We start from the raw sequence: 72089 nt of genomic DNA on the forward strand, positions 1-72089 counted from the left end.
AATATTAATGATTAATTTTGTTCTTTGAAGGCTTAAATGGAATCATTCATCGTTTGTGTAAATGTTTCAGCTGATCGAATAAAGGTTGATACAAATGTCGAGTCTAAATTACTTGCAGAATGATATAATAGATCGTTTTTTTTTACTGTACAATGAGTGATTAATATATTTTTTATGGTGTAGTGGGTAAAAAAGCTTTTAAATGGCACCTCATTTATAGTAATTGGTGAAGTATTAAGGAAGTTATGGCCTACCGAAAAAGTACTTTAGAAGTTATTTAACTTTTTTTTTAAATAATCGATTTAAATAGTTTAAATAGTTACAATTCCTTTAATGATAAATTGAAGTTGGTTAAGTTATAGTATTAAGTACCTCTATTCTAATTTCTTAAAATGAGTGTGTTTAAATCATTAGTTGTGTTAATTTTTATGAATTAGACGGAATAGCTTTGCATATAATAATATTCTATCAAACTGGATATTAAATTATTTAAAAAAAAAAAAAAAAAAAAAAAAAAAAAAAAACAATAATCTAACAACAAATAATTTACCATTGCTTATATTTAGGGCTGTAGGACTAAAAAGGGGACCAATAAGTATTAGTATGTATATAAATCTTACAATACAATCCTACTTAATAATATAAAATCTTGCCATACAATCAGGAGATGTTCTTAAATGATATAATAAGTTTAATTTTAAAATTAAAGTCTATCAAAAATGTCATTATTTACTTACACTAAGAAAAATAGCACACAGGGAAAATTGTTATCCTCTTATTTGTGTCTATAAAAAATTAGCCATAAAAGCGATTTGAGTGATATTTTGTATACAACATATTTTTTTTATTTGCAGTAAGTGTACACTGGACCAAAGGTAATAGTCTGTTTTACTATTAAATAAAACGAGTTGTTTGTTTAAGGACTTAATGAGAGAACTGCTTGGAGCTGTGAGACTGAGTGTCAAGTAATTAGCAGTCTGTCTGCCCGTGTCAAGTATCATCTTGTTGATACAGGAGATATATATTGTCAGCAAACTAGACGTTAGATATAAACTCTCGGTAATTGGACTGTTTGCAAAACATCTCTTTGCACAGAACACTGATTTAATGAGTTGTCTCTTCTCTAGCGTCGGTTGACAAACTAACTGTATGTAAATGATAGTTATAATAATAATGGTTTAATTTACCTCAGTCAATATGGTCCTTGCGTAGTGTGTCACTACTGCAGTTTCGTGCTCGTGGAGCACTTCTTGAGGTGAAGGTCAAAAAGTTTAAACATTTTACTCACGTGAAGGTCGTCAATTTTTTTTGAAAACACACCGAAAAACACATAACACACGATTGGTACGAAAACATATTTATGAACTTGGCCAATACATTAAAAACATTACACACGCGATCCGGTGCCGGTAGAAGACAAGTCATGACTGACACTGTGAGTCATGCACATGTTTATCAAAATTATAAAACTCTACTAATAAACATTTCTGATGGAAAATCTGATGTTTTATCATAACTAGTGTTTGGGAATGAGGTTAGGAATTAAATAAAAATAAGGTTTTTACGATTCTTACTTACTGATTTGTACTTCTTTATAAAACAAAATTGTAAATACTTAAAAGTAACATTAAATAAAATAATTGTAGGGTAATGGTTTTTTTTATTGCTTTAGACATGTAAGTCCATTAAATTAATTTCAAGAGAATTGAAATTAATGGTCGTAATCTATAACTCATAATAGGCAACCGATCAATCCTCCATAATTTAAGATATATTTAAATGATTTAACAGATTCTATTCACCTCCTTTCTAAATGATTATTCCTTATTACATTATTTCTTATTATTTTATAATATAATATGTGTCTCAACTCCTATTCAATATATCAGTGTCAGTAAAAGACAAAATAGAACAAGTTATTCAAAAATAATAACTACACAATTCTAGAAAACATACTTATTTTATACCAGTCGATTAATATAATTAAGTGTACAAAACGAGAAAGCAGGGATTCGTTTTTTAAAACCTCCAAGGATACTCTATTACCCCCCAAAATGACTTTTAGTAAAAAAAAAAAAAAAACTGTTATCTTGTATGGGGGCTAAAAGACTTTTTATAAACTCTAAAAGAAAAAATATATTAGTTTTATGTCGCAATCCAACAACACATATTTTACACATGACTACGCAACCCGTATGCATTCGAATTGTTGTTCACGATTCTATTCATCCGTCAACACATGCAAATGTCAGCAGCTGGCAACAACAGACGCCAGATTTTGTTTTCATATCAAAAGGAATACAGACGCGGTATTGGGCCACGCAACGTTGTGTTGCCTCCAGCGGTTCACGGGCTTGGAGAACAACTTTTATTGTGATTTCGCATTGTATGACACTGGTTTTACTTTTCCGTCGCAGAAATTGAATACATTCGTTCGTGCGACTTTAAATGCCATGAAATAAATGGTGGATTTGTTTCTTTAGTAAATCTATCCAATCGGCTTGTTAACCTAGTTCACCTAGTGCAAGCAGTTTTACAAATACATTAAAACATTGTTAAGTAAAAATGCATCGACAAATCTTATTTCATTTTAGGTAGAAATGCTTTATAACTATACATAAAGATTTATAAAAGAAATCAAGGTTTTTCAATCAGCACTTTTAAAGCGGTTTATTTACGTTTAACTGTTTATTATTATAGTAAAATTGACATCTCATCAATATGAAACAACTGCCTCAATTGTAAAAAAAATAATACAGTTGAAATAGCTAATTCACATGAGTGTCTTTGATAATATTCCCTACTTTATTTGTATGTAACCAAATTAGTAAAATGGCGCATTAGCTTAAAAAGGTCACCCTATTAGTTTCACTAAGTGAAAAAAGTGATCATTTCGGACAGAAATCGGTGTCCCCAAGCTTGTCTTGGTCAAACAGTTTGCTCATTTGGCAAAAATGTTAGTGGGTGTCAGTGAAATCATCCATTCATCTTAATGCATTATCATTGAGGTCAGAAGTTTTACCATGAAAATGGGATGTCTACTTCTATACATAGTAGAAGAGTTTAACGCATACATATTTAAGGAACTTTCTGTAAAGTAGGTTTTAACTTTATTGACATGCAGAAAAAAACAGCAAATATTTAACTGTTAACCATTATTTTAAGTAATATGCTCGAGGGTTCAACTCCATTACGGTCTTTGGTGATCTGTAACCGGCTAGGTTTTACGTACTTTATTAAAAAATCATACTAATGCATTGTAAAACAAATACAAAGACGTACTTCCAAAGAGACCCCACAGGCAATTTTGTAAGGTATATAAAATAAAAGTCTAGATTTTCGTGGTTAATTGCCATTTTATTATAAAAAAAAAACTAGACATCTGTGCGAAGTTAGTATGTTTCCATGTAATTGAAGATAGGTCACTGCTGCGCAAATGCATTTTGTTTAAATATTGAAAGGGGACCACACATAACGTTAATATAATACGAAGTGTTATATGCATTGTTCCAAGCTACCAAGCTATCTAGTTATCCAAGCTATCCAGTTATCCAAGCTATCCAGTAATCTTAGCTATCCAGTTATCCAGGCTATCCAGTTATCCAGGCTATCCAGTTATCCAAGCTATATAGCTATCCAAGCTATCCAGTTATCCAAGCTATCCATTTATCCAAGCTATACAGTTATCCAAGCCATCCATTTATCCAAGCTATACAGTTATCTAAGCTATCCAGTTTTCGAGGCTATCCAGTTATCAAAGCTATCTAGTTATCCAAGGTATCCAGTTATCCAAGCTATACAGTTAACCAAGCTATCCAGTTATCACAAGCTATCCATTTATCCAAGCTATACAGTTATCTAAGCTATCCAGTTATCCAGGCTATCCAGTTATCCAAGCTATATAGCTATCCAAGCTATCCAGTTATCCAAGCTATCCATTTATCCAAGCTATACAGTTATCGAAGCTATCCAGTTATCCAAGCTATACAGTTATCCAAGCTATACAATCTTTCCAATTTACTCCTGGAAGTATCAACAACTTAACAACGCAATGATTATTTAATTTTCCTTACGTAATGACTTACATAACCTAACAGAAAATTATGCAAGAAAAAGTAACTCTTTAAATGGCTCTGGTCCGGATTTCGAGAATTAGGTTTTAATCTTAAAGTATTCTTTTCCTTTGAATATATTAGTAAAGTGGGTAGCATAACTTTGAGCTAATATAAACTAAAACAAGTTGTTTATTTTGTATTACTTATAAAATATCTCGACAAGTTTAGTAAAGAAAATCACAAACAATATGTCAGACAAGCTCACTCAAACACCAACCACAGTTTACAACTGACAAAGTAACAACACAAAGTTGTCAGCGTAACAAATACAGGATTTTCACTGCACAGGTGATGTTGAACAAAGGAAGACCACTAAACAACGAAGCCAAGTTCTTGTCGCTCAGAAAGTCTTTTGATATCCAAATAATAATATTTATAAATATCTAAATGCTTTATAATGAACACATTCGTCAATTGACTTGAACTACTAGGTAAACGATTTTACAATCGCTGCGTTAAATACGTTTCTTGGTTTTCGCAGAATCTGTCATGTGATGTTTTGAATGCAATAAGTTGCTTGAAATGTATTATATTTAGGCAATACATTCATCATAGGTTTCATCATTCACATTATAGTTTCTCTTAGTAGTTTGTTTATGAAATTTAAAACTCTAAAATGCAACATACAATTATTTAGGAATTTTAAGTCAGAAAACAGGTGTAGTTGTGGAAATATGTCATGAGTATTTACAGACTATTTAAACGAAAATTATGGCTATAGGTACAGCATTTGATTAAATTTGTTAATTAAAAATTGTAAAATCTATAGAGTTAACAGAATACATTTTATGATGATTTAAATTTAAGGCTAGCAAGAATATTATGTTATAAAATAAGTATTTTTCAACCTAAAATGTTGATATCGTAATATATTTTAATAAGTCTAAAAACTGAGTATCTAACATTAATGATTATACAATATTAACAAACTATTTACTTAACTAAAAGTAACGTGTCAAAGAATTGTAAATTAAAATTGTATATTGTTTATAAATATAAATTACAATCGAAAAAATATGTCTTGTATTATTTGAAATAAAAACAACAATAATAACCTATTTGAACAACAACAACAAAAAAACTTAGAATTCCTTTACATTGACTTGGTGGTTCTTTTTTGTTACCATACATTACTGTTTTAAAGATTATGTGGTTTGTTAAATGATGAAATTTCAACGAAGTCAAATTCAGTTTGTGCGGGGTTTCAAAAAAATTATGAAGATATTTAACCGTGTATCTTGAGAAAAAAAAATATTAATTCGTAGTCTACCTTTGCTAGTTTATTTTAAGCAACAGTAAATGCAAGTACGCTCAGTTAGTTTGAATAAACTGAAAAACGTTTACTCACACACCACTGAGCTGTTGGAAATTTCCAATTCATTAAATCAACTCAAATAATCAATCAGCTCTAACAAACTCAACTTTTTTAAATGTTAAAGTTTTTCAGAGAGACTCTTTATTACGGAAAATACAATAGAAAGTTAATATTTTCTTTGTCGCTTCGAAAGAGACAGAAATTTATATCATTCGGCTCTTCTTTTTTAGCAGAGAGGGGAATTTATCTTTGAAGGCGGGGGTAAATGTTGTCTTGGAGAGTTTAGGAGACATGACCAAGTTTTTACCCCCTCGATTTATAGCGTTACACTTTCCCGACCTGATCGTTGGTAGGGGGCGGAGGTGTTCGGCAAGATACGTCAATGTTCGGCAACTCTCGGCACTAGGGTCCAGCCACTGTAGCTCTCCAGTCGCGCCCGTGGTCGTGCGGTGGTCGCTTCTCACGCTATTCACGTGTTAATTAATGTTAGTTTGTGTTTATTGTATCATAGCCGGAGAACATGTGACAAACCCATTTGAAATGATTAGGTGATATTTTACTTGCTCGGGGAATTTTAAATTAAAGCATCATATTTATGTTTTATTTATTATATTTTTACGATTACAATGTTAAAGTATCAGAATGTAACATGTTTCGTGTATCTTTTGCGTGCTAAATCAATAAAATAACTACTGTTATACACAGTTATAATATCTTAAATGATTAATTTCCAACCAATCACTTGACCGAATATTCGAAAACTCCAGTGACACTTCATTTAACAACAATGTTTAACACCTATACAAACGAAGTCTATCACTAGTGTAGCAGCGTGGTTTCGTGCCTGTCTGTGGTGGTGGTGACAGCGATGTGGTGGGTTACTTGTGTATATCGTGGTGGATAGTGACGACGTATTGGCTACATGACCTACTCCAGTGGGTCCTTCATCCTTATCCTGGTCCTTGGTTTTGTCCTGGACCTGGACCTAGGTTCTGCGATCACAGACATCGAGATAGGTAAGAAACCAAATTAAATAGATTAATGTAGAAAATACATACAAAATATTTATGAAATATTAGTTTCAGATTATTGTACTGTTATACACTACCCCACACTAATGCGAGATATATTGTATACAGATGTAAGTTTTTAATGGTTAGTATAACTGGTTGAACAGGCTGTTGACATTAAAAACTGAAGCGATGTTATAAACGATTATTTTTTTACACATTTTCAATTAAAATAGGCTTATCAAAGTTAAATGCAAATAACAAAATAAACATTAAAAATTAGTAAATCGTATGTTAAATTCTTTCAAAATCTAAAGTTATCTAACAGCATTGGTATAAAACATTAAACGAAACCCTTGACTAAAATTTACGACTACAAACGTGGAGCTATTAAACTGACTTTTACAGTTCTAGACGTTGAAAGTAATCTCTAGAACGTGAAGTGTTGTGCAGCCTTTTACGTTGCAGAAAAGCAAAATTGTCATTATATCAAGTCAAAACATTTCTTTATCCACAGTTAACAGTAAATGCTGCATTACATGATTTTATGTCCTGGCTATGTGCGTTAAAGTAACATACTTTGGGTTGTCCTCAAATTTAAAGCTATTATTTGTTGTCATAAAATATTTGGTTGTTCAAAGTTGTTAAATGCAAAAGCATATTTATTTTTTTATACTTTACAACTTTTACGTGTTAGCATGCAATGTTTATGCAAGTTTCGTAAATATTGCCAAATAACGTCATTATTTTCTCTATACTAGTAAAATAAGAAATTATATAAGTATTATGCTAACCTAGTATAGTTGAACGTTGTCTTTGTTACACTTCTTAAAAAAATAATGATATCGAAATATTTTGCTTCCTTAAAAAATCAAAGCATATTATTTTTGATTTGTTGAGAGATTGTCTTTAGATATTTTTTTCATGTTTTCTACTAATTGAGGAATAGTATCACAGATTTATAAAATAATGCCGTTCAGCATGTTCATGTTTTATTTTATATCACAACAATTCACTAGCATTTATTGGTAAATAAACTAACAATAATTTTTTTTTATATGCGAAGTTTGTCATACCATCCATTTCAAGTGTTTCGATTATAATCTTATGTATGCTAACTAAAACATCTGTAAATTAAAACCTAGTTGATATAAAAAGCCAATAATTTAGAAGGAAACTCATCTGAGGGTTTTGCGCCCTCGCGGGATATTTAAGCCACCTGAATAAACGTTCCACGCTTCAGTTATCCCGTCAGTAATTGGCGTTCACACAGCGGCCCTCAATGAGAACTCCTTCAATTTGAGATTTATGAAGTTAACGCTATTTCTTTCCGGGTTATTGAAGATTAAAACTATACGAAGCATATTAAATGAAACGTAAATATGATATCTTAAACTCGAGTATTTTGTAGTGTTTAAACAGAATAAATGTGTTAAATAACTTCAGTGTCCAAACTATTTTCAAGATAGTGAGTTTAATTTTGGTTGCTTAATGTGTAAGATTTCTCCATTTTTAACCTCTTGCAGTTTGATTTTTTTTTTTTTTTTTTTTAAAGTAAGCGTTTGGCAAGTGTGTAATACAGAAATGACCGAATGATAAATTTACCAATATCATTTGAAAAAATACTATTTCTTTCACGATTTAATGGGCTAACATACCTCCAAACGTGTCTACATCCAACTGAATTACATGTCACATAGTGTGTATGGTACTGTCAATTTGTTTGAGTGAATTTTTGAAACATGATTATTTAAACATATTGTAAAACGTCGAAAATAATAAAAGAAAAATGAACGATCCAAAATCTAGAGAGTGCTAGAAACATATAAAACCAATTTCAGTTAGTATCCGAAATAAGAACCCTTTATACCTTAAGAATACTGTTGCACAAAACTCCTAATGACACTGGCGTTGAGCTATCATAGGTTAGGGTTCTATTGGCTTAGGAAAAAAAATTACAATAGTCAAAGTGTTATACAATTCTTTAGCATGATATTTTTTACTGAAGCGTAGCAGTGCTATGGTTTTATGTATAAAAGGATAAACTAAATAATACGTGTTTTTTTTTTCTTTTGAATCACCACGGATTTGATTGATAACTATCCCTTATATAGTCTGTAAATTAAGTCTTGAAACAATATTGTATTTTTTAAACCAAAATAGATAGAACTGTTTGTGTCATTGATTGCACAAAAGTTCCGTAATTTCTAAATCAAAAATATTTTTTTATCCTCCTAACAGGGTAGGGGTAGGGGTGACTTATTTTTTTCAAATAGCAACTTCTATTGATATATCCCTCGTTTTGAAGGATTCGTCAAAAGAAACACAATGACGCAAACCCGAGGTGTATATCTCACCCCACGGCTAAATGGCAGATAGTCCAAAATTCGATTTACTGTACCTATGTGAAAAGCACCAATTTTACAAATATGAAAGAAATCTGTATTTTTAAAACATAAATAGATAGATATATTCTGTTTGAGGAATTGATTGTTAACATAGGTTCCGCAATTTTGAGAAAAATATGAGTCACCCCCTATTCCCTACCCTGTTAAGGGGTTTAAATATTTAAAATTTGCGAAACCTTTGTTAACAATTATTGCCACAAACAGAATATTTATATATATTTCGGTTTTAAAAATACAGATTTGTTTCAAGACTTAATTTAAACACTGTATCATTACATAATGTTAGAGCAGTGTTCTGCACCATAAAATTGTCATTGGGAAGAACGTAGTATGAAAGCTACGACAGTTTTTGTACTTCGTACGAGTAAACGTAAATGTTACTGGTGATTTATATTAATATAAAACACCTCAGACAAGAAACAAACACTGAACGCTTTTTCTGCAACCTTTAATGTTTACAAACAAGCAATATTCCCAAATCATGTTTCAATCTTCAGAACGGTAGGATTTTCCTCACATACTACCACATACCACGATATTGGTTTCTCAGAAAATGTGATAACGTTGCCCAGAATTCTCTAAAAATAAACAGTAGCTGCCGTTTGCTACACCTTTTTCAATCTTCCAGTTGTGTTTCGTTTGTAAGGTTAAGTACAATTAGTCTATGAAAACTAAATAAGCTTCCACATTTCTAAAATAAGTTATAGATTCGTGTTTATTGCAACAATAGAATCTTTTGAACCAAATTAGTGTCACCGGAAGAAATAAATTAAAACCATAAAACTAGAGCTCACCCCATAACCTAAAACTTGACCAAAAGTATGTATTGTGCAAACTTCTCTATTTTCACCCCAAGCTTTAAATAAAACACGTGATTGAAATTTCTTCCATTTGTTTTGATTTTCCGTTTAAATTGAGTTGTTATTTCGTCAACAACATTGAAACCTTTAAGGTCCATGTTAGTTTGTTTTAAATTTTAAATTCATTTTAATATGTGCTTATTTTTGAGCCGATTTTAATTTATGAAGGGATTCTGCACCTTAACAGGCATCTTTCTAAGTATACATCGATTTTCCCTGCGATGCACAGAAGCTGAGAAAAACAGGGTGCAAAAAGAGCACTAGGGTATGTGTTCTTTTATCAAAGAAAATGTCTTCCAGATCAAATTTAAATAAATTGTTAAACTATAATATAGAAATTATTAAAAACAATAGACAATTTTTCATTAAATAAAAACAAAAAGCTTTGGGTGACTATTTGCATAATGATGAAAAGTATTGTTCACTACTCGCCTCAAAAGTTTCATTTTGAGTCTCGATAGTTGTATTCCGTGATCGGCTTCACTTCACTCGCAAACCACTATATTGCACTGAAAAGTGTCAATTTTGAGACTAGAAGTGAAATATGCTATTACATTCATGATTGCTATTGGGAGATCAATGAATATTACTAAAAATAAAAATGGGTACCATTTTTTTAAGGACTTTGGACAATTCACACCCTTAACTTTATCAGTATATAAATATGAAGAGTATGTAATAAAAGTGTATAAACAAATAAGTATCAGTATATACTTATATTGTTCACCATGTTTCCTTTATTAAGATGAATCGTGTTAGTTCAGTATTTATCAGTATAACTATGCCAAAATGCAGAGGTACGTAAACCTTTATACTAAGTAAGCAGGTCACGTTGGTTGTTTGAATGGAAAGTAGGGCTATTATTCCTTTGTATTTACTGCTTGTACAAGGGTAGTTTTTAGTTGCATATTCATGGTGAGCAGCTACCTCCGAACCCTTTAAATTATCAAATCTCTTTCATATTTAGTAAATGTGGATTTTTGAGTTATTCAACGAATATATGGTTGATATGTTCTTAAGGAATTGTTTACATGCATAATCCCTTATCTATCTTTCCTTATAGTCACTCGTGGTACCGAACATCTTGGGAGAGAGCCATAACATACCCTGGCTATAAAGTTATCCTGAACAACGACCATCTTTACTGCTGCGTCTGAGCTGGTACTGTTGGTGGTATTTTGGTGTATTTTTTTAGCCAACTTAAAAAAAATAATGAGGATATTTTACAGTAATATATATCTTCGTACTTGAACCATTGCAAAATCCAAAATTGTAAAACAACATTTTTACATACATCTGATAGCTTTTATGATGCATGATATTATAGTTGCATACAAACCGTTATATTACAAGACACTATAAGCCTATGACTTCAATGAAATTAGCTATACTAATTGTTATCAATATATAAACCGTACTATGGGTTGAAAAAAAAAACTATTTCAAAATTCTGTTACTCTTTTAATGGTACAAAAACGACCTATTGCCATTCCCGAGTTCTGTTAAGTGGTTTCCAAACTATTTAGATATACAGTAATTTGAATGGAAAAATTGCAAAACCAATTTTTAAACTAAACTAACTATCTTTGCTAGAAGAATGATATTTATCTTATGAATATCAAATTGCAAATAGCACAATTACTAAAGATGGTTTAGTTGTAAATACATAAGCCTGAAAATAAAAGCTTGTTATGTATGTAATGTTTAGTAATTTAATGTATGCAAAACAAACAACATTGCGAATTATTTTCAAAACTAAGTACAGATAGCGTCTTTGGAAAACAAACACGTTATAAATGAAAGGAAAATATAAAAGGGATTTTTTTTAAGTCATATTTTTCACAATATTTAAGATATGTAGTAGTGATTGGAAGAAAATGTTGGGGAGAAAATGTTAATCTCCTACTGCGTTACCTTCGACCTGGTATCCAATATCCCTCTCAACAATTTATAGCTCCACTTGGCAGCTTCTCACCTCTCATACTGTTGTGATCAAGTGCCATTACCAAGTGTTGAATATCACTAACCGTGACGAGCTGTAAAATTGTGTCGGCCTACCAAACTACACGTATTACCTACCGTAGCTACTGGGTATTTCAGCCTTTACAGTGTCAGTGTAAGGAAATGTCGTGTACAGATTATAACAAAAATGTGAAAGTTAATTGGTTTTATTACTAGATATCCTTCCGTGGTCGAAAACTTGACAAAAAATATGTATTGTGCAAACTTCTCACCCCTAGCTGTAAATACAACATGTGATTGGAATTTCTGCCATTTGTTTAAATTTTCTGTTTATATTTTGTTATTATTTCGTCAGCAACATGACAACCCATAAGGCCCATATTAGTTTGTTTAAAATTTTAAATTCATTTTTTGTGCTGATTGTTGAGCCTATTTTAATCTATAAAGCGATTCTGCACATCTACAGGCAAATACCTTTCTAACAGTATTCGTATATTTCCCCTGCGATGCACAGAAGCTGAGAAAAAAGGTTTTCAATAAACATGCTTGTCTATTAATATATAGAATTAGACCCATGTTTATAATGTCAATAAGAAAAGTTTAGTTTCTATTTTTGACCCAATTAACATAAATATTTTCAAAATACAAATAAAACCTGCACATATAGGACCGATAACCTTTTTTTTTGTACAACCCGCGTGTAAATTGCTCCAGTAGTATGGTCAGGGTAGCTGTTGTAAGCTTAAAATTTGGCCCCATGTTAAATCCCCATAAGAAAAATTTAATTTCCACAGCAGTTTTAGTATTGCAGATGCATTAAAATAATAAGTAAATTAGTTCAGTTGAATCAATCTCATACTTTGATGTAAACATAAAAACTAATACAAACAAAACAAATGCATATAACAGGTGATCAATAATTTACATACACATATGGTCTTAGCTTAATTGCATCAGTTAAACACATCAATTAATTATCCCCTCTGAAATGTTTTGATAAAGTTACTTCGCATTTGAGTAGTTGGTCAACACGACGCCTCCAGACAGTTCCATCGTCCATTGGTAGTTTTTGCAGAAGGATGATTTCCCTTTCCAATATTCTTCCAAAACTCCACTTTACTTTAGAGTTTGAATAGTTTCTTGCTTGTACTCTAATTTGGTCCTGAATACTTTTGTAACGTTCTCACTGGTCAGCACTATTGCTTTGAGCTTAACACTCACCTCAGTCACTTTAAGACTGGAATCTTTCTGCCTTCTTCAACTGTCCTTTTACTACAGCTCCTGCTTTCTTAAGTTTATTTAACTCTTGTTCATTCATTCTTCATTTTCCTTGTCACCAATGTTATATTTTCAATAATAAATAAAATTAGATCAGTTTAATCAAACTCATATATTAATGTAAACACACAAAAAAACTAATACAGACAATACAAATGCATATGACAGGTGATCAATAATTTACATACACACATGGCCTTAAGTTATAATAAACACATCACTAGTTCAAATCTAACAGTTGCCAAATACAAACATTTGACTTATTATACTTCATAATTGTAAGTACTCACTAAACTTAATGTTATTTAAATAAAAAATCTGACAAGTTAAAAGACATTTATTGAATATCCAGACTGACAAATTCAAATCCACTTAACCTGCAGTTCTTCTGCATGGGGGTATTTTACTTTTAAGATTTTTAGAAATATTATGTTTAGATTTTGACTAAATTTTTTTAACAAATCCAAAACATAGAGAGATGTATTGCAATTTATTATTTTATTACTTCTAATTGCTAAATGCGTGAAAAATACAGAAGATTATCGTCTATGTTGATCATTAACTAAAGACCATTATCTACAGCTGCCAAAAACAGCCAAAGAATTGTGTTTTCCTTTTACAATTTTCAGAATGATCTTAGTAAAAAATTAAAATCTTCAAAATTTAACTTAGTGAGAGTTATAAAACCGTATTGTATTATGACTTATAAAGCTAAGTACGAGTAAAATGCCGACCAATATCGTGTATGTTAGCATACAGCTGCCAAACGCAGCCACAGATGTGTTTGGTATTGTAACAGCCAGGAGGCTTATAGGATTTCCGAACAATCAATTTAAACTTGCACGTTCAACCCTGTAATTTTGCCAACGTGATGGATCTTGTGCATTGCAGATGTGATGTTTTTACCATAACGGTCATATTAGAAAGCTAATAAGAGCGTAATCGTGAGATAAAGCCGAAATACCATTATTCGTATTATAAGGTGAATATGCGTGTAGAAAGAGTGCTAATTAGATTACAGTTTTTTTAATTATTTTTTTACTGAAAATAATCAACTTCTCTTTTAGCTATGATTTTTTTTATATAATGACCAATCAGACAACTGGGTCCAGTTTCAAACTATCAAACTTGTTCACATTTCCCATTTCTTCACTTTCATCTCATGGTGATATGGTGACTTCCTGATTGCTAATAGGTGAGCAGTATATCCACTTAGCAATACCGATATTTTCGTACTTTTATCAGAAACAACAGAATAATTTGTTCTTAAATAACAGATCAAAGTGTATACTTTTTATGTATGACATGCCACATAGTGTTAATAGCCTTACAGTGCTGATGACCTTATGTCTTAGTACAATAATCTCCTAAGTACTTACAAGATTAGGACTGAGCGCTTTTTAACATACTCTTCAACACGCTTCAAGCATGCTTGACTGTCTGGAGATTTTACGAAACGATTAAAATATTATCTAGTCCACGAGAGACCTAATACATCCTAATATAAATTGTCACAGTATTTAATCAGATAGTATTTTTTATATCTGAAGTTGTTATGTGATATGTGAAATTTTCCGTCTTATTGTTATACTGTATTTCTATATTAGGAATTGTATTATTTATACCTGTTTAAAGTACAAAAAAACTAAGAATCATCGATCTTGACTCTTTGTTTTTATTAAAACTGTTAAAATTATTCTTATTTGGCATCACAATAGAACGGACTTAGAATTACTGGAGCTTAAATACAAAGTTTTTGGAAGTTATCCTCTAAAATGACATAAGAAAGATTATGAATGGGAGAACATTTTCTTTCAAAGCAAATTTGAAAGATAAAAAAAAAATACTATAATATTATATCCCTTAATTCCTGATCAGACTAAAAGAGCATACAATAAAAGGTCTTAAAATATTTTCAGCATATGACCTTTCTCTTAGAGTAAAAATATTATTACAAATTTATTACAAACAGCATTGTTATCCCAGCAACGTTATTTAGACGTTTGGTGGTCAAATTGTAAAAATACAGTGAATATTCTAACTGCATCATGAAGTTTGAAATCACCATGAATAAATGCACTGTAAATAACTGCAATATATATTCTTATATTCGTAAGATGACTATTTCCGATAAGGTATCTTTGAGACTGCGGCTGCCAGAAACATAATCCGAGATGGCAGGATTGTGCATTATTCTCTTGGCAAACGCTATTTTCAATTTAGTAAAGTCCCTGAGAAGGGCTTTCAACCCAACCTAAGATTAATGTTACTTTTAACATTATTAAATTATAAAAGATAGTTTTCTGTGTACTGGTTGCTTATAGTGTTAACAAAAAAACCACTAGAAAGGATGACTCATTTTGATGTACTTAGTTTATTAGATATAAAGATAACCACACATAAACATATTCAAGCAGTTATTTGTTCACTTGTTTATTCACTTTCAAATAATTAAGTAATTAACAAAGTCAATTGTGTAAAATAATATTAAACATGTTATATTTTAAAATGTTCCTGTTAATATATTTGTCGATTAATTGTGCTTCTCCGATACTGTCAACCACTTTGTCAGCTCCTCTTCAATGTTTACATTTGTAGTACACACTTCACTTTTAAGGATTCCCCAAACAAAGAAGGTATAAGACTGGGAAATTTTAGCTTGCCATGCAATGCGTCTGCCCTGCCCAATAACGTTTTTACTCTGAGAACATAATAACAAAAAAAGTATATCGGTTTCGGGTCGAAAACTTACCGTGAGACCTACTCTAATAGCTTATTTTCTATGTGTAGTTCGCAAAATATGGATTTTGTAGTTTTACATTATTAGCTTATAACTGAAAAAATGAAATGTTAATTCAACCATCCAACTTCTTTTCAAGCAAAAACGTCGTTCACAAACATTTCATAGAAGCTTATTTGTGAAAAGAGTTGTGTACAAGGGTGAAAGGTAGTGTGATTTCCCACCAGGGACTTTATCTCCTCATTACGGAGCCACGGAGCCGGGGCTGAGTTTGTTTTGAAAATAATTTATAGTTTACTGACGCTGTTCTACCTCAGGCTCATCTCGTGTTGCTTTACACGTACGTTGAAAATACAAATGTTCATTTTATAAAAAAAAACTAAGACAAACACTTTGTTGAACTTGTATTGAATTAACTGATAGGAATAAAGGCTAGCATTAAAAATATAGTCAGTTCGTTAAATAGCTTGTTCATAACAATAATAAATAGTATGACGTTGTAGTAGTTTACGCAATGATTGCGAAACGATAGTGTTAACGACACGAGAAGAAAATGTAAGGTACGAGCCTTGGTGAGTGCCTTAAAAACTTATATTTTCTAGTGTCGTTAACACTATTATTACGCGAGTTGCGTAGACTACTTTACCTACGACAATGTTTTAATTACTAAAAATCACTTCTCAAATATTCTAATAGAGGTAATGTTTTCGTTTATAACCTCTCATTGCCACTGACAGTGATGCAAGGAAACATTGTAACAAACACTTATCTCACCACTCAACTATTAAATTGGCCTGCACAGCTGATTAGTTGAAGTTCAAATCATTACAAATCATTAATTCTTCTGTCTCAATCCTTGAACCTCATTGGTCCGTTACCTGTGTTTTTATGAGTTAAACTATACTGTTAGAAAGTAAACAATGCTGTTATGTAAGACTTTTTAATTATAAGAACTAAACTAAAACGGCCATTAAAAAAAAACGGTTGAAGGTAAAATAATTGTTCACGGTTTATATTATTCTGACCTTCCTAAATAAACCTTATTCAGGAGAGAAAGAAGTACAATGTTAACGTTTGTTATGTTGTTTTATGGTTATAAAATAATGATAGTATTGTTGGGGATGCGATCTGAAAATGAAAAGTTTAAATATTAATTGCGTATGCAGTGATCATTTTGTCAGAAAACGAAATTGTCTAGATTGTTGGGCGTTGATTGTGTTTTTGGTTGTCGTTGTTGTGTTGTGTGCTTAGATTGTTGCATTTTATCCTGCTATATACAGTAAAGTGTTTAGTTCTTTTACGTTAATTCATTACCACTACTTTTTTATTGCGATTGCGATATTTTTATCAGTTAGGCTAGTCTTTGAATATATCAATTATAAAATGAAACCATTCTAATCCAACCTAACCAACCAAACTTGCTGATTATGAAAAACTCTGCTAGTGAATAAACGGAATTGCAATAATAAATAGTTGTAGTTTAATGGAAAATGGCCAAATATTTATGTATGTGGGTCAAACCTATGGATTTACTTATTTAAGGCCTAATTATGTTTACTCCTAAAATTTAACTAATATGTACTAATAGATTCTTCAGGAGGAGAATATTAATCATATTCAAATGATTTACCAATTTTAAAAACCTAGCAATTAATTGTGGCCTACACGATTTAAACAACGTAAATTGTGCCACGTTGTATATATATAAAAAATTTGTTTTATGCTGCAATATGTTTCACTAAAATTATAAAACAAAAAATATAATATAAAAATGTCAATGGAAACTGTGTAAAATAAGAACATAATCTTGTTGAAGTGTTTCTGGATCTGGCAGATAAAATTACAAACATAACCAAGTTTGCTGAATCCATTTAAACTTTGGTAGATCGTTTGCCTTAAAGTTATATCATATATTTTTTCTATTCAAGAAACTACCTCTTAAAATGTACCAAATAGTACGAAATTGTCTATTTGGAATGGTATTTATTAACAAAATCAATCAATCTTATGATTAGTAGTTTGCTAGGCACCTTTTATTACGCTTATAGGACCTCTCGTATTAAGTCTGTTGATGACTCAAGTAATAACTTAGCAAGGGTTTATCTGAACATGTCTACACCGCGGGAGGAATCGTGTGTTTGTTTTGAGAGTAATATATAATTTACTGACGCCGTTCTCGTCCTCCCCACCCTGTGGATAATCCTCGCCTTCTCGCTTACATTCCCTCTGTCCCTTATTTGATATCACGGTTTTAATCTTCAGCATGCTTTGATTTGATTACATAACAGTTGACTCTGTGACTCTGTGTGATTGATAATATGCATAAAATATGAATAATAAGCACAAAAGAAGAGACTCTATTTTCCACAATTAAGCAATAATAAAAATAATTATCTTCAAGAAAACTACGATTTTCAACATTAGTATCACAAGCGTCAGTAAACAAAAGTCGCTTAACAGAAATCCAAAAAGGTATTTTCAAATAGTTTAGAGTTTTCCTTCTACTTTTCACTTGAATAGCTATATTCACCTTTCTTTTATGTGAGTTTTTTATTGAATATTAAGCTTGGTTTGGCAGTTATTACTATAGTTAAATGATTTTTATCTATTGTACTCTACTTAGTAGCTTGTAAATTACAAGTAATCGTAATCTTTTCATAAATATGTAGTTTGAAAACATGGACATTAAAATATTAGCTAGGCATTTCGATGTATTTTAATATTTCATTGAAATTCATTTAAGATATTATCAGCATAAGGAAATTGTGTTCAATCTATTAAATAATGGTTACATAATGTGTTCTTGGTGTCAACGAAATGTTTGTACTAAATATTGCTCAGCTGTATTTCTCTTACAAAATCAGTTACATCCAAAGGCCAATGAAACTGAATCAGTGTTTCTAAGGCTTGTTGTGTGTAAAAAAGTAAAATACTATAAAGTCAGATCCCTCCATTTATTTACATAACCGTTTCAATTATTGTAAACAATACACAGAAAACTAACACAAATGTTAGAAAAATTTAAAGGCCAAAAATTTAATAATTTGAACATAAACTGATTTTCTCATATGTTATTAGAATATTCAAGTGAACTGAAGAGGTGAACATAACAGCAGGCAACGTGTTTTGCCTTCCTACCAACCTGATAATGTTTAACACTAACTGCCGACAACGGCTTCCCAACCACACATTTTATTACTTCACCTGTACAGTAGACAGTGTTTGCATACCAACTCCATTTATTTTAGGATGGTAATATACAAACAAGACCGTATAAATTTATTGGCACATTATCTTATATTAATGCATTTATTTAACAAAAGCAGAAAGCTATAATTTGTCTGTATTCTGTTATAACAAATTTACTAGAATAATGACTGATTTGCCTACTTATGCGTCCCTCGTACATAGTAAAAAAACCTCAGCAGGTATAAAAATCTATCCTGTTTATTAGAACCGATAATTTCACCAAGATAATGATAACAAAGTAAAACTGATGACTGTGTAAAATTACAATACAAATTGTTCACTACATCGATCCTAGAGTATTTTTTGTATTTTTCCTTGGACCAAACCTAAACGTTGATATAATCAACTTCATATTGCCTTTCACCAACTCACCAAAATTGTGTTCACGATTTAATGATCTTCTTGTAAAACTCCCCTTAAAGTTGTATTCAATATACAGGGTGTCCCGGAACTCTCTATCATAATTTTAAAGGATTGTCTCATCAAACGAAATGGCTGCAATTTAAAATTTTGTTTCTTAAATAACTAAAGAACCATTGATTTTAAATAGCCCCAACCACTTTTATGAATTTGAAAAATTGTCATAATATTTTGGTACCTTTGTCTAGTTGTAATAAAGGTTTTTGCAATGTTTCAATTTCGTATGTTCAACCATTCTTCAAAAGAATGAATAAGTGAAAAAAAGAAAATGGCTGCTGCTTGAGTAACTAAGGACTTCCGGACAATTTAAATATGATATTTAGACATGTTTCTTACTAAGAAAAAATAATGTGCTAAAATTTTGGTAGAGATTTCCGGGACACCCTGGATATATAGTGTAAGTTGTAGAACCTGTACCAGAAGGTTTTCAATTTACACCGGTATTTTAATGATCATTTCGCCGTAGTTACATTTACTAGACAAATATTTAAATTTATACAAAAATAAAACATTCATCAAGAAAGTCAATTACGTAATGCCCTAGCAAATGAAGTTACATTGCTATGTATTCATAACATATTTCATTATGATATATTATCGTTTACTAATACCTTTGTTGGGGACAGTGTCTGAGGGATAGATAGGGTATACAAAGTTAGCTCTTGCATATAGACCCTCATAACGAGGGTAAATTTAAACAATTGCATAATGTGTGCAAGGAAATTCGATGTTTGTAATTGCTAAATATGACCTACTTTAGCCAACGGGTTGCTTTGGAACCTAATTTGTCATGACAATGAAATTTAATGGAAATATTTGTGTTGCATTGGTCAATCGTATATCATTGTAAGAACCTCTCCTTATTTTGAATTTAACAAACCATACTGAAATAATCTAGTTTTGTTATAAAATAACCTTGTTAACGATAACATATTTTAATAATTGGGAAAACATTTATTTTCAGCAGTCGCATTCCATAATGCAGTGTAATAAATTCATATATCAGTAATGTGTTTATTCAAACATAAAAATTCACATAAACATATTTATAATATGATACTACTTTTTAAATACATATTCATACTATAACATCGTTCAGTGCAAAATGAGTAACCTTTTATCAATTTTTACATTTCTTCGTATTTAAATATAATGACTAATTATTTTCAAATAAAAACAAATATTTTATTTTGAATACAATAAAATGGTGTATTATATGTATATCGATTAAAAACTGATTTCCTTTATTCAAATCTGTTTCTACAGAATAACTATCTAATTGATTTCAAATAAAAAATAATTATGACTAAAATTGAATTACCTAAAGATGAATCTGTACTCAAGACTACAATAGCAAACGATAACTTACGTTAACCATAGCAAATTAAGTTATAATATTTGCATCGTAAAATAATTCTTTGATATAAAAATAACTAGATAACCTGTTGCTCGAAATCGAGTAAAACTGATGTAAAAAATATATAAGCAATCTACAATATTTAAATTTACATTTACTGTCATACTGCTTTGGTTATCTCTTAGGTGTAGGAGGCGGGTGCACTCTATGAGCACGTAGATGTAAACCACACACTGTAAAGTGAGCTTTTGACCTAATGTAGCTCAATTCCTCTCTTGACGCCAACCATCGCTACTCTTATTCTAGCATTGTTAAATTATTTCTTTGATATGTTCTGTTTTAGGCGTATTTAAATTAGGGGCCCTAACCCAAGTCTCCGGTTGGGAACATAAGAGGGTAAGCAAGTGGATCTAACAACAGATCTATAATGGATACGCGTTTAACATTATTAGTGTTGGAAAAAGCTATAAGATTTATTTGGCCAGGTGGTACTTTGTTTTCAGCTTTAAAAATTGCTGCGAAATCTACACAGACAGGTAGCATCATTGTAGCGAGGGAAGAAATTTCTTCTGTCTCTTATTATGTACATAAGAATCTCACTTGACTCCTCGGAGCTCTCGTCCCTACATAATGTCTGCCACAGTCTTCAAATATTTGCAAATGGGCTGGCATTGTGACCCTATTTCCCGCATATTTTTTCATTGCATTTTTTTTATAGTGCTTAAGTTCTCCTTTGGGTTCCAATGACATTGTAATACTTACTTATATATCTGTGCGTATTCAGGATCATCACCTTCTTGAGGAATTAGAGGATCTACTCGGTGGTAAAACGTGTCACGGATCTTAAAATTGTAGATCCACTGTGGAACTTTCTCATCTTAATGAGCTTTGGAACTGACCATGGTAAAGGCAGAACTGAATTAACGAACTTTATCCAAATAATTTCTGGATAATCAGTCTCACAGTCCTATTTCCAGATTGGGAGTTTCCAATAAGAACCCTAAGTTTATTGTGGTGAATTGCACAAATGAGGTAAACGAACCTGTCATTTATGGCAACGAAAAGTACAAACTTAACTGTCTCGGCCAGTTTTTTTTTTTTTTTTTTTTTTTTTTTTTTTTTTTTTTTTTTTTTTTTTTTTGCTTAAAAATATGTAAGCCACTACAATGTAAATATTTAATGTTCATTTGTCCGAGATAGGACTATCACAACGGTGGTACTACCACTATGTACACATCAAATGTTCAATTGAGAGGTTGATGCAAGCGGTCATGTTCGCACTCCCTCCAGCCACTCACAGTTCTTCGTCGTACTGGCGGCATTTGATTTTAAATTGAAATGAAATAAGAAAGTTAACCAAACAACAGAAAACACTATAAAGGAATTGGAATTTTGACACACATTGTAAATTACATTATAATATGGTAATGTAACGGATAATTGCCCTGTGAATAATCACTTTTAAACATTCACTTCATCACATCGAACTGTAACTACATGATAATCAGTAAAATACTATGTAAGGTAAATCAATTTAACCATAGACAAAAAGAATTAAATATTTATTAAATATTTATTCTTAAACACTTTGTTGTCTATTATTGATAGGAAACTCTTCATTGTGAACCAGACTTAGTTAACAGATTGAAACAAAATATATATTCCAGCTTTGCTCTGGAAGTTTTAAGTCTGTGGTTAACCTTAAAAACTATTTCAAACTACGTCCATATGTTATTTGTAAACAAAGGGAAATGAGTTTGATCAAATGTCAACAGATAGCGCCGCCTTCCAAACTTTAGCGCTTAAGTGTACTTAAGTGGTGCCCTTTCTAAATATTATGAGACGTATTTGCACATCTACGTGAAAATACCTTTAATTTGACACCTCAAACTTTAAAATCCATCAAGCCGTTACTGAGTTATGACTGTGAAAAGAAAACTGCTTGCGTATTAATATATAGAAGACTAGCTGTACCCGCGGGCTTTGCCCCGTTTAACTTCATAAGTGAGCTTGTTCGCATGGCTCAATCACGTCCTGGTTGAAGTTCGTTCGCTACGCTCACTGACTTTTAGGTTGGAGCTCGTTCGCTGCGCTCACTTGCCTTCCTGGTTAGTTCGTTCGCTACGCTCACTCACCTTTTGGTTGCAAATTAGCTGTTGTCATAAATGTAAAAGAAATAATAGTGCTGCACTCTGTTGGTAATCCTTGTAACTTAAATGCTATTGATCATTATAGAACAGAACCAACTTGTTTAATTGAAACAGCTGTTAAGATTCATTAATTCCATTTAAATATGAGAACTCATAAGGTTAACATGGGAAACTCCAGAGCCACTGGGGCGGAGCCCGAGAGTCCGATCAGAATAAAAACAGCTAAGTTTTCCTATTTAATGCCTAAAGAATCAGTGTACCAAATTTCAGCCTCCTAGGTAAATGGGAAGTAAGAGAATTAGTGATGAGTGAGTGAGTCAGTCAGTCAGTGAGGGCTTTGCCTTTTATATATATAGATAATATCGTATTTAAATATGTTTTAGTTTGATGATTTTTAACAAGCAGTTTCTTAACAAACGCGGATTCCCCAAAATACAACAATTCTAATTTGGTCTAATTTGGACTTTCCAATGTACAAGTCTTAAGTTAAACTATAAAATCCCTGTATTGGCAAACTCCAAGTATGATTTCTATAAACTTGATTTTTAAGGTAAAAATGAAATATGATTATTAACTGTAAAATTTCCTGTACTACTGTTATCTGTATTACTTTTTTAATTATCTGTACGTATGAATTTGTATATGCCATGTCACATAAAACATTCCTTCACGTAAATCATATGTGAATATAGTTCCAATACGTTTTGTAACAGACAAATTTCAGGAATGATGAGACTTCATGATAAAAAAAAATCTTATTCATCTAATATTTTTAAAAGATATAGTACAAAACAATACTCAGAGTAGAATAAAAACCGTACGGATATTATTATTTGGATATTTATTGTAAATAAAGTAAAATCTAAGTAGTATTACACACATGAGAGCCATTATACATTTCCATTACCACCAACCATTTCCCTTGTGTTGCTGCCAAGCAGTGTTAGTCACGGTGCACAATCAAAGACTGAGGAATGACAGGAGCACTAGTCACCAATTGAGGCCAATTAACACAGCAGGCGTCGTGCTGGTGTCTGCCACGGAATTACTCAAAGAATCACAAGCTTCTGATTTACCAATTATACTCGTTTTGTAACAGATTTCCCTTCAACGAATTTTTTTAAATGATTAGGAAATCTAGTTTAAATATTTTAATTGACCAAAAGTATAAAATAAAATATTGTAAGGAAACAAAATAATTAATGTTTGACTTGCGTCACTACTAATAGCATTTACTATGGTATCAATAGTCAAAGCTAATATTAGTGATCTTAGAGCTGTTATTGCATTAACAAAATAGTTTACACAAACATCTTGTAAAACAACTTGTAGTTATACAAAATGAATTTTATATTTTTATTTTGTTGTTTATTCTTTCGGAAACAATGGTTTACTTTCTTCAATATCTGAAAGAAATGTCGGAACTGTAATGAAATTGTTATGGATTTGTAAATGTTGAACTTTAAGTAATTTTTGTATTTTATGGGGCCAGTATTTATAATCCATTATGGTTTCTGCAAAGCTCTTATAAGTGTACGAAAACCGGCATTTGTATTCTGAAGAAAGTTGGCTCTTTTGTTCCTTGATTGCTTTTCTTGGTCAGCGTGCTCTCTTTTTTAACCGATGATAATGGTTAACGTTTTTATATCGATCTTAGTTACAGTTTTGATTAAGAAGTGTTTCAATAAGAAGGGCATTTTGTGATAGACTCAAATTAGGTTCTAAACAAGTACAATTACTTTTTCAGCAACCTATCATACAATTACAGCGTTTGTATTCCGTATCTAAACTAACCATGTATAAATGTGGAGACATTTGATGAAAGTGTGTAGCTCATTTTGTGGTTTGAAACTCAACCAAGGTGGCGGGCTGCATTAAATTAATAATTTACCTAAACCTTTGCTAAATATCCCAATATCAATAAGAATAATAAAAGTTTACTACCATAACACAGGCCAAACTCATATGATATTTAGATTTAGAATAGTTTTGTTTATCAAGGCCAGGTAATTATATCCACTAAGCTAGAAATTCGACTGGAGGATGCGCTGGCACGGTAACTCTGCTAGAAAATGAAGACACTTTAAACGTTGTTATGTTGGTGCCAACTATCCCCCAGTGCATTGGCTTATGGCTTTATTTCAATGCTAAGACCCCCTTATTCATTCAGCCCCTATTTCCAATACTCAAGTCTACAATGTACTCGTATTATATACCCCTAGTACATATGGCTGCCAACGTCTCTCAATTCTCTCATTCGGTGGTACCTCCAATCTTGCCTCTAGTTTTGAAATAATATTACATAGCAAACCTTTAATCCATGTGATTAAGGGTCCACACAAACCTTAAGTGTAGCTTTATCATTTTATCAAATTTTACACACACTGGTGTTGTATTTTCTAGAGAGTGTTTCTGCTACCGAAGCTGTAAAGGGTGGAGTAGCCAAACTCCCGTGTGATGTTCACACAAATCTGCCAGGAGACAGAGCCCATCTTGTCATCTGGTACAAAGAGCTGTCAGATTCTCCTATTTACAGGTAAATACCGTGTTCGATGATTTCATATAATCTTTTACTTACATACAAATAAAATCATTTCAGTCTAACAAAGTTATTTTGAGAAATGCACACAACCCCAATAACAATAATAAGACCTGATACCAGATTTTAGACTTGATTTATTCTATATGTATATTCCAGGAGGACAAATAAACATGAGAGATAAATGTTTGAATATATAAATGTTATAACAGCCAAGCGTTTTGTTTCTGAGAAATGAGTATGTCGCTACTGAATTACACAAAATACGACTACAATTTCTGGTGGAATTTTTGACCTGGATGTTATGTTTTACAGCGACATTTTATGAGGCTTGATTAGTATTTTTTACTCATAATTCCTTATGAGTAATTCCATAATCCTTTTATAATAAATAACTAATTGAGTTTGATATAATGAACAGAACTTTGACCTACAAATACTTTATAGTTATAAAACGACAATGATGACGAAGATGCATACTTTTCAAAGTTATATTAAATTGCTATTTGCTCGACCTAAATATTATGTTTCCAATATACTTTGTTTTAAACAAGGCCAACAGAGATGGGACTTCTATACAGTAATATGATTTATTTGTTGATAATGTTTGAAATTCCAAGTAAAAAGAGATCTGACAATTAAATTGACTATACGCCCGTTTAAGCTTCCCGTGGAAATCTACTATATTGTCAATCGTTGTCAACCCGGTTTGCTGGTTTGCAGCTACGACGCCCGAGGTCGGAACGCCGAGGCCCCGCTCCACTGGGCCAACGCCACGCTCCGAGGCCGCACATCCTTCAGGTTCACCGACAGTCCCGCCAAGCTGACCATAGAAGGAGTCAAAGACGCTGACGGTGGATCTTACCGTTGCAGAGTCGACTTCAAGCGTTCTCCCACTCGTCACTATCAAGTCAATCTTACCGTTATTAGTAGGTTCAAATTTTCACTAAACAACCCTTAACGTCCTGTATTATACCGAATAAGCTGTGAGGAATATATCTGAAAATTCTTTAATATATATGAGAGATAAAGTCAACTGTGCACAAACTTATACTTACTACAGATAATGAAGCCAAATTAGATTCAGAGAAAATATATGCTGGTTGATGAATAGTTTTAAAGATGAATCAGATAGATTTATTTGTTGGGTATATGTTTTACCTTTAAAAAAATATATGTTGCATTGACGATACCACCTAGTGTACATTTAACTGTATGTCCATCATATATTTAAGGATAAAAAAATAATTTTAAGTGAGGCAAAGATATTTCTATTACATAATTATGTACTGAGCAAATACTATCTAATGAAATATTACTAATTTTGCATATTCTATATCTTAACACAAAATATTTTAAGTCTCATAGTGTAGACCCTTACCTGATTAATTCAAAGATATTTTTTAAGCATCCAAGACGATAAGGAATATTTAAGCTGCATCAGTATGCAATTAGTAGAATTTTAAAAAAGTGTTTGGAAATATCCTGCTATTTCTTTATAAATAATTTAAATTTAAATGTCACTAAAGGTACCTAATGTTAAAAGTAAAAGTATTTTGATGAGCATTATATTCTACTTTTAAGTATTATGAGTTAATGACGAAATACACCTATCCCACTCTCATATGAACAAAATATTTACTCAAAGAACACTGTTATTTATTATTTTTTCCTACAGTTACCTAACAATGTACATGTTCTCTCACTGATTTGAGAAAGCAAAGTGGCCAATTCGCTCATCAGTGAGACAATGTTAACATTGTCTCACTCTAATTACTTTGTCACACTCCAGATTTTCAACGTGAAGGCACGAAATAGTGAGCGCGTAACATGCAGGCAACGCCGTATGCGCACGAAATATGTTGGCAGCACTGGCTGTAAATCAGCTGGTCAGCTGTTGTACTGTTGTATTTGTCACTTCACATTAAATGTTATATTAAAAGTTCACTTCTGTGTAAAAATAGGTTATGTTTCTTCACCAATTTATTTGTTTTATGGTAACTGTAGGAAAAGTATAATGTGCAACTCGAGTTCAAAGTACAATTGCCTCACTCGAGAAACCATTCCTCGTAAGGATTTCTCTCGAGTGAGTCAATTGCTCATTTTTCTCACAAGTTGCACAAATAACTATTTTAACCTGTATACATTCATATTATGTGTAGTTTACGCTAATAGTGTTTCACTAATAACATACATCTGCATTTAGCTCGTTTAGCCAGAGCATCTAAGTTAATTACACAAAAATTTTCATGTGATAGTGGCTGTCACCAATCACGTTTAAGGACTAAAAGTCTTGTAATTAACAAGAAGGGGTTATTTAAGTCGGTGATTAACTTAATAAATTGCAATAAGAAAAAATATCATCTAATTTAACTCATAAGTTGATATTTGCAGTTCCACCTCAGAGACTAACGGTGCTGGACGACCGAGGGGAGATGGTTCAGCATTATATCCTGGGGCCTTACAACGAGGGTGCGTCTGTGGACATCACTTGTTACTCCAGTGGAGGTTAGTAACCTGCTGGGCTACAGGACTCACTCACTAGTCTTCGTTCACAAAATTTAGGCGGTTTGAGGGGAAGTGATTCCACCCAATCCACTTCACTCCAACTTTGAAACAACAGCCAGCACATGGTATAAAAAGACCATAAAATGCATGCAAAATATTGTCTCAATCTATTCAAAAAACGGCCTCTAATTTCAAAAAATGGCAGGATATTTGAAGATATGAAAACTGATCTTTGTAGAATGTAGATGCAATTTTAAGGCTTAGTTCCTCTTAGCATTTTCGCACTAAGCTTACTCGTTTATTTGCTACATTATGCAGAATGAAATGATGCATAATGTACACCGCAAGTCATTTTTTCTTAGTTGTAACACGCTGTAACTCCTTAAAAAGTAACTTTAGGGGGAAAATTAAGGGAAAATATTGTTTTTATTTAAATTGCATTTAATTTCTAAAAACATCATTAAATATAGGGTCTTCCATAAGAAAAATCTAAGTTGGTGGCCATATTGGAAAAATGTCGGCTAAAATGTTTTGCTTAACTTTACCAACATTTTTTATAAAAAAATTCAAGGCAGTTACAATTTTAAATGTTTGTATAACTCTTATAACTTTCGAAAAAAAAAACAGCCGGCAGGAATATATCAATCATTCTGTATACAAGTGTTAAAAAGTGGAGAGGGAATTTAGAAAACCTTGCCCTTAAACCATCTAAATTGTGTAAACATAATAATGTACACAGTTCAAGGAAAAACTATGAAGCGTGTGACCAACACAATAACAGGATATATTCACGTATTGATATAAGGATGCAAATACAACACTGTCTGATTAATATAATAATAGCAATAATATAATAGTTGATTTTTGCACGTAAATATTGACCTAAACGTTTCCTAGGATTATTTGTTTACTTATATATGATGCAACATAATTTAAATTGTGCGATAACTTAAATTGCCCTAAATGCAGATTTTAATAATACAATAAAATAAACTCACGAGTTTTACATATTAAAACCTTTTTCTTCTGTGTATACTTTATCGTACATTCGTGTGTCGGATATCTGGTGGTTAGAAATACTATTATAAGTAGTACCGGGGACCGAGCCTTGCTCGGTTGTATTTGGGTTTAATTGTTGAAACAATATCGTAAACAGACATTTTGTAATTTACTAAAACATTTTTATTACAAACCATAGTCATTTGGTCGCTAAAAAATAATAACAACTCTGTAATTTAAAAGTATGCAAGTAAACAAAAACAATGTACACTTTTATGATCCTGTTTAAGTTTAAGTGCTACTCGAACAGAATGTTTCTCCCTTCTAGTCATTGAAACCCGTGGTTCAACTTTTACACTTACCTCAACAGATGATCGGATAAAAATATGATACAAACAAAATCATATTACAGTACTGATGTTTCAAAATGGCTTGTGACAATAATTTTTCTCTTTTCACTACTACTTTTAAAGAAATTGAAATTCTGACTTTTTACATTAGGATATTTTCCCCCATATAGAATAATCTTTTGTGTAATCTTTGCTCAATATTTACAACTGATGTGTTTTTCCTTTGTACTGTATATTGTAATTTGCTAGTGTACTGAGGAAGGTTTGTTATAAACACATGTGAACATTTTTTGTTTACTTTTTCTTTCTTATATCCTTCTTATTGTTAAACCAACATAAATACTTGAAAACCTATTTGGCCTATGTTAAATTTCAAAATTTAAAATTAATTGTGTAGAGAAATACAAATTTTCATGTGATAGTGGCTGTCACCAATCACGTTTAAGGACTAAAAGTCTTAAGTTCAAAAATTTGGACGAAATCCTTCTGCTGGATTTCGAGATATATACAGACAGACAGACAAACATACATAGCTCGTATTAGAATATAGGATATCCCAGATAAACCCAACTACGTTCAAAATGTTCTTTATAGTGAATCCTCCCAAATTTTTTGGATAAGTACCCAATGTTCTGTCACAAAGTATAAAAGGCGACAATCAATAGCATACACTAACACAACCAACACAACAATAGCTTTGTCATAGTTACACACTGATATTGATGACAGGTCGCCCTCTGCCACGTGTGACGTGGTGGCAAGAGAACGCGCTGCTGGACGACACGTTCGAGGCAGTGTCCGAGCGTCGTGTGCGCAACATCCTCCATCTTGAGCGGCTGGAGCGACGTCATCTTCACACCGTCTACACGTGTCAGGCGTCCAACAACAACTACGTGGCACCTATCACGTCCGCTGTCACACTAGACCTCAACTGTGAGTTAACAACACAAATATTAAGTTATATGTTCACCTCTTATATACACTACTAATTTATATTTTCCTACCACTGCATGGAAATGGTCACATTGCCACACTTGTAAAAAGCTCAAAATAGCTTATTCCGCATTTTTCATTATCAGTGGGAATGACCGTTCCCACTTGCTAAATCAACAGATTTTACTTTTGACGTGTAAAACACTAACATGTAGGTAAATAACATCAATTAAATTAGCAAGCCTAACAAAAAAGTAAGACTAATCTTTGTGATATTAAATTAACTATGGTGGTAGGAAAAATCTTGTGAGTATTACGAGCACAAACTATTTTTGCCACTGTCAAAATATACACAAAAAGCTATCCTGTTAACACTATTTATTACAAAATAATTGGCCAAGAAAAAACATTGTAGGCAAAACGAGTAGGTGTTGTTAAGTAATCCTCCTTTTAGAACGTACAATAATTTAAAGACAAAACATAAGAAGAGGAACAACTTAAACATGTAACTGTAAAAGTAAACTACGTAAAAAATGTATATTAAAAATGTAATATCAAGATAATACATGTTTATTTATGATTAAATCTAAGGCTTACCTTACGATCCAATTTTATTATAGTGGAGACCTAGGTTTCTACGTCGAAACGTTATCGTCAGTCCTTTGTCTCATAGGCTTGCTAAACTTTTTGTTTGCCATCTCTTACTTGAGACATTGTCGATATAGTATAATTTGTACAAACATTGAACACATATAAATATTTACAAAGACATATATTAAAACAACGTAGATGCATGGCCATGATCTTTATCAAACATAACCTCCGAGGTTGGGATATCGATACTATATCGACAATGTCTCAAGTAAGAGATGGCAAACAAAAAGTTTAACAAGCCTATGAGACAAAGGACTGACGATAACGTTTCGAACTAGAAACCTAGGTCTCCACTATAATAAAATTGGATAGTAAGTTAAGCCTTAGATTTAATCATGTTCAATAACGATCCAGAGGCTATATTTCCAAATGTTTATTTATATTTCATTTCAAATAAACAGAATTATAATAATTCCCAAACCGTAGATAAAAAGTTGTCAAAAGCTAAAGCAAGTTAAATTTATTTTGTTGAAAAAAATACTATGTTTAGTCAATATTAAATCACATTAAGTCAGTAAGATATTCTTAACTTCCCTAGCGAAACTATGTTTCCAAACCTTTTTCTGTTTACATGAATCGGGAAACAATATCCATAGCTATGTTCTATACTGTATAGTGCTACTGCTGCTCTCGATATGATCAGCCACTGGTTTAGTTAAATATACGAGATAGACCTACCCGAGGTATCTTAATATTAATACCTTAATATATATCCTAATTCGTCATGACCTAATGATCTTTGAAGTCCGAAATTTCTCTTACAGTATGAAGAATACATTACCTATCAAGCAAAGTAAATTAAATTTTATTATATTAAATATTGTTAAAATTTATTCCATTTGATCATGTGCCATCATGTGTAAGATTGACAATACAAACAGACAAACGAAAAATAGTAACCGTCTTAAAATACTTAGTGATAATACATAGAATACATCTCACGGAGATTGAGATGTACGACTCAATATTGTCTGCTTTTCACTTAAGTGTTAAGACTCTACTCGACAGCTGGATTCTCAATGCATTGCTTCCCACGGTTTAGTTTGCTGTCTTAGACGATGGATTGGCCAAGACAAGGTTGCTGAAAACATTGTTGTTCACTCGTGTACTCACAGTAAAAATATATCTTTTGTGGCAACAAGCGCTGCAACTTATTTCAGTAGAGTTTTAAACTAAGCAATTTAATGAATTTTTAAGGCGCTATAAAAATTGTTATTTCTTTAAATATAAACCTAGGCTGTTCTTATTTATTTAAATTGTTTCGAACTCTAAGTACTAGTGAAACCATATTTGTATTTATGAGCAAATCCATTATCTGTTTTTTTGTTGGGTGGTTATACCTTTCAATCGTATCTCTATTATTCTAACTACTATCTACTATCTACTATCTACTATCTACTATCTACTATCTACTATCTACTATCTACTATCTACTATCTACTATCTACTATATACTATCTACTATCTACTATCTACTATCTAGTATCTACTATCTACTATCGACTATCTACTATCTACTATCTACTATCTACTATCTACTATCTACTATCTACTATCTACTATCTACTATCTACTATCTACTATCTACTATCTACTATCTACTATCTACTATCTACTATCTACTATCTACTATCCACTATCTACTATTAACTATCTATTATTACCCCTATAAAATCTTTTAAAGAGTTACTTAGTGAAATTTTGGTAATCAATTAATGAGTAAAATTTAACATATAAAACATTTAACTGCATTTATTTATAAAATGTATTCATTAGTTGTGGTGAATGGGAAAATTTGGCGCAGAGCTAGGATGAGATACACAAATACCTATTACATAAAAAATAGAGTTAATAATCAAAATATTAAAAGGATTATAGAAATTTCATAATTTTGCAATTTAATAAACAGTTTCCACGACTTAACAAATGGATAGTATATTTTCATGGTGGTCACTTGAAGTTTTTGAAAAGCTATCTGCCCAAAATAGAAAGTTTTCTTAAACTATTATTTCACAAACTGTTACAGTAGAATCCCAATATAAAATTGTGCATGTTCCTGAAGAACAAATTAAGAGATTGTCAAGTTTCAGTTTTAAAAAATGCATTTGAATGCACAAGGGCACATATTCTAAGATAATTATAGGTTTTAGAAAGTCATAGGTGTTTTGCTTGATAAGTTAATATATAAAAGGCTCTTTCAACCAACACTTTACTAAACAATTTGTTTACTAAGTAAGTAGGATTAGGTTTTAAATTACACGAGTCTGATCGTGCATTTAAACGTCACTCTTCATATTGAAACGGCAATCCCCTCGGTTTACACTGCTGTCACTTTAAAATCAATCTAATCTTCGTACAGAGTAATCCAAATGCATTTTACATCGATTTAGATTTAATCTCTCAGCGAGGACATTTATATCCGTGGAATTAAATTGCATTGTTGTCGACCAAGTAGGTAAACCGTTTGGTTTGTCCAATGGAATATTAATATACGCATTTTGTTTTTAGCTTTAAAATATAACAAATAATTAATGTAACAATAAAAACAATTTGTTCAGTTTTTGTAATTTATGTTGTTATTTAAATGCTTCATATTCTTAGACAATCTTAACATACGAGTATGCTTATTTGTACTCCAATTTACTAATTATAAAAAAAAATATGCATCCTTGATCTTGTAAATGTGAATGTATTACTGTTTATGTGCTTTCACCCTGTACATGGTGCTGACTGCCGATGAATGAATAAATAAATAAACTTTTGCTTGATAAAGATAGATACAATTTGCAATTAAGGTAAATTTAGGGTTTATTAATGACAAAAATATTATATGTTGTGTATAATGCGTTTCTTTTGATTGTTAGTAACTTATAAATAAATAGCTTTTTGATCGGCATTTAACAACTTGCCGATTAGCATTGTACGTGTTATTGAATTTAGAGGTATTATTATCCAAAATAATTATATCTGTTAACAAATGTCACATATGTTTAGACTTATACTGTAGACTCACAAGGCAATAACAACAATGTAACAAATGTAACATATGATTAGACTTATACTGTAGACTCACAAGGCAATAAATACATATAAAGGATGATAGGCGGGAACCGATTTTGATTGCACACTCGAATTATCCTTAGATATAATTGACGAATCATCATCGTTGATGTTGATTGGAGTGTCCAATCAAAATTGATCCCCGCTTGTCATCCTTTGTGTATTTACCGTCCTCCTAGGTAACAGTTTAAGTGCAAATATTCGTTGACGTTTTAATTAAAATGTATAATTATTTATAATTTATTATTATTTTTGCTAAAAATGGAAAATGGTTTCGTTTGAACACTCATAACGCTGCATAACTAACAACACTTAAAAACTTCGTTATATGTTCTATATGATTAAATTACAATTTTATTTTGTCTCGTCAAAACCGTTTTTGAAAGCAGATGCGAATGGTGTAATTTATTTATCAGCAGTTTTACTAAACGATTTATGTGCATTACTATAGTTTTGACTTACCTAAGGCTATCGAACTAGCATTGTGACCTGCACGAGCTCTAGAATAAGCAACTAAAATCTTGAGTACGGTTCACTTTTCTAGTTGGATAGCCACATACACCTAAAACAATTAAACAAATTTTATAGGCCTATTATTCAGGATAATAGGAGTAAACAAAACATTTATCTTAGATATACACTCATCTTTAGATTACTTTATTAATTGTGTCTCCTATTACATGGGAATTGTTTAATTGTGCATTATCGTTTCTATAATGTATAATAATTTTTGGCCCAATAAAATCATTTGAATTTGAATAAAAGTTTATATTTGTTCACAATCCATTAGGAAAAATTACGGATATTTAAAATAATGGCATTATATTTAAAACACCCTGCGGTACTTCAGTATTAAAAGGAGGCCACATTTTGTCAGCGCGCTGCGGCGGTTATGTTAGGTTGGGTTATCGTAAATATTATGTGTGTAGGACTTTCCTCGCTTCGTTATGAATCGAACGATACTTTCTATTATGATAACCCAACCTAACATAACCGAAGCAGCGCGCTGACAAAATGTGGCCTCCGTTTAATACTGAAGTACCCACCCTGCATTTAGGTCTGTCGTCCATTTCCACAGTCAATATTCAATTAACGAAAGAGTAGGGCCTATACAATAATTACGACCGATGCAGGCTATTTGAAAAACAATTATCTTGCCGTAACAATTAACAATTGAGTTAGATTACAACTACAATTCAATTTTATACAACTTTGTATATCATTTCATTGTGTATATCAAGTATTTCCTTAATCCAGATTCATGGCCATACATAACCTTCAATATAAAAGGGTGTAGAAGGCTGTATACGAAATCTATCTTTCTGGTGGTCTGTTTTCAGTGCGACCAATCAGCGTACAGCTGGAGGGGGAGAACGTAGCTATGTCAGCCAATCAGAGCTACGAGATATCATGCCGTGCTGTAGGCTCTAGACCTCCCCCTGTGATCAGCTGGTGGAAGGGCAGCGTCGCTCTCCGTAACACTAGGGAGAAGGTGAGGGCTGTAGAAGCATTCTAGTACAAACTAACATCAATAAAACACATGTTGACCTCGTGTCTTGATATACACATGGTCGAAAAATGTAGCCTAGGGTATAGTTTGCTGTAAATTGTAAGGTAGTTGCTATCACGGTATATACATAAAATTGACGATTCTAAAATTAAAGACTATGGTTTGAAATAATAAGTTTGATATAACTTATTTGAAGGGGGTTATTTTTAAAAACAATCCTTGCGATGGATTTAGTTAGCTTTCAAAGTGAACTTACTGATATATTCATAATAATAATTGATGCTATAATTGTTTTGGGGAGTGGACTGGTCTAGTGATAGAGCACTGGGCATCGGAGCCCGAGGCCATGAGTTCATATCCCGCCTATCACCTAAAGATGGGATATCATATTTGTGATAATGCCGCGACCGTCTAAGACTAGCCTGAAGTATGTAACAATTCAATATTTTCACAACTATTTTTTTAATAGAATAATTTAATTTCCACCATATGTTTTTCATTTTATCTAAATGTCAATCCCTTTTCAAACCATATATAGTAATTAATTGTCCATGCAGACCAATAGGTAATCAATTTAATACAATATAATATAGACATTTTCAAATAACATAATTTCATGTAAATATATAATAGCCTATAATTTTTGTAACAAAATTGCTTCAAATTCAATATAATTTTATTTAAATAACTTTTCAAAATTATAATATAGCCCTATAGCAAATGAAATTTGTTATAATATATATGTGTAAACAGTGGCCTACAATTTTATGTGATTAAGTCAGCATTGACATATGTGAGTGCAACAATGCATCAGACCTTCATCACTTCCAATAGAGCCAAGATAGTATGAAGATGTAAATTGGATACTACATATTTAATATAAAAATTTTATAAAAAAAGTACATTTTTAGGACAAAATTAGTGGAATTTGTTGAAAGAAGACCCATCCTTGTTACGAACATTAATCATTTATAACATCAAGAATTTTGCTGCAAATAAGACATCAATTTTGGTGAGATCACTCCAATAGACATTTTTCCCTTTGGAAGCCATTAAAATTTTTTTTTAGGCCTAACCTTTGGACATTTGTACTCAAATTCAAAGTCAAGAACTAATAGAAGCTTAACTTATTCAGAACTATTATTAATTCAACCAATATATAATTCGAACATACTTTATATTTTAAAACAAAATTTAATTAGGCTTATATCACAAGATTAAATTCAAATGCCGCTCGATCACCCCACCTGAGATAAAGATCCTTGCAGTAAGCTATAACACTTGAACCTAAATTAAAACCATTTATTTATTTATTCTCTCTCAACGGTAACACCATTTTTACATTGGAATATACATTAAATAGGATTAATCACTTTATAAACATAGCATAATTGGTAATAAATATGAGCAATAATAAGAATAAATTAGAAAGCAGACATGAAATGTAAAAGACATAACTAGTATAAAGACATACAAAAATACATTAATAGGCTGAAACAATTCAAGTGTAAGACAAACAAAAAACATAGCAAAAATTAGGTACAGGCTACTAAAATAGTGCAATAAATAAGAATGAAAATGAGAAGCAGGCATAAGATGCAAAAGACATAATAATATGGCGCATAGATAACAACAACAGGTAAAATTTAAAGTGCAAAAACATAACAACCATTGTAATAGGCCTAGCCTAAAGATTTTAAAGTAAATTCATTTCCCACTGTTTGTACAATTTATTGTGAACCCTTTTCTTTTTTTTACTATCAGTTTTGTATTATAATTAATGAATTTAAGTTTCGATACTGTACATGGAGTTTCCATTGTAGACCTAAGTTTAAGGTTGATTACAAAAATATGTGTAAAACAGTCCCTACCTAGAACCCAGCATCCTAGGATATTAAGGTTAGACAAAAAACCATAAAGGTTTTACACTGACGTTTAAGACTATAAACAATGTCTAGGTCATTCTAGATCTCGAATTGAAAGGGAAATTTATTTTTCCGCGATTTTCATTGCTTTTAAGAAATTATAATTGCAGCAGATTTGTATACCATTGGCATTTATTTTGGAAATAAACTTAAAGTTTTTAAGGGAAAGCGGTCCAGAACCCCTCATACGTTAGTGTATGCTGAGGATATCACGATCTGTCTCGTACTTAGGTTCAAGATGCTAATTTATACCTTCATGTAAAGTGGAAAACAAATATAATTCTTACATCACGTCATATGCTTTATTCCATAACGATTTCCGAAGGTTTATTTATTTATTCCAATGGCAAGATTGCCAATACAATGTGGATACATAATGACCGTGTTTTAACAACAAGCGTATTAACAGAAAACTTGAATCCACACCTATTTAACATTTCAAAAGCAACATCAGTGTCAGGAAAACTAAATCTAATCATGACTAGAGATCAATGCAGCAACGAAACACGAAATAAACTATGCAAACCTTAACAGTGGTAACATCCAATAATAACAGTAACAATAGGTAACTGTTAACTGTTAGGTAACTGATAACCTGATGTCACGACTACAAACACTTGTGCATTCAAATTTTAAAGTGCTTTAAAAATATATCATTACAATCTATAATTCATATTATGTAAGAAATGTTAGCCTAACCAGTTATAGGGTTAGGAAAAGTATATCAAAACTAAAGTAAGTTTTATAGGGGTGGTCTACGTAAATGAAATAACAGAGTTTTAATAAAAATACAAATTTGTAAACATTGATTGAAACACAATTGTCTGATATTAATACGTTTTAAGCCAGATTTTCACAGTAACGAGGATTTTAGCTGCAACAAACTAAACTACAATTACTAGACTGCTGGTGAAATACAAACTAAACTTAATGCCATATAAATACAATAGAAGCTACATTCACAAAATGTTTACTTAAATAAATATTTATTACGACACTCAATGATCACTTCATTACTACATACATTTCATCACTAGAGTTATTATTTCATTAATTTCAAGCGATAAAACAATTTGCCCGGCCACTGGAGTGGCTAGTGCTGTTGGTGATGGAGAGTGATATACGCTCTCGCCATTGTCCTCTCTTCTCTACTCTATACAATCCATACAATCACGTCCATACTGTGGTGCTCCAATGACACCTACCTTGATAGTGATTGTATATCAACTCTGCTTTTGAGTATGGTTCAATAACCATCTATATACACCAATATTGGCCTACAACTATATTTATTTTTAGCATAAACCACTCATCATTATTACGATTGTATTTTTTGAGATTTTTATACAATTAAAAACGTATATGCAGATATCTAGGCTATGTAGTTGTATAAGACTGTCTCATTCATTCAAAATTTTATCACCATTACCCTAAGCTTTCTTCCTAAACATTTTATAAAAAAATAATTAACATAAGTGTAAACATATCAACTTTCCTGCTTACACCTGTTATATTTAAGCAAATAAGCTCGTATTACTTTCAAGAGAACAACAAAAATATAATTTTGAACACATAAGGTAACGTAAGCTTATAAATCTTCACCATAAACTATCCCTTTACTTTAAAGATAGTTTTATGTTGATTTTTTAACACTAAAAGCACTAATACATAAAATCAGTATTAATGTTTTTATTAAAATTGAAACTAGAATATTTCTATATTATGTATTAAATTTGACAACAAATACATGGTTGCATGCATTTGTTTACTAACCTAGTTATTGAGTTAATTCATAGTGCAAATTATAATAGTACAACCCTTTCGAAATGTCGATTGTTGACTCAAGAACATTTTCCCATTGGTTAAAATAATTACCTTTTTTAAATTTACAGTTGGCTCAAAATGGTAATAAGTTAGGTATTTAGGATTAGGTATGTTTTTAATTAATATCAAGAATGTTTAAACTATGGATCTTATTATTAATGTGAAATAGTATTTAAATTTAAGTTGTCTTGGTTTTATAAACAAGTAATTCAGTGCTTAGGTCAAAACTTTAAACATATATAGTAGGTAGTTTATATGTATACAGCCCTATGTGTATATTGCAGACGACCAGTGAAGGCAACGTGACGATAAGCACTCTGAAGTTCATACCGACTATGGAGGACTCTGGAAAATTCCTCAGTTGTAGGGCTGAGACGCCCCTGATTCCGGAAAGTGCACTGGAAGATGGTTGGAAACTGATCGTCTACCGTAAGTAAAATTCACTAGAAATACGAGATTTCTCGTATTAAGAAACCAGCAAATTAGTGTAAGGTTGTAATCATATTTATTGATAATTTGCATCTAATGTATACAACATCTACTGTAAAATACATTTCACTTCATTATTTTCCACAAAGTCAATCCTACATTAAATTTTCTCTGTGATTCTATTTTAGGAAAGGAGTTATTTGAGACAAAAACTACACTGTGTTTTTTACCTAGGGTACTGTAGGTATGCATTTTTTATATGTTATACAAATAAAATCCACATGTTTTCAGATGTACCAGTGGTGACCCTAGAACTGAGCAGCAACATTAATGTTAGTGCAATCACTGAAGGCATGGATGTATTTTTTGAATGTAACGTCAAATCTAACCCCTGGATATACAGAGTCAGTTGGCAGCACAATGTAAGTAAACAAAGGCAAGGCTTATTATAATTTATGTATTTTCGATTTTATAACAGCAAATATTTTCGATTGGAAGGAAGTAAACTTTAACGTTTTCAATGTCCACTTTTTTGCTTCAAGGATAATCTTTAGCTTATTGTATGTTCTGAGTATATTTATTTAACATTCGTTGCTTTGTAAAATAGGCTACCAGAGGAAGATTAAGTTCGATATCACTTTTGTAATTTGAATTTGAGAGGTAACAACAAAACTCGAGTTTTAAGAGCTAAGTAATTGTTAAGATTGTAGTTTTAAAATCTATAGATAAGTGAATAAGATTTTAAACTACAATCCCAACAACAATGATATTTAATTTTTAGTAGTCTATTGTAAATACTTTGAAGATGCCTAAATTATGCCATTGCGCATCAGTAGTTAATAAACAACAACATCAAGAACAATAACCAAACTACAAAATATTTTTAGGTCATGTTAATATAATTAGTGTTTGATACACATAAAGCTATAGTTGAGCAGTATAAATAAATAGGCAGCACTGTAATGACTTTTGTTATTCCAATGTACAGGGAGAACTGATGAAAAACCGTCCAGTGGAGGGGATTATGGTGAGCAACCAGAGCCTTGTCCTGCAGGACGTTAGTAGAGCTCGCTCTGGGAAATACACGTGCATCGCCAGCAACCAGGAGGGCGACGGCACCAGCAACGTGGTCGACCTGCAGATCAACTGTGAGTGGGCACGGCTTAAAATTACGTAAATGAGAAACTAACAGTAAATAAATAATGTCAAAGAAACATTTAGATCAGCCGTTCCATACAAAAGAGCTGTCCACTGTATTGAACTAAAGTACACTCGTAGTTCAAAATACTTTATGAAATATTCCGTAATAAATAGGTTTAATAGGTTTGTATAAGGGGGGAGAGGGCTGTAAAGTTTTTTTGGATTGACATTTTAGTGATTTTAACATTTTAGTAACACGAAGAACCTAGTATTCCTAGATTAACGGATTTGTATTGAAGTGATGCCAATCAAGCAATATATTTAGCAAGTGATATTTTTTTTAACAATATAAGCGCACTCCTATTGCTGTAAACCTGCATACTAATTGCATATAGTGGCTTGAGTTAGGAATTAATAAAAGATGTGTCACGTTTTACACTTAGACGTCCATTATTATTATTCATTCAATCATTGCATAGGTGTTCTGGTACAAGAACACAACACGTCGTGGTAGTTAACTCAGTAACATTTTTTCCAACCAACAAACCTACATCAAAACCTAAATTAGATGGCATATTTAGTGTTACATTATTTTGATGTGACAATCAAATCAAATTTGGCTTAATTCTTCGCGTTGTGTAATCAATTTCTTTAGGTATTACTTTCTGGCTAACTTTTACTGCGTATAAAACATGAATTCATATTTTTGGCAAACTTCATATTTATTATATTGGACTAATTGAGTAATTGGTCAGTGGTTAGTAATTAATCAGTAGTAGTTAGTTTTGTTATGTAGACGTATAAAAATAAACATGAAAATATGTATTCTTAAAGCCTGTATGGTAAACTACCTAAAATACTAGCAACACATGTTTTAGAAACATCAAAAAATGAATTTAATTTATTTCACCTGAGTTTTATTTTCCGATAGTTTACACTTGCCTGTGACGTTGACAGCACACATGTGGTTTAATTATAAGGGTTTTGTGTAGCAATTTTTATTGCTCAAATTACTCTCTTAGACTATTAAAAAACAATGGGGGGCGTGCACAAGTTGTGCATTTTAATAGAGATGAAAAATTTTCCAGACCACACAAATAATTTTATGCTCTTTTACCTTTTTAACAATTATGTTTGTTTTAGACAGTAGTTTTTTGATGAATATAACTACAAATTTATAGTTAATCAGTTTTCTGGGGGGCGAAGGCTTGAAGTCAATTGCCTTTTTAAATATACTTCATTCTGCTAGATCATAAGCTTTAAAATAGTATAAATAATAGGACGGATGAAAACGGGGTAAAACTCTTTTGTAGATGCTGCTTTATAATTATAATTTTAATGAAGAAACATTATTAACAAATGTCCATATATTCTGAACAGTCGCTCCTGTCTGCAAGTGGGCCGTGCCTGCGGTGGTGGAGGTGGCTAGGTACGAGGACGCCCGCATCCTCTGTGAGGTGGATACGACACCACCAGCTGCCAGCTACCGTTGGCTGTTCAACACCACTGGGGGCGGCACAGCTGCGGGGGCGGGCGAGGTGCCTAGAGACCGCTACACTGTGGAGGCGGCTCGCAGCGTGTTGGTCTACAAACCCTTCACAGAAGCTGACTACGGCTCTCTGCTGTGTCTGGCTTCCAACAGCGTTGGCGAACAAAGGACTGCCTGTGTAATTCACGTCATACCTGCTGGTAAAAGACTCTTACCTTATTTTAGAGTTGCTTTCCATTTTAATTTATTGTTTTTTTTTTGTTTTAAATGAAACGCAAGATTAACGGCCGCGGTATTTTAGTAAATAAAAAATACAGAAAATACTGAGGAATTCAGAATGATTCGGAAACTAGAATTGACTAATTGAGACAAAATGGTAATCATACCAATTAAATCGTCTGATCAATTAAATTTTTAAACATCCTAAAATATCAATTTGTACCAAAAAATATACCTTGGAACTGTGACCAAAAAGATATTTAGACGTATAATTCTCAATTAGTTTTTCAAAAAAAATCTGCGATACCATTCTTAAAAACATGTTTATACAGACATGGGTTTTTATGTTCATTTAATTAAGCTTACTTGTCAAAAACCTAGCAATGTTTGCAATCAAGTTAATTAATTTGTCATTTATTAAAAGTTTGTATACTCTCAGATCCTATAATAGGGGAAGAGTCTAATCTAGTCTTCCATCGTACACTATTTATCTATTTTAAACAAGCAATATGGCCATTCTTAGTATAGCCTATAAATATATTTACTCACAAAGAATGATCCAAGATTACTTAACACACATCCGAACAAACAATACTTGATATTATCAAAGAAAGTATCCTTTGAATATTTTGTTTACTTAATATTGTCTATTATATTTAAATCATTACAAACGACTCTGATTGGAGTCTTGCATCCCTATTAACGATTTTTTTATTAACTAAATGCAGTGAATAATTTATAAATGAATATACAGTATCAAATTTTCATAAATAGCTTTACATATTTTTTTATATCAATAAAAACCTGCCTAGTTTTTGTTATTTTATACGTTTTACTCAAACTTAATACTGTTAAAAGATTATTTTTTGTCAAAACTTTATTTTATAAACCCTGAAGGATAGTAAAATGATAACCTTGAATGGGGTTTTAATAGTATGTCATCTGAAAATTTTACGAAGGTGAAAATGTGTTAGCAGTTTTCTTTGCCATGCTCGCATTTTTTTTTAAACATTTACCTACGATAGAAATGGGTTTTCAAGATTAAAAACCCTCTCATACCCCCTCATCCTTCCTTCTTCTTTGTCTTAATGTGCACTGTGAACTTACGTTATATAGTTATATAATATAAAAATATTAATTTTGTAACATAATATGTTACCTTATACTATATAACATTATAATATATGACATTATAATATATAACATTATGCTATGTAGCATTATACTACATAAAACTTACTTGTAAAAAAATATAATATGAAAATAACAATTTTTACAATTTTATTTAAAAAAGTTATATATTTTGTTTTTCAAATTTGTTACATAATCATAAAAGTAGATTACTGCAAACGAACTTACCATCCCAAATATGAACTGTAATAAAATCTCCAAATAGATAGTCTATTAAACATGCAGATGATTTAAAAACTGGCTAAAATAAGCTGAGTTGATTGTTTTTCTGTCCTAGTGGTTCGCTTTACTAAGGCACTAAGGTATCTTTTACTACTATAAACTACATTTTGGATGATTATACATTTTCCAATGTTATAAAAGTTATAATCCATTGTTTAAGATTTATATCCCTTCTAAAAAATATTTATCTTCTGTCACCACCCTTTTACAGCACATAAAATATGCTTATTATCCAAAAAGTTGCATTGTAAAAGGGGGTCAAAAAGTAATGGCCACAATATTTTAAGCAGTTGGCAGCCAGAGAAATAATGAATTCATGGCTCTTGGTTTATGGCTTTTATATTGTTCCTTCAATGTTACATATTATTTATATATTAGTTTTATTAGTTATACCAACCATATTAATTATTAATTTTGTTAATTTTATACGCTTTGTCAACAGATTTAAATCCGCGTAATTTATTGTATTGCTTGTTATTGTGGATATTACTATTGACTATTAAGAATACCGCCACCACAGCAAACCTGCAGACTAAGCGAATTTCAACTTGTTTGATTACATTTTTAGTTAAATATTTCCAGAAATAGGACATATTTATTCCAAATTTAAATAACATTAGATTTATTGATTGCTTAGGATTGCTGCTACGGGGAAGGTAAAAACTGTTTTTTGACCAAAAGTTTATAATATATTATGAAATAATTACATTTGCTAAATTTGATTAACATATATCCATAAACAAGTAAACTATATCAGTTTTCATTTTATTCACAAGACTAACATGGGAATTTTAAGTTTAAATTTTTTTCCGGGTTCAGGTCTCACTTATGAGAGCTACGGATTACTGTATAAGCTATTAAGCTTATTCTCTGTATGGGAAATTGGCAAAACGAAGGTAAACATATTTCTTTACATACAATTTTGTTAATATTAGGTTGAATACACTTATTGTTTTGTTACCATTTTAGAAATCTCTCACGAAATTACTAGTCTCTTAATAAAAGACAATACACAAGTTACAGAGCGGGAATGATATATACAGAAATATTTATTTATTTACCCTTAAAGCATTACCAAAATAACAAACAGGGTCACGTATTTTGGCGGAATTCCAGTTGAAAAATTTCCCTTCAGGACTAGGAAATACCTGAAATAGAGTTTCTAAGCTGCGATAGTAATTTTAAACGTAAATACTGCTTATTGAAGAGGAAGACATACACATAAATACTATCGATTGAAATACCTATCGCAGGACTTGGCTGTGTCAACGAGTGAATCTATCGGTTAGTTTAATTTAACACGGTCCACCCTAAATGTATCCATTATCAACTTGAAAGCCTTAAAAATTCGTAGCATGATTTGTAAGCGCTTTAGTGAAATCTCACGCACTCATTTAAGATGATTGGTGTTAATACTAGTTAAACTGGTTTTATTTAATGGTTCACGATGCTATTTGACCTTGGTATTGTTAGTTGGATATCATTAGCTTGTTAACAATTTTAAACAGTAATGAGTTTAATACCCGTCACTCAACCCTTAGGTTTCAAGTCCCGTGATATAGTGTCACACTCATAGGTCTGTCAATCATAAATTTGTTGACTTCATTTTACCGTAAGAAGGGGTTCTCAGGTTTTATTTTCTGTGAAAAGTAGAAGGATTGCAAAAAATGTTATATAAAAAAAAATATATAAATATATTTCATTTTTTATCGTAAATCATTACGAAACACCAACTAACTCGAAAATGTGTTAGTCCTTGGTCCTAAAATGGTTAGTATCAGTCCTTTCCTGTATATAGGATGCTTATAACATAACTTTCATTGTCATTTATGGTTAATTTAACCTTTTTAAAACGCCCTTTGCATAAGTTTCAATAAGGTTTACTCAAATAGAGTACAATCAAAGTTGTATAAACATATCTATACACGTGTATTCAATCGTTATACAATACGTATAGCAGCGGAAAAATATAGTTTGCCCCAATGCAGTCGAGTATAAATCAGTGAGTTTGTGTGACAGTTAGGGAACGCATTGCTAGACCATTCGTTTAGTTGTAGTAGTTTTCATCCCAAACAAAAGTAATTTTGAGAGAGCACTCAATTTTATAGCTTTACTAGCTGCTGTACCCGTGTTTCGCAACGGGAAGATGAGTACCGCCTAATCCAAACACTTGTTCAGTAGTTTGAATTTATAAACAAATACCACTAAATTTATACAAAAAGTATAACCCACATTGTCATTGATTGCCCTATTGTTTTCATGAAAATATATCAATAATATTAATTTCATTATTTAACACTTTAACAAATCGAAAGCTGGTCCTGGGCTGATAACGCAACAGTTATTGAATCGTTTTTATCCTTAATCAATGATATAATTAATTTGTTTATGGTATTTTATTTCCATAATCAACCACATAGCTTTAGAATAAATAGCTAATGACAAAAAAGAATAATAAATAAATCTGTCACATAGCTGTGTAAAATATGATATTTAATTTATTTCGATCAGCTGTCTGAAATAAATGCTGAATAAGCAATTTGGCAGATCTGCTTGTTTAACTTGTCAACGCAAAGGTAAGCATTGTGAAATTTCTCATGCTTCCATGGAGATTAAATATTTACTTTTGAAAACCTCACCTCAAAACTTTGGACATCCAAGGAGCGTATCCCAAGAGGAACTCAGGGAAGGGAATGGGCCTATGACATTCCTAAATATGTGGACCATCTTTGTGCTTAATTTTGGCTTTATCGGTTTAGTATTTTAGTCCTGACAGCTGCCCAGACAGACAGACAGACAGAAACCACCTCAATTTTACAATAGTAGGCTATAGATAACTTCTACAAAAGTTTTTGCCAAATGATCACTGTAATTTATATATCTTGTTTATTATTAAAAGACGGCTTGACTATTCGAAATTAAAACATTCAAGAAAGTGTCTACTACTTAGAATGGTATGATTTTTACGTAGGGGTAAATGAAAAATATCTTTAACCATGGCAATGCATTATATGGGGCATTTCGTGCTCATAGGAAGCGCAGTCTTGAAGCTCAGTATTGAACACAATTTCTAACAGCTTCAGGCGTTCCGGCATTAGCACAACAGATACTGACTCCCAAGTTGCTCAGAGTATACGTAAGTCATATGCGATATCTTGTGAATTAACATACCGATATCCCACAGAAAATAATCGGTTGTCTTAATATAATAGGTTCTAGACGGAGAACACCTATATATGAGATAGTGCTTCAAATCTAATTAATTAATGTTTTTAAATACTGATTGTGTTATTTGATGTGTGACATGATGTGTCCTTTTTCTAAAAATATATCTATTTTAAATATACAATTTTAAGTACTCAGGATTTTTTAAGTAACGAAAAATCTCTTATAAGTGATAAAGTGTGTTAGACTATTTGCGGTATCTAAAATTTACTCGTTACTAATATAAAATGTGTTAAAAACATGGACTTCTAGACAGCGCGTCTTACGAGCATGTAATAGTGCTCATACGTTTAAAATAACGTGTAAACACTTATGCCATAACAATGGTAAAAGTACGTTCGTTACTATCGTCATTAGTATTGAAAGTAAAGCAAATCGGGACTGCAATTGAAGTATCAAATTCTTCTTTGTAGGACTTCTTCCAGACCTGTTTTTGTGTTATTTGCCAATATCCATTCCAATCTGAGCTAACATAACCTAACTATACACAAAATATTCAAATATTGTTAAGTAAAATTTGTTTTGGACATGCATTGTATACAATGGTATTATTTAAAGTGAATGCATTGCATTATCAAAGAAATTACGATTTATGACAGTACACAAAACAATTTATGTAAAACAATTGTGGTTATTCGTGTAACTAGTGGGCAAAGAGGCACTTTGCTGCACACGGAAGAAATGCTTACGTACGAGCCGTAGGCGAGTGTAGAATGTATCTCGAGTTCAAAGGCAGTTAGCACTTGTGTTACACATTATACTTTTCATACAGTTACTATAAATCATATAAATAATTAGTCTTTCAAACACTATACGACAGGTTTTTAGATTTGGTTAAATCAACATTGAACGAAATAGGAAACGCTGCACCAGCTGATCGTAGTCGTAAAAGTGTTGCCATCTTTTCAAGCGTACATTGATTACGAGGACAGTAAAGGCACGCTGTTTTGGTTTGTTTGGATGGAATACTGATGTGCGCCAAAGTAAAAACTGTGTGCCAAAGTATGGCTTTCTGTACTATAATCTGTGCAAGGAAGCCCACTTTGTCGGATGACTGTAGGAAAAATAATTGTAGTGCCGTAGTAGAACTCTAATTGCAACATACAGGATGGAACGATATTTAGATAAAGTATGGAATAGGCAACATTTTGAGATTCTTTGGGGATGAGTTGTTTTTTTCTATGTATATGGTAATTGAATTGTATTATCTCTTGCTCAGGTAAGCCAGACGGCCTGAGTAACTGCACCCTGGTGAACCAGACGGCAGAGACAGTGCAAGTAGAGTGTGATGCAGGCTTTGACGGCGGTTTACCTCAGGTGTTCGTCATGGAGGTGTATGACGTCACTAGCCACGCTCTAGTCAGTAACGTGACGTCACGGGCCCCGTGGTTCAAGGTGGCAGGCCTGGGTGCCGGCCTCAACTTCCACATCGTCGTGTACGCCGCCAACGCTAAAGGCCGCAGTGACGTCACTGTTCTGACAGCAAACACTGTGCGATCAGAGGGTCGTCTGGAGGGTTTCCACCTACATTTAGGTGAGTCATCATCTGGTTATAGCCTTGCCTAAAAACTATAATTGCATAACGTTTAGGACAGTATAGACAGAATAAGGTTGTTTTCTCAGTGTTACCCGAAAGATCTAAGTTCAGTTAACTAATAAGACCTTTATCACATACTTACATATTATACATCATATTGTTAGACATTTGATGATAGATTTAGTAAAATCTTTCATCATATGGCTAGCTATCATCAATAGTTAGTTTAAATTGAAATAAAATCGAATTATTTACTTATAAAGAAAGAATTATTTTAAACAACCAAATCCTGACAAACACTTAGTAACCATAAACCTCGCTTGTAATCAAATAAACATCATACACACTGTAATCACAAACTATAATTTTTAGTTTCATATTGCTAGTAAATATTATGAGCATATTGCTTTAATAATAAGGAGACCTTTTTATTGCATTTTAAAAGCACCTTTCTATACTTCACTTAAAAACTTTTGGTGGTTTTAGGGGAAGAAATCAATTCCCTTCACTTGATCAATACTAGCTTAAATTTGAGGCTGGTCAAAACGTAAATCAGCTGCAACAGATGCATTAAGCAATAAAGTAGTGGGGACCTTCCCATAAAACCTCCTAAGTTTTGGGAACTTACTAAAACATTTTTATCCTTACAACAACCTATCCCTCACTGCTGTATGTATGCTCTCTGTATGTGGTAGCAGCTTCGACATCAATGCTGCAGCAGCTGTCTCCGCTGATAGCCATAGTGCTAGGGGCAGCGGGCTCAGTAGTGCTGGTGGTCCTGGCTGTGCTCACAGCCCTCAGGCTCAAGTGTCGCAGGGAGAGTAAACCTGGGGACTCCACAAAACATTCCTCCGAGAGCAACGACAGCATCGAGAAAAACCCCGACATCATTCCTCACAGTAACGGTAATTCATAATACTTTGATAATATACATAGTCATCCAATTCTTTTACGTTTTGTAACAAAAACCCCAATTTCATACTTTACTTTAACACCAAACTATGTAAATTTAGCTGTAAATATGAAAAAAATTTATTTATATTATATTAAAATATGTGAAAAAAATGAATACTTTCGACCGATTTGTATTTGATTGACCAAGTTCATTAAGTGAGTGTGACTAATGTCAGGTTCAGTAACTGATACCTAAAAATCAATATTTTTTTAAGGCTACATAATGTAATTTACTTGACTAATACGATACTATATGTCTGGTTGCCGATGTTTACTCAGAGTTAAGTATTGTTCACTACCATTGTAATCTTTCCCCTGCTCAGTTATAGGATTTTTTTCAGTGTCGTTCTTTTGACCCTCTTAATAAAAGGGTCGTACCAAAATAATAACGAACATAAAACTTAATAGTGTACTAAGTAAAAAGAAATGCCAGTATTACTGTAACTCTTTAAAATTTCTTTTTTTGTTGTGTGGTAAAGGTGACATAATGTTTTGATTTGGACTTATTTGTTTACTTTTTGCATGAAAGAAAGAATGGAAATTCTTTTAAGACGTCCATTATATATCAAGAGTGCTAAAGATTTTAAGATGTATAGTTCCATCGACTTCTTAATATCCCATTTCTTTAAAAAACCAAGACTTGTTTGCCTTTTGAATGAAGTTGCAACGTGAACTGCATTGGTTTGTACAAAATGTTTCTATTGTTCTCTACTTTTTAGTAAAACTTTCTCTATTGTTAAATACAATTTGAAAACCTCTCAAGCTCCCGATGATACCTTAGTTATATCCTAATACATAAAAGGGTTTGCAAATCCACATTTTTACGGCATATTTATAACTCTTAAATTAATAAATTAAATGTAAAAGTATTATACAAAAATTCAATTTTTTTTAGATTACCAGGAGACATGCATTGTGGCAAGCGAGAGCAACTTCTTACACGATCCTGTAGACTACGACGAAGAAGAGTATCCTAAACATGAAGTAAGTTAATGTATAATATTTCATAAAGTATACAGCTGTGATTATTTATCAAAATAATATGCTTCCTTAAATGTGTGGTTTAATGTATTTGTAGCTTATGACTTTCACCACGTTTCAAGGCCATAGTTCATAACGAGTTTATCTTACCACAACATTGACATAAAACAAAATAATATCTTTATACCTTCAATTCAGAATGACCTGTTATTTCCTTGGTTTTAATTTATGAGAAAAGTTCAAAAACGATAGGAAACAAGGTTTTAATTAAAAATAAAGTGTAATAATTAGAAGATTGAAAGTCTGCAGCACTATATCGTTCTAAAGGAAGAAATATCGCTTTTGAAACTTTCCCGAACGCAACGATGTTGGCAAAGTTTACAGGAACACTTTGTTAGTCTCTAACCAATACTTAGTTTTTATATTATTTTTTTGAAACTAAATTTCCATCGTTGAATAGGAACGATTAAAGGTTTTCTTGCTGAAATCGAGTTTATTAAATTGTTTGAGTATCCTTCACTGTTTCTTATTAACTCATTCAACACATTTTATGAATGTCTTATATCAACTACGCAATGCTAAGAAGTGTTCAACGGATAACTGTGTTCACAGTACCTCAAGTGCGAAGTAGACTACGTCCATACGAAGCTACAACCCACTATTCCTGTTGTAGACTTACCGCACCCGTGTCGGAGGAAGGAGAGCACGGTATAGCATGTTTCTGTGTGTTGTTGCATGGTTAGTAGCCTCACTGCACACGCTATATTTTAACACTATCTTTAGATGTGCTTTATATACTGTATAGATATATCTTATATACACCGTGTCCCAAAAAATAGATTACATTTACATCCTGATATACTTGTTACCAAGGGCCATAGAAAAGTCAACTATGGCTAATTTTAAAGCTGGCATTTTAAGTGTTGTTTAGTACCCTTTAACAGTAATGATGTGTTTCATTGTTGTTAGCACGTTTAATTTAAAACACGCAATTACAATATAGAGGTGTAGTTCAAATCCCAGTGGATTGAAAAGCTTATAGAGACGAAATCTGTTGTATGATTTTTCCTGGGGTTTGTGAAAGATTTAGTGTAGGCCTATCAGTCACCGATCTCAAATATAGATGCATTTATTTTTACACTTTGGAAAAATAAATGATGACATGCGTCACAATCTGGGGTAGGAGCTGGAACACAGAATTGACTTTCTTCTAGCAAATAACGGTTAACATGAAGAGATTAAGGCGGTGAAACCGTTATATAACCATTTAACCTAAGGAAGTTGAGGGAAAAAAATTAACTCAAGTTAAATTTATATCTTTAATAATAGAGTGTTTATTCCAGTTCAATTATGATCCTATCTTTCTTTTAGACACCCGGTACAGTGTTTATCAGTCATCATGTGTAAATCAATGTTTTAATCAGATATTAAACAATACCAAGTCTGTAAGCCTAAACAATTTATATTATAGTAAGTGAAGGGTAATCAATGTCAGTGTTATTTAGCTTTTAAATAAGCCGTACAGTAATCAATTTATTATTTTGTGGTACCCCTGGTCTGTTTGAACATGGTATTTTATGACTGAAATGTCCACATTTATTGAACTATTAAAGTATGCTAAGGGAGCTATATCATTTTTCAAATCATGTTTTCATTGTGCTTTGTACTAAGATGATCGCCTTTATGAGAAAACGTTGTTTATTTCTCGCTAGTTTAAATGTTTATTCGAACAAAGACTACTTTTTGGCAAATAATATTTATAAGTAGGATTATTACACATTGACGTTTTTGAAACAAATGTCAGTAAAAGATATTGCTTAGTAGGAATGATACTTTAATTTAATATTTTAATACTTTTCAATGAAATGACAACCATACAAAGTAGGTATATATGATCTGACCCACCTCTTCGCAAATGACATGGTTAGCATAGCTGATTCAGTTGCACACGTAAAGCTTTGTTACATGAACATTTCCATGACATGGGGCAGGTATTTTTTGACTTAATACACCCACTTACAGACACAATACAAGAACTCTAGTATAGACTATAGCCATTTATGCACGTATTCAATTGGTGCATCACAATTTGAATTCAATTGGTTTAGCATTTATAAGAAGTGGAAACGTTTGGGATTCGAACAGAAACACTCGTGAAAGCTTGGTATAAGTAAACCCAATATGCTTTGTTATTTTAAATGTTTTTCACTTCCGGTGTTGGTCCTTGGAAACAAAATTTTAGTTCTAAAACAAATTAAGCTCCACAATTTTTTTTACAAAGTAAAAAAAATTGATAGCAAGATTTAAGATTTGCTCATGTTGAAAACCAACTGTTTTTTATAAAAGTCTAGACAGTCTTGAAAGATAATGAAGTAGGATGTAGCAGAAATAAATCAAGATCCTAATTTATTATCATTCCATTTAAATCATGCCAATACCTAGCATTCAAATAAAAATGTAGAATGTTTTTAAGGGCTAAAAACTTATGAGAAAGGTATGTACACCTAATTACAAGTTGTTTTCAACACATCACACGTGTACCTTGCGCCAACAAAACAATTTATACTTTTGTCTGTTACAATACTGCTTTGCACTGTAAATGTTGCTCTTTTTGTGCTCTTTTTTTACTTTTCTTCACTGCTGCTTCTGCAAAAAATTGTACACGCTTTTTTTGTTCAGTGAACGTTTGACTAAGCTCAATGGTGGTTTTAATTTGGTCTTAAACAGATTGTTTAAGACGGTTACGTTTAACATGTAAAAATTAATTTTGGTTAGGAGTTACAAGCGTTTCCATACGATCATTGCAGAGTTTAAGGATACATTTTTAGCCGTGGAACAAGAGAACTCAGGCGTCAAGTGTCAAAGATCAGATGTAAAAGAGCCTCTTGCAAAAAATTATCCCACTTAAGCATATAGCAAAACATAATTATATGCATAACTTTCTATTAACTTATGTATAAAATTACTGGTTATAATAATTCCATGTAGGCCTATAATTTTTTGGTTCTTGATGTGTTACATTACAGTAAGTACTCCATAAATATTGAGCGTTTTGATCTAGAGTTTTCCAATGAAATCATACATAGTGGTGGTCACATATATTTTCGTCCTTCAGCAAGTAGCTGAAATCAAACTAAACGGAATTATGGTGTAATAACAGAAACGGCACAGCAGTTTCCATTGCTACCAAAACTACTACTAGTATCAGGATACTCACCTTACTTAAAGATTCCTAAATCTGCTTTACATAATATGTAAATCTGCTGTACATAATATGTACAGCAGATATAGGATGAACACAGTTTATCGTGTTATATCTTCAATTGAGACAATGTGTATTCCTTGAGCCATCTCCAATAGTTCCTAAATCTTACTTTACATTATTCTATGCCAATCTAATCGGCAATGTCAATGTCGGTAATCTTACCAAATATCCCTAGGACTATTTGTAATTCCTCCTTGGACAATTCAGCTCGCCTTATTCACTCATGCGCAGAGCCTGGTCCATATGCTCCTAACCTAACAGTACTTCTTTCTCAGTCAATTCAGGTTTCCGTGCTGAACCTATACAAGACACTACATTCATGTCTATAACCACCAAAGAAGCCTGACGAGCGTCTTTATAACAACTCCAGTGGCATTGCAGGTTGCCATGCTACCCTATACAAGAGACTATATTGTAAACGTAACGTCTAAAACCACAAAAGAAGATTAACAAGACTACTTATAACAACTCCTGAGGCGTTATTTATGAGACTAGATTTATGTCTAGAACAATCAAATAATTTTTAAACTCATCTCATAACAATCCCTGTGTCATTGCAGGTCGCTGTGCTCCCCCCACTACTAGAGTCCGGATGTCAGACCGTGCTGGTTCCTCCCCAGACCGTGACGAGGTTCTGACAACCATCACCACCTTGCGGGTTCAGGGATGGATTTTGTGAGTGTCAGTTTGTTGCGGCTCACCCTGTATACCCACATTTCCACTGAGGATTATACTTCTGATCAGTCTGCACTAATCTAGGACGATGCACTTGAAATATATTTATATTATTCATGTTTTATCGTAATGCAAACCATATTTAGGGAGAATCGACGTATACAGAGATAAACGTCACGGTAAATGGTAAACTTCACATGAACAGATCAACAGACATTTAGGCTTTAGGTCTTTTGGGGTAAATATATAAAAATATAAACATTTTGGAAGTATAAATTATATTTTGTTCCTAATTTTCAACCAGTGTTAATTATTTTATTTGTGAGATATTGCTCAATCGGTTTAAGTTAGAGAACTAAAATAATTGAAGTTTTATATATGTAGTGGTTTGTGTTTTTTAATATTATGTGTCAACTATTTAAACTAATACTACTTTATCTAAACCTGTTCTGTTATTCAAACAGTTATATTTATCATCAGTAAAGTAATTATTTTACAATTTAAACGCTTAAGCATGCGTTTTTCATGGTTAACCTTATCTTTTGAAGGCTGTGTATAGAGTTTTATATATTTGTACTTAGGAAATATCAATTGTTATATAAATTTATTATTAGATAAGTTTTGATTCTATCCTATAAAACTTTAAATCTATTTATGGTATATATGTTATGTCAATTGTAAATTATGTAAATTATTGTAAATATAGAAATACATATACATCTGTTTTTAGCCTAGTCTTCTTACTATCCTAATTTATCTTATTACGTTATCCTAAATATTTGATAGAATACAAAAACCATTATAGACTATAGACCATACAAAACAAATCATGCTTTGAATATAATTATATTATTTTATGAATCCAGTGGAGAAAATAAATAAGAAATGTGTTTTTGAACATCGGTACTTTATAATAATGTTATATAGACTATACAATTAATATTATAAATTATTGATCTTCAATATTTTTTTTTTTCTTTTTTATACTTTATCCTACTTTGTTTTTTTGAGTGTGATATTATAAACTTTAATTCCTTTTTCTAATCACAATAATAATAATAACAGTTTGTTAAATAAAAGGATTAACTCTAATATGTTAAATTAATTCAATTTTAATCATTAGTGATATAGATCTTACAGAATAATTGCACCTACTGTAATTTATGAGTTGAGCTGGCTACAATATGTAAATCTGTAAACTTTCAGAATAAGACATTAATGTAAACATTTTACTGATATCGAATTAAAATTTCCTCATAAAAAGGTAATTTATAAGTTAAATGTTGAATGTGTTTGGTTTACAATAGTAGTGTGTGACACCTTTTAAATAATTTAATTTCAAGCAAGGTGTATCAAATCTAACATTTGATATATTTCTATTGGATCTTAAATTATTTTAAAATTTTTATCACCTTTAAAATAACAATAATACTTATTTATTTAAGAGTAATAACGTAGTTAGTTAGTTAATATTTTCAACTTTGGATCACGCAGTATAAAATTTAAGATTGAGCAAGTTTTCCAATATTGGTCCCGCACAGGCGCTTGTAAAATATTGCAGTCCACTAAAAAGTAATGAAAGGGAAGAAAGTTCTGTTGTATAATATTTCATTATCGTGAAGGGGCTCACAAGTGCAGCTGTTGCCCTTTCCGTAACCATTACGTAAATTTAAACTTTTAGTTGAGTAATGGGATTTTATATTACCATTATGTTAGGTAATGATTTATATTGGCTATTCAAGAGGAAATTTTTTAGAAATACTGTACTCGTGGTAATAAACCTGTATAGTCAAGCTTTGATCATACTTAAGATGAGACAATCTACCAGATACGTCAATTAATCAGTAGTCTGGCTGAAAAGCTTACCCTTTTTACATGGCTGATGGTTCTTAATATCTTGTTTTGATCTCTTTAATTTGGCTCTACATACACCAATGTGGACAAAACACCCATATGTCTCTAATACATCATAAGATTTTAAAATTTGAATGTTCTACATTATTATTAGAGTAATAAACACATTAACTTATCTCATTAGTTTTTTATCAGCCCTTGAGATGTATATAACATTTAATGTTAACAAAAATTAAACTGGCTTAGAGGCAAGTTGTTGCATCTTAGACGTTTTAGTTGGTAAGCTTTTACGTACAATCATTATCGATCGGTTTTAAAGACCTTTACTAAATAAGAGATTTCCTTATATTGTATGCATTTAAAGTAGTATTCAGTTATCATAGTTGGTAGATTTTATCTTTGATTTCAAGTATTAAAATGCTGAATACCATAAATAAATTAATTTAAAACTCTTCTAATGACTAAGCTAAACCCCTAAAACTCATTAAAGTGTTCTCCAAAACTTAACATAATGCGGTAAGTAAGTCATATTGTAAATATTAGTCAAGGTTATATTGTCAACATACAGATACACACGTCATTGAATATATACTTCCTAAATAATATGTTGTTTTTAAATTAAATTTAATGACACAAGATTATGAATACACGATTTGAATACATCGCTATTCCTTATCTACCCACACTTTCGCAAGTTAATTCTAGACAATTTCATATCTGCTTATGCAAAATAAACTATCTAGCAGAGAAATAATAAATATTTTTATACTTTCTAGTAGGTAAACTAACTGTTTGTCACCACATCAATTCAGCTAACTTTTGTAGGCCTTATTTGCCTGCAGCTTTTCTTCCATATAGGCCTACCTCTGAAAAATATTTGTTTGTATATTGTAATCATTGTTTTATGTATACAGGGTGATTGATAAAAGTGTGCCAGCCGTTTTATTAAAAAAACTATAAGATATATCAAAAAAAGTTAAATGTTAAGTGCTTTGGATTTTTTATTTAAAAACTTGTAGTCAAGTCAAAAAAAAATATTTTAGCCTCCATTTTTCCAATATGGCCACCAACTTAGATTTTTCTTATGGAACACCCTGTATTTTATTATGTATTCTGGTAAAAAATGTAATTTTAAGACGATTTTATTCTTATGAGTTTTTTCATAAACCTAACCGTTTCAAAGATAATCATGGTTAAAGTTTTGAAATTTCTGCACGAGAAAGTTCCCATAAAGGCCTAAGGAAGCATGCCAGCTTTTTATTCGAAAACCATTCAAAATTTCACAACTTAAACCGTTATTATCTTTGAAACGGTTAGGTTTATGAAAAAAATTACAAGTATAAAATCAAAGTTGGCGGCCATATTGGAAAAATGGCGGCTAAAATAATTTGTTCTGCTTTACTACAATTGTTTAAATAAAAAGTCCAAGGCACTTACCATTTACCCTTTTTTTTATATCTCTTATGGTTTTCGAATAAAACGGCTGGCACACTTATATCAATCACCCTGCATAACTAAGGAAGATGGATAACGTAATCATATTTTGTATAAAAGCTGCACGAGTATCCTTGGACCCAAAACAGATAAAGATAATTTCATATAAGTCTGGGACCAACGCCCAACTTCATATCCTTCACAAGTTACTGCTAGGGTGGAACACAATTTCTCTCTATCTCTCTACCGCTTCTACTATCCTAGTATGCTATTTTTTCCTAAGATTTCTTTATACATTTATACACTTAACCATTTTTCCTTCTTCATTTTTTCAATGAGGACTGCCTGTTATAAATAAATAATTATGCGTTGTATCATAATAAATAACATAATATCTAGCGTTGTATCATAATGATACATACTAGTCTATTCTCTTCCATAAAATAGTTTTTATAAATATGGGGGATTACTGGAGACTTAAGCTCAATAATATTCACGCTTTTAGGCAAACACAGGGTGTTTCAAAATAGTCTGGACTGTTTATTATTTGTTATATTATAGAGCAGTACGGTAGTCCTATTAAATTTCATAACCGAATGTGGGATAAACTGATGACTCGGTTGTTTGTCATCCGATTTTAACAACACCAGGTCTCTTTTCATCTGAATTTAAGTTCTCTATCTTTTTGGTTTTGAAAACAATTTTCTTTATATTTACGGTTTTCATTAATTTTTACATTAAATACTTTAAATTACCGCCATATTGAAACGGCTTGAGATATTTGAACTTAACTTTCTAAGCTCTTTCCACCTTCTAAAATACATATACTAATTTTAAAAGTTCTATCTTGAAAAATCCCCAATATGTAAAAAAAGTTGTTAAAATCACAAACAGACAGACACACATAAATCTACGCATTTTAAACCCATACTTACATTGCATTTTATGTTTGTCTTAACCCAAGGAACAAGTCTAAAAAATATGTCCAGACAATTTGAAACACCTTGTATATTGTCTATGTTTGTTAAATCAATTTATAAATCAAATAAGGCCAATTAGGATTCAGGATTGCCACAAAAGATTAGTACAATTTCATAATAGATCCAGACTGTTACTTATTTCTCCACGTATGCTGGTATTAGGTTAGTTTAGCCACAGATTAGATTTCCTCATGTTTTATCTGAGTTGTTCACCTAAATAAATAGATGATGAAACAAAAATAGAATATTGCCTTTGAGATACAATTGAAATGGTTGGCTAGCACATTAACTTTATAATTTTTCCGGCATCAACTCATGCGTATTTTTCTCTACAGGGTAACTAAAGGACAAGTCGTCCGGACAGTAACACTTAAGTTGGCTAAGAAATACATTGTTGAAGCCTTTCTCTAGTATTAGAACTGAAATTAACACATATATTGAAATTGAATAAGAAGTTACGTTCATTACTCTGCTGGAATGAAAAACTTGAGTTTTAAAAGTGTAGCAAAACTTATTACACACCACGAGACCCAATCAAAGTTTAAGTGGTTTAAATACCTGTATTTTATTGTAAAGCCTCAAGAAGGTCCCTGTGTTGAACCGAAACTAGTTGCTATTGCAACCATTTGGACTACATAAAGTACAGATATTTTAACCACTTATACTGTATATTGGTAATCATACATATTGAGGCTATATACATAACATTTTTTTATCAAAGTCTGTTTACAATTTACGTGATCTATATATAAAACCAATTGATGCGTAATTTCTTCCGAAAGAGATTATGGTCATATAAAAATATTTCTTTACCAAATTGATTTTTAACGTTTACGCCAAGGACTTTAGAGTGCTATCAAGTACTATAATGAACACAATAGTGATTTGGTAGTCAAATGCATTGCCTGTTACTGTAGTAAGCACGTTGAACACCAAATTACCTGAGATGTGTTAAGCAGCAGGTGCCTAATTAAACCTGGATTGCTCTCCTGTTAATGTACTTGTAATGTTTGTCTTCACTTCTACCAACCTTTGATGGGAGTTTTATTAAATATGAATATCCGTTTATATTTTTTACACCGTAATTTTCTCCATTTCATCCTAAAGTTATAACACATTAAAAACACATGCACAATGCACATATCCCTCTTTTGACATGTATTTTTCGGATTATTTTAATGTATGAAATATTAAATGCTTTCTACCAAATTAAAATACGTACTTATCCCCGAAGTCTTCTAGATAAACAAAATGTTTACACACCCAACAAGAGTTTATTTCATTAAGACTGTAAATTATTAGCTCTACCATTTTTCCGGTAGGTTAAAAACAATGTGATAAAAGCAATTTATTGCAAAGTTAATCGGATTTGTAAGCAAATATTCAATATTCAAGCTTCACGTGAAAACAGTCTAGAAGTATCTTTTCGTATTAAATCTGTGGCTAGAAATTCCATTTAACGATTTACATCGAAGAATTTATGTTACAGTACAAAAAAGTAAAACATTGGTTTTCTCTTTACAAATAACCTCACCCAAATTTACCTGGCGTAAAGAATATAACGGAAATATTCTGGTGTGGTCGGTATAACAGAAGATGACCTATCCAATATTAGGTCTATTTTAGGTAAATAATCTAAATTTTAGTTTTTACGCAGATACCGATTGGTTATAATGGCCGTAAATGTAATAAGAACACTTATGTTTCCTGCATTAGCTTCAATACCAATAGTTTTACGTTACCCCTTTTCACGTAGAACCCAAAATGGCGAGCCATTAGAGTAACAGAAAGAAACTCCTTGACTTCACCTTATACGTGAAATTTAGTGTTGTTGTGTTCGGCTTAGCCTTACAAATAAAACTTAAACTCACCGAAGAGTCTAGCTTTTGGTACTTGGAATTAGTTCTCCCCTAGCCTCTGACTTCTTTCTTGGGGTGCTTTCGAAAATCCATTACTGCTGCTTTAATTTTTTTTTTTTACGGGAGGATTGTACGATATTAGCTGATAAGAATAATTAGTGTCAGATGAAAATAAATAAGTAACCTTCAGTCTCTTTAAAAACATAGTTTGATTGATAATAGACTAAAATATTTATAAAAATGGCATTTAGGTAGGCTACTTAGCAGCTACTGGTAACGGCAGCTGATCAAGGTGAGCAAAAAACCTTTTATGACATAGATACACAATCAACAAAATTTCAATATTAGCGTTAGTTAATAAATGCATTTTTTCGTTTCATGATTCTCTCAAACAAATATTTATATCAATTTTATTGTTTATACACTTTTATAAACACTATGCCTACCCTGCAAATCATACAAATACGTTATATTTCTATACTTATACAAAAAGCGTGATTCGCCCACGGGCCCTCTCTGTAAAAGACGAAATCGTATATCTTTTTGACTGTTTTTGTAACACAAAGATCTTCAAGGGAATTAACTGCTGTTTGATTTTTAGCAAAATGTATGCAAAGGATAGTAGTTGTGAAAGTGATTGTACAAACTATCGGATTGGCCAAAATGGCGAAATGAGAATTTAAAAACATTATTGTGTTGCCATTTGTGGGAGAAAACATGTATTACAATGTTATAAGTAACCAATTGAATACTTCTACTATATTACAGTATTTTATAATAAAGTATATTTGCTGCATCTTGAGAAATTATTTTCTCTAGTATTCTGTTGCAGTTGTTTATTTTTAGTAACACTAATGTTTATGTTTGCTCGAATAACACAGAATCATAATATCGTAGGGAATCCGAGGTGTAGCAAAGAAAATAACTACAAAAATACCTTATTTATATTTTAATTTTAAGTCAAACATAGCAGCATTACACTGGCGAAAAAAACGTTTGGAATGACTTATAGAAGAGAATATTTTTTATCGCATTCAAATTGTGGTATTTCGAGAGGCTGTAACGAGAAAGCTAAAAATGTTGATCTGGAACTGCGTTACCTTCGACCTGCTATCCAATATCCCTGGCAACAATTTATAGCTCCACTTGGCAGCTTCTCACCTCTCGTACTGTTGTGATCAAGTGTCATTACCAAGTGTTGAATATCACTGGCCATGTTCAGTGTTCACTAAACTACACGCTAAAGGAAACATCTCCCTGCTTGGTAGTAATCGTTAGTTAGGTGTTTGTTAATAACGTACATAAATAGGTCAGGATTACAAAATTTTAGGGGTTACTTTTGTAATACATTACACAGTTGAATGAAGCACAAAATATTTCAAAATATTTTACCTTATATTTTATAGTGATTTATATTGAATGATTAATAACGCTACCAGTTTGAAGAGAAATATGGATCGAATTTGAGTGAATGAGCAATACAACTGTCGGTATATAGATCTCTATATGGTCTAGATGTTACTAAAATTAGTTATTTGAAGAAAATTATGTGTTAGTCCCTCACGAAGGGAGAAGATTTGATACAATTCCGATGTCACTCTGTCAATGTCAATATACCTACTCTGTCTATGTACCTAAGCTGATGACACTATACCTGTGTATGCATCAGTCACTCTGCCAATTTGGCAATGATGATGTAAATATACTATTGTTTCTATACCGAATTCCCTATGCGTATGTCAAAATACTGATGTTACTCTGCTGATGTTAATATACCCATGTCATTATATTGATATCAATATAACAATGTCATTATGATGATGTCAACAATAAACCAATGTCACTATACTAATATCAATAAATTAACGTTACTCTACTGATGTGAATATACTAAAAACAATCCACTGATGTCAATATAAAAATGTCACTCTGATGTCAATATACCAATATCACTCTACTGATTTCAATATGTCAATATCACTCAACTGACATCAATTTACCAATGTCACTATAATAACGTCAATATAACAATGTTAATCTGCTAATGACAATTTACCAACATCAATAGCCCAATGTCACTCAACTACCTCAATATACCAATGTCACTCTGCTGAAGTGAATATACCAACGTCATTATACTTATATCAATGTAATATGTAAAGTCTCTATGCTGATATCAATAAACAAATGTCACTATACTAATGTCAATAAACCAATGTCACTATACTGGTGAGAGTCATTTGCTCATACTCACCAATAAAAAATAAAAAAAGACAAGCAGTAAAATTGGTTTTATCATTTAATTCATTTGGATTCATGACTGAATTTTTTAGCGCTTAGTTTTAACTCTATGTTTACATTGAGGGGCACAGAGCATATTCAACGATAAATGTCACAATGCAGAACCGTCCAAATTAAGGTAATTGAATGGTAAATTCAAGTTACGGACCCAGAGGCAGATTGTGTATTGTGTTTACTAAGCAGGAAACGTGACACAGTACAATTGCAGAGTTTTTGTCAAAATAAACCTTTTATTTATTTCGACGAAAAACTCCTGTGAAAATAATTTAACTATATTTTGTCCAGTTCCAAGTCATCGTCCATTTTTTCCTTATATCTATTCACAATGTCGTGAAATAGTTATTTGTGCAACTAGTGAGAAAAGTGAGCAATTGACTCACTCGAGAGGAATCCTTACTCACGAGCCGTAGGCGAGTGAGGAATGGTTTCTCGAGTGAGGCAATTGTACTTTGAACTCGAGTTGCACATTATACTTTTCCTACAGTTACCATAAAACAAATAAATTTTTGAAGAAACATAACCTATTTTTACACAGAAGTGAACTTTTAATATAACATTTAATGTGAAGTGACAAATACAACAGTACAACAGCTGACCAGCTGATTTACAGCTAGTGCTGCCAACGTATTTCGCGCGCATACGACGTTGCCTGCATGTTACGCGCTCACTATTTCGTGCCTTCACGTTGCAAATCTGGAGTGAGACAAAGTAATTAGAGTGAGACAATGTTAGTCTCACTGATGTGCGAATTGGCCACTTTGCTTTCTCAAATCAGTGAGAGAACATGTACATTGTTAGGTAACTGTAGGAAAAACGTGTTTCCTGAATGTTATCTTCAATCCCAGTAGTTTTACTCCACCCTTTTTGCGTAGAACACAAAATGGCGAGCCATTAAAATAACACAAGGAAACTCGTTGATCAGTCGGTCCTCTTTCATTATTTTGATAAAACAAAATTTAACATGCGTGGCTTCACATATTACGTTAAAATTGTGTTGTTGTTTTCGGCTTACCCTTACAAATAAAACTTAAAAACACCGATGAGTCTAACTATGGGTACTTGGAATTAGCCCTCTCCTAGCCTCTGATTTCTTTTTTAAGGGTGTTATCAAAAGTACCATACTACTGCTTGAATTATTTTTTACGAGAGGATTGTAGAGTATTAGTTGATGAGAATATTAAGTACCAGATGAGAATAAATAAGTAACCTTCAGTCAGTCAGATTGGAAACAATAGACTAAAATATTTATAAAAATTGCTTTTAAGTACTCCACTTTAATTGGTGACGGCACCTGATCAAGGTAAGCAAATAACCATTTATCTTATGATATACAATCAACGAAATCTAAACCTTGGCGTTAGTAAGTAAACGTATTTTTTCGTTTCATAATTCTCTCAAACAAATATTTATATAAATCTTTGTTATAGACTTTTATATACACTATGCCTACTCTGCATACAAATACGTTATATTTCTATACTTTTGCAAAATGCATGATTCGTCCACGGGCCTCCTCTATAAAAGACAAAATCGTATATCTTTTTGACTGTTGTTGTAATAATTCAAAGATCTTTAAGGGAACTAAAAAGATGTTTTATTTTCAGTAAAATCATTGACTTTATATGTACACATATAGTGTAGATTTATATCTACACTCAAAGTCAAGTCAATGGTGAAATGTATGCAAAGAATAGTAATTGTGAAAGTGATCGTACAAACTACCGGATTGGCCAAAATGGCGAAATGAGAATTTAAAAACATTATTATGTTGCCATTTGTTGGAGAAAACATGTATTACAATGTTATAAGTAACCAATTGAATACTTCTACTATATTACAGTATTTTATAATAAAGTATATTTGCTTCATCTTGAGAAACTATTTTCTCTAGTATTCTGTTGCAGTTGTGTATTTTTAGTATCACTAATGTTTATGTTTTCTCGAATAACACAGAATCGTAATATCGTAGGGAATCCGAGGTGTAGCAAAGAAAATAACTACAAAAATACCTTATTTATATTTTAATTTTAAGTCAAACATAGCAGCATTACACTGGCGAAAAAAACGTTTGGAATGACTTATAGAAGACAAGAATTTTTTATCGCATTCAAATTGTGGTATTTCGAGAGGCTGTAACGAGAAAGCTAAAAATGTTGATCTGGAACTGCGTTACCTTCGACCTGCTATCCAATATCCCTGGCAACAATTTATAGCTCCACTTGGCAGCTTCTCACCTCTCGTACTGTTGTGATCAAGTGTCATTACCAAGTGTTGAATATCACTGGCCATGTTCACTAAACTACACGCTAAAGGAAACATCTCCCTGCTTGGTAGTAATCGTTAGTTAGGTGTTTGTTAATAACGTACATAAATAGGTCAGGATTACAAAATTTTCGGGGTTACTTTTGTAATACATTACACAGTTGAATGAAGCACAAAATATTTCAAAATATTTTACCTTATATTTTATAGTGATTTATATTGAATGATTAATAACGCTACCAGTTTGAAGAGAAATATGGATCGAATTTGAGTGAATGAGCAATACAACTGTCGGTATATAGATCTCTATATGGTCTAGATGTTACTAAAATTAGTTATTTGAAGAAAATTATGTGTTAGTCCCTCACGAAGGGAGAAGATTTGATACAATTCCGATGTCACTCTGTCAATGTCAATATACCTACTCTGTCTATGTACCTAAGCTGATGACACTATACCTGTGTATGCATCAGTCACTCTGCCAATTTGGCAATGATGATGTAAATATACTATTGTTTCTATACCGAATTCCCTATGCGTATGTCAAAATACTGATGTTACTCTGCTGATGTTAATATACCCATGTCATTATATTGATATCAATATAACAATGTCATTATGATGATGTCAACAATAAACCAATGTCACTATACTAATATCAATAAATTAACGTTACTCTACTGATGTGAATATACTAAAAACAATCCACTGATGTCAATATAAAAATGTCACTCTGATGTCAATATACCAATATCACTCTACTGATTTCAATATGTCAATATCACTCAACTGACATCAATTTACCAATGTCACTATAATAACGTCAATATAACAATGTTAATCTGCTAATGACAATTTACCAACATCAATAGCCCAATGTCACTCAACTACCTCAATATACCAATGTCACTCTGCTGAAGTGAATATACCAACGTCATTATACTTATATCAATGTAATATGTAAAGTCTCTATGCTGATATCAATAAACAAATGTCACTATACTAATGTCAATAAACCAATGTCACTATACTGGTGAGAGTCATTTGCTCATACTCACCAATAAAAAATAAAAAAAAGACAAGCAGTAAAATTGGTTTTATCATTTAATTCATTTGGATTCATGACTGAATTTTTTAGCGCTTAGTTTTAACTCTATGTTTACATTGAGGTGCACAGAGCATATTCAACGATAAATGTCACAATGCAGAACCGTCCAAATTAAGGTAATTGAATGGTAAATTCAAGTTACGGACCCAGAGGCAGATTGTGTATTGTGTTTACTAAGCAGGAAACGTGACACAGTACAATTGCAGAGTTTTTGTCAAAATAAACCTTTTATTTATTTCGACGAAAAACTCCTGTGAAAATAATTTAACTATATTTTGTCCAGTTCCAAGTCATCGTCCATTTTTTTTCCCGTTGTAAGTCATGACAAAATAATCTTTTTTGTTAGCATGTTGCTGTTATATTTCATTATGAATATTATTGGAACTTCTATAAAAAAAATAGGTGTCGAGGGATTGTTGTATTTTATGATTGGTAAAATATTTAGCATTTAGAAAAAAATAAAACTAATTAAATGCTTTATTGAGCGATTCGATCTAAATATTCTTTATATACATAATTTATTATACAAATTAAAAATAATTGATCAGCCATCTGTGATAATTATTTACAGGTATCAATATATTATGACAGTGTATTATAAACCATTACCTCATGGGTAAATCTAGTATTTTAAATGGTTGACAGCTTTTAATTAAGACAGGTTAGAGTGCTTGCAAAGTTTTGATTCTGATTCCTCCGCTTTCAATACTTTTAGGCTGTAATAATTCTTCCATCTAATACCTAATTAATTTATTCTCTAGATTGAAATATTCTTAAGCAATACATAAAATGAACTCCTAAATACTTAGCCAATATGTAAATTTTATTAATATGGACCGTCGTAGTTAGAAATAATTTGCAGAGACTTGCATTGTATTGAAACTATTGTTTGGAAAGAGTTTTTTTTTACATTTAAAATACTATTATATATTATATTACTTTTATATCTATTCATCTATAGACTTATATTTTAACCGAAAAAATCCAACGGTTGATACATACAATAAAAATAACAATAATTTGGAAAATATCAAGCCTTATCGTTGTATCATAACAAATCTTCTAAACATAATTTATATCAATCTACTGGAAATAAAAGTAAATCTGCTGTAAAAAGTAGGAGGGAATTTTCGATAAGGAAGATTTTTTAAATATAATTCCAGGTGGAATGTTGGGCATTGTTTTCTTAGAAATTTAGTTTAATAAAGTCTCAGAAAGGTGTTTCAACGCTTATGAGGATATTCACATTTTTAGCAATTTAGCTTTATCGAAATACAGATGGTGCTGTAAAGATATCCTTTACAAGTAGATTTTTCTCAACTATTGAAATAGTTGATAGCAATAGCAGTTGAAAGATGTTGGTTGGTTCGATGTTTGGAATTGTTTTATTGTTTTGCTTTAATCAATTATTGTTGTATAGTTATAAATTAAGTAACAGTTTATGAAACAAAAAATGTACTATTTACTTAAAGTGGTGATAGAAAAACACAGTAAAAAAGTATATTTCGCCAGAATTAAATAAAATCTGTATTGCTTCTGAACAGAATATTTAGTTAGAGAAGTGAACCAAGAAAAGAACACTACTTTTGAAAAAAATGTTATCATAATGTTCAATGTATATCAGACTTGAATAATTAATTAAGTATTAGCTGAACTTATCGTAGTATATGGAAACCATGAATAGGCTAAATTTAAATGTTAAAAATCCTACCTGAACAACTTTCAAAATGATTATCAATTACAAATTATATTATACTCTGTGCACCACTGCAAAAGTTAATTTTATTTGTTCTCATAAAAATTTCTTTAAAAAGAAATCCAAGATTTTCTAAACACAAATAATGTTAAATGCTTATTTGTGAAAAGAGTTGTGTACAAGGGTGGAAAGGTAGTGTGATTTCCCACCAGGGACTTTATCTCCTCATTACGGAGCCACGGAGTCGGGGCTGAGTTTGTTTTGAAAATAATTTATAGTTTACTGACGCAGTTTTACCCTTGGTTCATCCCATGTTTCTTTCCATGTACATAGAAAATACTAAATATTGTGTTTTGTATTTTGAACGCCTAAAAACTCTCTTGATATTTTTATCAAATCGTTATTCGATCGCCATAGGAATAAAATTCAGTTTCGTTGAACGGGTGTTTCCTTAATATCTCTTAGTTTTAGTGCCTTTCATATTTTGATAGACTTGTTAATGCTATCTCTGATTCAATACATCAACGTTTATAGAATTTTTTTTATTTCCATAATTAACCACATAACCTTAGAATAAACAATCAATGACAAACAGAATAATAAATAAACATAATGCATGGTTGTGTAAATTATTATATTAAATTTGTTTGGACCAACTGTCTAAAATCGTGAAATAATCTTTGACAATTTTGATTTTTTACATTGAAATGTCAACGTAAATGTACTTTTGAAAAACCCCACCTCAAAACTTTGGACATCCAAGGGGCGTAGCCCGAGAGAAACTCAGGGAAGTGAATAGGCCTTAGACATTCCTAGATATGTGGACCATCTTTGTGCTTAATTTTGAGTGTATTGCTTTAGTATTTTAGTTGTGAGAGCCGCGAAGACAGACAGAAAGACTCCCTATATAGATGGATAGAATATGATTTAAAACATCAGGTGTTGTTAGAATTTCACATTTTACTGCTTTATTTTGATCAGAGGAACAAAAGTATGTTAGTATTTATGATTACTATACTTTTAATATGAAACGAATTTCAGGTTAACATTTCATACAACACAATATATTTATTTTACCTAAGTGTCATTAATAATCAAGAATAGATTTAAATATGACAAAACACCAAACCATATGGTTTTGATAAAAATGCTTTTGCAACATTCATGCGTTGTTGCATTTGGTAAACCGTAACGTGGTATTTACGGTTAAACTGAGATAAAAAATTTAAATATTATTCGAAGGAATCTGTTACCTATTATTTTTTTTTTACTTAAAATGTAGCCATACAACAGAAGTAGCAATTGCGAGGTTGCGGAGTGGAGAAGGAAAACTCATCATTCATACTATTCTCGGTTATATGTTTTTTTATCTGTTTGCTTATGGTAAAATACATTAGCTTTATTGATAAAATTTACCTAGTAGTGCTTCAATATAGGTACCTATATGAAACATAAATTAAGTATTTTTTATGATTTTAGTATGTTTATCTTAACATAAAACTAATACAACATAACAAAACATAACAAACATAAGCAACCTATTCTCAACAACCCAATATCAATTCTAATGCATATTTATATATTTATAGTTCAACTACCCTACTTGCCGTTGCTTTTCTATTAGGCTTCTTCAAACGACCTAAAGCTATTGGGAGCCAAGATGTTCTATTCAATAACCTTCTACACTAACCATTCCATTGGTTTAATGTTCTTTCTCATATTTGATCAAGTATAGGAAGTAGGAGTAGGTTTTCTTCTTTAAAATTGTATGGCTTTTGTATGGATATTATGTTTGCTAAGATTAACTGTTATTAATTATATGAAATGAACAGTCCACATCGAAACAAAATTAAATCATAAAAGTTGACATAAAAACTATTGTCATCTACTAGATTGCTTTTTTGAGTCATGTATAGTTGTCCTTTTATGACATTTTTTATATTTTTATTTACTCTAATGTATAGTAATAAACCGGATAAACACATTTAGTGGTCATTCTTTAACAAACAAACAAAAATAAGGATAGACTAACTATCTGCAAAATTGTATACAGCATTTTTTTTATATTTAAATGATATAAATAATACCTACCCTTTAGACTAATTATAGTGTTTGCAAAGTAATCAAAAGATAACTTTTTTAATTCGAAAAAAATTTGGTAGCTTTTTAATTGTTCAAAACTGGACCCAGCTGCCCTTGATCATTGAGCTTTTAATAAAAATGGTAAATCCTAAATAAAATGTTGGACTTTATTCTTCACTCATATTTGTTTTAAGAAATTTGTTAAATTAGTACCAAATTTCAATTAGTATAATAGTAGTATTAGAGGTATGTGTGATACGTTATACTGTAAAATTATTATAGATACTATACACTTTATTTTTGCATGTAGCTCATCTAATTTTCTTGCAGTGCCTTGTAAAACTACGAAGAGTGAGTTATTAATGTGTAAATGGATTTTGAGCACACATATATACCAAGTATTAAACGTGTTAAACACGCAAAACGGTATTCATACGTTTAAAACTAGATTAACTTTTGGGAAAATATAAATAGGGCCTATTATGAATTGGGTTTTTAATTTGAAATTTTGGCCCTACTCATCATAAATTATAGAGTTGAATATTTTAGATACAAAATTAATTACTACACGAATGTATTGTGTCATATTTCATTCTATTGTTATATATCATACCAAGTGCAATAAACGCGTAAACTTGTTGGTTGGAACTGTGTGAAGACTTAATCATGTTCAAGCTGTCGTAGATGTGGTGGATAAGGATATTTGTTTTATATATTTGTTTCGGTTATATATTTGGATATTTGTTTTATGTTTTAGTCATAGTACAGTTTGTTGAATTCGTTTAACAATTTTGAAGTGTACATTTATGTTTGAAACATTTGGTTAAATCATTTTTATAGTAAATATTTATTTTTCTTACTCAACATGTAAATGGATCAGAAATCATATCGTACGTATATGTGATTTAAAAGAAGAACAACGCATAAACTTAATACGTACAATGCCAAAAAACTACATCTTTAACTAACATTTTAATCAAACGTTTGCCAGTGAAAAATTAAATAGGCTTATAAATTTAATATACAGGGTGTTCATTTGAAAACTTTCCATATCTGAAGTGTGCAAAGGTAAGGCTTTTTACACTTGTTTGTTCTCATTTCCCCCTAATTTGGACATGCCAAATCCAATAAAATTATTTTTAATTTCGAAAAATGCCCCAAAAGGGCCCAATTTGGGGGGTAGGGGTGCTTTTTGAGAAATTTTCATATATAAACATGGGTTGTGTGATACATCAATAATTTAAAGGTCTAATCACCCCGACTATTTTGGTGCAATAAAAATGTAATTATCTTTAACCGTATTTACAGGGTGGGTCAAAACGTTTTAAAAAAGGACTTTGAAGTTAAGTACCGTATTACCCGAACTACTGAACGGAAAAGCGCCAAATTTCTTTCCAAGCTTATTCTTGATCTACTCTTTAAAATAACTTGTAATAAGGGCATTTTCCATGTTATTTTCTAATTTTTAAAAAATCTCAAATTTTAAGAATAAAAGAAAGCTGGAAACTCAAAATTCTTGAATAGCAAGGTATAACAAATTTCATACCACGTGAAAGGTCCTTTTTTAACAAACATTTTACGTATTTAAGTTTTCTTTCTATCTCTTACCGTTTAAAAATTGCAGTAGAAAAACTGAATTTTTTATGGTAAAATTATAACTAGTTTTCTAACATAACACATTGCACTTTGCTCAACGATGTATTATGATTAATTACAAATTGATCAACTACTTTTACTTGTGTCAGTTCATCTTGGACCCTTCATCCTGTTCTTTTGTCATTGGTAACTGAGCCAGTTTCAGAAATTTCTTAACTAAATCATTTACAGCTTTATGACTTAAGGTCTTATCTGGATATTTATTGTTAAGCACTTTGCAGTTATCCTGTAACACTTTTATTCTGCCCAATAAGTAAAAACAAAGTCAATTTTTTTTGTGTACACCATATTCGATTAGATAATACAGAAAATAGTACTTTTTGAAATTAGTACTACCATTGACTAGTCAATGGTACTACAGAAT

General features: G+C 31.5%; 1 protein-coding gene across 2 annotated transcripts; it reads left to right on the plus strand.

The window, feature by feature from the left end:
* Positions 1 to 5800: 5800 nt before the first annotated feature.
* On the plus strand, positions 5801 to 55069 carry LOC128982999 (hemicentin-1-like). 2 transcript variants are annotated; one of them, XM_054402114.1, is made up of 15 exons: positions 5801 to 6446; positions 25268 to 25400; positions 26127 to 26332; positions 27798 to 27911; positions 29990 to 30193; positions 35248 to 35399; positions 39451 to 39595; positions 39887 to 40017; positions 40584 to 40743; positions 42116 to 42424; positions 48301 to 48615; positions 49317 to 49523; positions 50468 to 50556; positions 51166 to 51261; positions 54379 to 55069. In XM_054402114.1, exons 1-15 carry the CDS (start codon positions 6353 to 6355, stop codon positions 54454 to 54456), a joined length of 2433 nt encoding a protein of 810 aa, XP_054258089.1. In that variant the 5' UTR covers positions 5801 to 6352; the 3' UTR covers positions 54457 to 55069. The 2 variants fall into 2 exon arrangements, with proteins under 2 accessions (XP_054258089.1, XP_054258090.1); XM_054402115.1 differs by having other exon boundaries at positions 51166 to 51291; positions 54379 to 54457.
* The last annotated feature ends 17020 nt before the right edge of the window (positions 55070 to 72089 follow it).

Source organism: Macrosteles quadrilineatus, unplaced genomic scaffold, assembly GCF_028750875.1.
Source record: "Macrosteles quadrilineatus isolate MER2022 unplaced genomic scaffold, UCM_ALF_1.0 Scaffold_1__1_contigs__length_201487025, whole genome shotgun sequence".
Classification (NCBI taxonomy): Eukaryota; Metazoa; Arthropoda; class Insecta; order Hemiptera; family Cicadellidae; genus Macrosteles; species Macrosteles quadrilineatus.

Coding starts and splice junctions, on each gene's coding strand:
- LOC128982999 (XM_054402114.1), top strand. CDS start 6,353: ATGACCTACTCCAGTGGGTCCTTCATCCTTATCCTGGTCCTTGGTTTT. Junction 6,447..25,267: donor GATCACAGACATCGAGATAG/GTAAGAAACCAA, acceptor TGTATTTTCTAG/AGAGTGTTTCTGCTACCGAA. Junction 42,425..48,300: donor AATTCACGTCATACCTGCTG/GTAAAAGACTCT, acceptor TCTCTTGCTCAG/GTAAGCCAGACGGCCTGAGT.